General features: G+C 49.3%; 4 protein-coding genes across 5 annotated transcripts; all 4 read right to left on the bottom strand.

The window, feature by feature from the left end:
* Positions 1-11,549: 11,549 nt before the first annotated feature.
* Lat (linker for activation of T cells) lies at positions 11,550-17,269 on the bottom strand. Of its 2 annotated transcripts, XM_059267188.1 has the most exons (12): positions 16,496-17,269; positions 16,288-16,315; positions 16,155-16,189; positions 15,835-15,922; positions 15,625-15,689; positions 15,512-15,541; positions 15,367-15,430; positions 15,202-15,296; positions 12,309-12,371; positions 12,148-12,210; positions 11,950-12,051; positions 11,550-11,790 (listed from the first exon to the last, which is right to left on the bottom strand). In XM_059267188.1, exons 1-11 carry the CDS (start codon positions 16,596-16,598, stop codon positions 11,957-11,959), a joined length of 729 nt encoding a protein of 242 aa, XP_059123171.1. In that variant the 5' UTR covers positions 16,599-17,269; the 3' UTR covers positions 11,550-11,790; positions 11,950-11,956. The 2 variants fall into 2 exon arrangements, with proteins under 2 accessions (XP_059123171.1, XP_059123166.1); XM_059267183.1 differs by lacking the exon at positions 15,512-15,541.
* Positions 17,270-17,369: 100 nt separating this feature from the next.
* On the bottom strand, positions 17,370-25,687 carry Spns1 (SPNS lysolipid transporter 1, lysophospholipid). Its single transcript, XM_059267174.1, has 12 exons — positions 24,610-25,687; positions 24,431-24,496; positions 22,757-22,893; positions 21,582-21,733; positions 21,248-21,314; positions 20,070-20,215; positions 19,680-19,835; positions 19,197-19,386; positions 18,773-18,838; positions 18,459-18,557; positions 18,054-18,225; positions 17,370-17,713 (listed from the first exon to the last, which is right to left on the bottom strand). The coding sequence occupies exons 1-12, from the start codon at positions 24,848-24,850 to the stop codon at positions 17,619-17,621; spliced, it is 1,587 nt and encodes a 528-aa protein (XP_059123157.1). The 5' UTR covers positions 24,851-25,687; the 3' UTR covers positions 17,370-17,618.
* Positions 25,688-33,441: 7,754 nt separating this feature from the next.
* Nfatc2ip (nuclear factor of activated T cells 2 interacting protein) lies at positions 33,442-44,722 on the bottom strand. The gene is made up of 8 exons (XM_059267165.1): positions 43,988-44,722; positions 43,278-43,350; positions 40,756-40,876; positions 40,108-40,188; positions 39,832-40,018; positions 37,749-37,893; positions 37,526-37,635; positions 33,442-33,799 (listed from the first exon to the last, which is right to left on the bottom strand). Exons 1-8 carry the CDS (start codon positions 44,357-44,359, stop codon positions 33,641-33,643), a joined length of 1,248 nt encoding a protein of 415 aa, XP_059123148.1. The 5' UTR covers positions 44,360-44,722; the 3' UTR covers positions 33,442-33,640.
* A 10,903-nt stretch (positions 44,723-55,625) lies between these two features.
* Cd19 (CD19 molecule) lies at positions 55,626-61,685 on the bottom strand. The gene is made up of 15 exons (XM_059251105.1): positions 61,598-61,685; positions 61,116-61,382; positions 60,623-60,829; positions 60,215-60,493; positions 58,953-59,063; positions 58,660-58,708; positions 58,345-58,433; positions 57,889-57,990; positions 57,663-57,764; positions 57,518-57,583; positions 57,365-57,421; positions 57,218-57,274; positions 56,164-56,250; positions 55,959-56,065; positions 55,626-55,803 (listed from the first exon to the last, which is right to left on the bottom strand). Exons 1-14 carry the CDS (start codon positions 61,683-61,685, stop codon positions 55,974-55,976), a joined length of 1,653 nt encoding a protein of 550 aa, XP_059107088.1. The 3' UTR covers positions 55,626-55,803; positions 55,959-55,973.
* Positions 61,686-69,409: the final 7,724 nt, after the last annotated feature.

Below are 69,409 nucleotides of genomic sequence, written 5' to 3'. Positions count from 1 at the left end.
GACCCAGATGCTTCCCTCTGGTGCATTTTAATTTAGCTAAGAGATGTAAGCTATTATTTTGTTCCTACTACTGTAGTGAGATCTCTTGCCTACACTAAAATTTGATTTTAAGGCTGGGTGTGGCTTGGTAGAAGAGCAAATGCCTAGCAAACAAGAGGACCTGACTTCCACACCCAGCAGCATGAGAAAAAGTTGACAGCAAGATAATGTACTGTAGCCAGGCACAACGACCTCAGCACACCCACAATCCCAGCACTTGGGAGGCTGAGGCAGGAGGATCACATGTAGCCTGGGCTACATAGAGACTCTGTCTCCAAAAAAAAAAAAATAGTAAGAGTAAAGTAAGTGTTTTTCTGTGACCATTTATGCATGCCATAACTATATGCTTATGATCTAACAAATAATATTAATTTTTAAATCTTTAATTCATATGGAAATTAATTTTAAAAATTAAGTTAATTTTAAAAATTAACTCAGCAGTTAAGAGCACCTGCTGCTCTTCCCGAGAGCAGGAGTTGGGTTCCCAGCACCCACATCAGGTGTCTCACAACTTCCTGTAACTCCAGCTCCGAGACTCCAGCACCTCTGGCTTCTGTAGGCATGCATACATGTGCATATATACACATATACACACATCCCACAAACATAAAAAAATTAAAAATGCATCATAAAAATATAACAATCCAGATCCTCTGCAACCTATGGGGCAGGAATGAAGTGTTTGAAATCACACATTGGATAAGGAGCAGTTAATGTCCATAAAATGTAAATAACTCATAACTCAACAATAACCAAAAAAATGACCCAACTTTAAAAGTAGGCAAAAGATTTGTAGACATATCTTAAAAAAAAAAAAAAAAGCCTACAAATGGCCAACAAAAGTGTAAGAGATGTAAGAGATGTTTAATATTAAGGTCTCAGGAAATGCAAATCCAGACCAAAGATTTCATCCTAAACCTATTAGGACAGCCACCACCACCAACAGAAACTGCCAGCGTATGACCCGTCAATTCTATTTCCGGGGGTATGTGCAAAAGAATTAAAGGCAAGGCTTCCAACAGATGTGTACACTCTCCGGATCACAGCACCATCACTCACACAAACGTCTGACACTCGAGTGAATAAATGAAATATGCTCTAGACACGGTGTTATTCAGCCTCTGGAAGGAAAAACTGAGCAAGGTGGCCTGTGGCTCAGAAGGCTGAAGCAGGAGGATCACTTGAGCTCACAAGTTCAAGACCAGCCTGGGCTATATACTGTCTCAAAAATAAATAAATAAATAAATAAAATCTTCATACATGCTATAACATGGGACATTATGCTAAGTGAGTGAACCCAGTCACAAAATGACCAGAAATGAAAAATAGAATGTTGGGTGATGGCGGTAGTGGAGAGGGGAAGTGGGACATTGATTAAGGGGTACAGAGTTTTCATTTTGCAAGACGAAAGGATTCTGGAGATCAATCTGCCCTTCAGTGAACATACCCAATGCTACTGAATTTACATATGGTTGAGATGGTAATTTTATGTCCTATGAGAGTTGTTGTTGTTTTTTTTTTACTACAATTTTTAAAAACCAAGCACTTCAGTAGTCTACCACTTTCACTCTGTTTCATACGGTACCTTCCCCACTTCCCCAGTCTGGGCTTGTCCCTCCTGTTAGAGCTGGAAGGTTGTGAAGCTGAGTGCCTGCCTTCTTTTATGATTTAGTTTTAATTAATGTATGTGAGTGTTTTGCCTTCACTTACATCTATGCACATGTGTCCCTGCTAACCTCTGAAGCCAGAAGACGTCAGGATCCCCTGGAACTGGAGTCACAGAGGGCAGTGAGCCACCCCGTGGGTGCCGAGAATGTAATCCAGGTCCTGGTAAGAGCAGATCCAGATGACTGCTCTTAACTGCTGAGCCATTGCTCCCGCACTAATCTGCCAGTTTCTGTTTTGTTTTGTTTTGTTATTTTTTCAAGACAGGATCTATGTAGCCCTGGCTGTCCTGGAACTCGCTCTGTAGACCAGGCTGGCCTCAAACACAGAGATCCTCCTGCTTCTGCCTCCCAAGTGCTGGGATTAAAGGTGTGCTCCACCATTCCCCGGCTAATCTGGTATCTTTTAAAAGCAGTTTATTTGTTTGCTTGTTTGCAGTGGCCATGTGGAAATTGGACACAGGGCTCTGGTATGCCAGGCAAGTGCTGCGCCACTCCAGCTATATTTGAACAAAGGCAGCCTGAGTTCTTCGGAACTACTTATCCAGCACTATTGGCTGCGCATGGACTCTGTGGCAAACTCTGTGTGGCCCCCTGGAGTGCTCCTGGAGAGCAAGCAGTACACAGTCCAGAGGACAGAGTCAAGGCACCAGCTGCATCGCGGAGTCAGGGGCTGCGGGTGGAGCTCAGACACAAAGCATGTCCTTAGCATGTGCAAAGCCCCAGAACCCAGCACTGACATTGGAAAAAAAAAGACTAACCTTATAAAGCCAACCCCATGGTGTAACAGGATACAGGGGCACTCGGGGAGGGAAAGGATTGTATAAAGGGAGAATTTTCAGCCCAGACCCAAGTGACTGAAGGTGGCCAGAGCCTCAGACAGACAGAGTAGCAAGTGCAAAGGCCAGGAAGCCGAGAGACATGTCTGAGCTGGCAGGAACTGGGAGGCAGCAAGAGTAATTTTGGGAACAAGTGGGAGGCAGATGGTGGAAACGTTGCCAGCAGCCCCATATACATGAATCAGATAAGAAGCCATCTACTAGCTACCACGAAGAAGTTGAGGTAGGATTATGAGTTCCAGGGCCACACATTGACGTTCTGGATAGGGAGCTGGGGGGTGGGGGCGAAGCCCAAATTCTATGACAAGAAAATTAACTATAACAACCAACTCTTTAGTCCTGGAGTAAAGCTGGCCAGCCACTAAGCCTCAGAAAGCTCTGTATTTGCCTCAGCATTCACCATATCGGTGAGAAAAGACACCAATCAGTGCGTTCTGACTTCCTTCTCCCCGTGCAGTGGGTGTGCTGAGGCCCAGAGACGGGAGTGGAAAGCAAGGCTGGAGTAGAACCAACATCTGGAGGTTGGAGGGTGAAGTCTGGGGGAAGGGCACCCCAGTGTTGATGGTTCTTGCTTATGTGAGAGAAGCCCCAGTTCGGCAGAGCTAGTGAAACCTGGGCCCCACCCACCTTGTGGGGTCAATCCCTCTCCCTGACCCTGGAGGAGACTGGAAGTGGGACCTAGTCTGGCTCAAAGGAGTAACACAGGGGACCAGAGGGAGACAGGAGTCACATCGTGCCCATAACCGTGTGGCAGAGCTGGGGGTGTCTGGGCTAGCAACAGCAGCCACTATTCAGTGTACCCACCCCGCGTCCTCATTGGCTGCCTGCTCTTCTTCCGTGATCCCCATGCCTGGCCATGCCTCCAGTGCATCTCTGGCTTTAAACAACCCCAGGGGGTTTCTACAGCTTCCACAGGAACTTGGGAGGACCTGGATGGTCTCCCACGCTACTGCAACAATTTGAACACTCTACAGCCCCTGCCATCGCTGCTGGGGTCCCAACTGGGCCACTGACTGGCCATGTGGGCTTGGATAAGTGAACCTACGCTCTGTCTGGTGCGTCTGAAACATACCCAGCCAAACAAGGGCTCTCGGTTACCAACTGACTGACGGTCACCTAAACCCCAGTCTTCCTGAGCCAGCAAGACGGCTCAGAAGGTAAAGGCACTGGCCACCAACCCTGGCAACCTGAGTTTGATCTTCACAGTCCACAGTAGAAATGTCCTTCCTACAAGTTGTCCTCTGCCCTCCACACATATGCCATGTGCATTTGAGTACAGTCAATCAATCAATGCAAATTGCTTTTAATATTTCAACCCAGCCCTTCTGATGGGCAGAGCATGTGTTAGAGTGTGTGGGTCCTGGGTCCCATTTGTAGCCTGAAATCAGCCAGTCAAATGCAGTACTTCTGCATCTAGTCACAACTTACCACATCTACGAGGGCCTGTACTCAACTTTCACATTATTTGTATTTAAAGCAACCTCCTTTTGGGGGCTGGAGAGATGGCTCTTGGAGAGTACCAGGCTTGACTCCTAACACCCACGTGGCAGCTCACTCACAGATGTCTGTAACTCCAGTCCGGGAAATCCAATGTCCTCTTTTGACCTCCACAGTTACTGTATACACGTGATGCATTTCATACTTGCTGGCAAAAACACTTGAATAAGTAAGAATAATTTTTGGGTTTTTTTTTTTTTTTTTTTTTTTGGCTTTTTCTATATAGGCTGTCTTGGAACTTACTATGTAGACCAGGCCTTAAACTCATAGAGATCTGCCTGCCTCTGTCTCCCAAGTGCTAAGATTGAAGGTCTGTGCCACCACGCCCAGGAATAAAATATTTTTAAATGTTTTTTATTTTTTAAAAAAGTTATAGCATGATCCTCTCTGAATAATAAACAAACAACAAAAACGTCAGCCCAGCCCAGACTTTGGCAAAGACCAATTTAATGGGATCAGAATCCTGTGAGACATCCTGGTTGTGTGGCCGTCAGAAGTCACTCAAATTCTCAGTGTTTCAATGTCCACACTTTCAAAATAGAGTTAATAAGAGTAGCTCCCTCACAGGGTTAGAAGATGATAGCGGGGGACACGTCACAACCCGCCACCGAAGTAAGTTCACCACAGTGAGAGTGGGAAGACTGAGGGGAAGGGGTGGGATGGAGCCCAGACCTCTCTCCTGCTCCAAGAACCTCTCTTCTGGCCCCTCCTGGTCACCCGCCTCCCACCCCGCAGTGTCTGATCACCCGCCACAAGCTGCCTTCTACCCTCAACTGTTCCCGTCAGGCCCCTTGACTTAATTCTCACATGACCAACATGAGAGGAGGTGGGTTTGATGGGCCCCATCCACAGAGGGAAGAATGCAGATCTGCAGAGGAGGCTGGGGCAAGACCCCTCCGTCTGCTTTGCATGGGAGCTAAAAGAGGCTGGGCTCCTGCCCCTCCCCCTCCCAGCACCCCAAGGCATTATCTCCAGGCAGCAGGGGCACAGCTGAGCCTCCTGGTATCTCTCTGATCCCCCAGATTTCCGGTTCCCCAAAGACAGCTCAGGATGTGGGGAAGGAGGGGCATGGAGAGGAGGAGGAGACCAAGCAAAAGACAGATGAGAGAGAGAGAGAGAGAGAGAGAGAGAGAGAGAGGAGGGGGAGGAAGGGGGAGGGAGGGAGAGAGAGAGAGAGAGAGAGAGAGAGAGAGAGAGAGAGAGAGAGAGAGAGAGAGAGAGAGAGAAGGTAAAGGAGAGGAAGATGGAATGACTGTTACCAAGGGACAGTGGCGGACACACAAGAGGGAAAATGCTTCCCAGGCAGAAGCAGACAGACAGAAAGACAGGGAGAAACAGACAAAACATACAAGAAAGAACAGACAATCGGTGTGGGAAATACACTCCCACCATTCCAGTACTGGGGAGGTGGGAGCAGGAGGGTCAAAAGTGGAAGATCGCCAGGCATGGTGGTGGCCTTCAATCCCAGCACTAAGGGCAGAACAGGCAGATCTCTATGAGTTCAAGGCCAGCGTGGCTTACAGAGAGATTCAAGCCAGCCAAGGCTACAGAACGATGTCTCAAAAAACAACAAAAAGTTCAAGGTCAGCCGGGCGGTGGTGGCACACGCCTTTAATCCCAGCACTCGGGAGGCAGAGCCAGGTGGATCTCTGTGACTTCGAGGCCAGCCTGGTCTACAGAGCGAGATCCAGGACAGGCACCAAAACTACACAGAGAAACGAAAAAAACCAAACCCCCCCCCCAAAAAAAAAGTTCAAGGTCATCCTGGCCCTCAACTACGGAGTGAAGTTAAGGATCAGCCTATGCTTAAACAGTCTCAAAGAAAAAAAAAAGTCAGAAAGGTGACACACACACATGCAAAGGGAGACAGAGGCAGAGGCGGGGACATCAAGAATGAGACAAAACCGAAAGCAGTCTGTGGGAGAGGGAGAGAGGAGGGCCTGGGGTGTGGGGTGTTGCAGGGACCCAGAAAACAGAGAAAATTAGTAAGCTCACGAGTCTGGTGGGAGAGGGTGAGAAGTGCTTAGCACCTACCAGGTACAGGAGGGGGAGGGGTGGCCCAGAGGCTCAGCAGGAGGGCAGGAACCCTGCCACCTTCTCCCTCCAGGCACTAGGGACCCCTCAGCCCCCTCCCACCCACCACCCACCCCGGGGTACTGATGCTCTAAGTACCCACCCCACTGTGCTCACAGGCCTGTGTCCTAGAGAAGTCTAGGTCAGTGAGAAGTCCTGTGGGGGAAGCGCAACAGAGAGAGAGAGAGAGAGAGAGAGAGAGAGAGAGAGAGAGAGAGGAGAGAGAGAGAGGGGGGGGGGTTCCTGGGAGCCACTCTGAGGGACAAGCCAATGAGTGTGGTGGGTGAGAAGGAGAGATTCAAAGCAAAGACTGGCCCCGAACTATTCCTGGAGGGAGAACCACATCCTGACTAAGCCTGGCTGTCCTCTCTGGGCCTCATTTTTCTCTTGCTGAACAGTAGCATAGAGACGCCATCCCAGGATGAACAGAATACACACACATACACAGGGCGCTGCACATGGCATGTGGCGGGTGCCTGAAGCTGGGGCCCTTGCTGCAGCTGGTGCTCCCCAGCATCCTGTCTTTGTGAGTCAAGACGCTTTCATTTACAAACAGCAGACACCCAGCTGAAGCCCAAGGGTGCTGCAGAACCACTTCCAATAGCCAACTGCATGGGTGGGCCTGACCTCTCCTCAGGGTGTATCCAGGCCTCAGTGGAGTTCTCAGGAACCTGCCTCCCTCACCTCCCCATGGGGTCCTCTCCTCAAGGCTCCAGGCCTGTGTCCCGCTCAGTGGCCTCGGGGAGAAAGAGCAGAAAGAGCGTGTCAGGGAGAACTAGCTGCCTGTAGTTAGTGACTCTTCTGCTTTGCCGTGTCTTTTCCTTCACCGACATCTAATGGTCACACAGCTCCTCTTCCTCCACCCCCCTGCCAACTGTGATTCTGTTAATAACCGTGGAGATAGCTGTGTGGCCTTAAGAAAACCATTTAAACTCCTGGGCCTGGGTCCTTGTCTACAGAACGGGGCTCCTGTGAGTGCGGTTGTGAGTGGCTGACACACATCTCAGCAGTACAGCACCTGCTTTTCTTCAGATGCTTTCTGATTTCCAGTCCCTTTGAGTTCAGGGTAGAATATATAACATGGGCAAGCCTAGGCTAGTGCCTGGGCTAGGCAGCACATGGGAGTTCTATCAGCTAGTGACTGGTTCAGGGGAGCCATGTGTCCTGATAAAGCTCAATAAGGGTAATTTTAAGTGTTTTTGCTGGCGAGGCCGAGACCATAGGATCCTAGGATGTGGTCCCTAGAGCAGCCAGAACCATCACATGATCACACAGGGAAAAGCTGAGAGCTGGGGAGACGGCTGAACGGGTAAATTGCTTGTGCTACGCGTGAGGGTCTGAGTTCAGATCCCAGCACATGTGTGAAAATCCAGATGTGGTGGCAAACAAGGAGCTCTGGAAGGCAATGATCAACTAGGCTCTCCTAGTGCCTCCCAGACACAGCCAACCAATCACTGTGGTCGCTGGATTGTGTGGCCGTTTCTCTGTTAGCCCACAGCCTCCTCACGCTCTCCCTCCTCTAGGCCATTTGCCTCCCCTAGCCAGCCTCCACAACTAGTACAGAGATAGTGCTAAAACAGAAACTTGGCCAAAGTCATCCTGGGCTCCACAGCCTCCAGGGACCAGCCATGGTCTCAGGATGAAGCTGTCGGCCTACTCAGCCCCTCCGTCCACCCTCATGTCTGTTGTGGAATAATCTCTTTGTACACTGTGAAGATATGTCATTCAGATTAGCTTAATAACGAGCTGAATGGCCAATAGCTAAGCAGACTTTCTAGGTACAGAGGATGCTGGGAAGAAGAGAGCTAGTTAGAAACAAGCCCAAGCTATCTGCCGAGCCTTCATAAATAATAAGTCGTCTCTGTGTAGTGATTTGGCAGCGGCTGGCAGGACAGAGAAAGACTAGCTACATGGGTCTGTGCTTTCTCTTGTATCCTAACTAGATTTTCTTCAGCTCTTCAAGTCACCTCAGGGCTTTGGTATATGTTACCCCTAAAGCCTGGAGCACCTTGGTTAATTCATCCAATTGTCACAAACCAACCAATGACACCCTCTCCCATGGCTGCTTGTGCCACACACACGTGCCCACCCTTCCTTCCTGGGCCTTGATCTTGTTTTTGTGTTGTGTTTATTTTGTTTGTTTGTTTTCCCGACAGGGTCTTGCTATGTAGCCCTGGCTGACCTGGGTGGGACTTGCTATGTAGACCAGGCTGGCCTTGAACACACAGGCTCTGCCTGCCTCTGTCTCCCAAGTGCTGCAGTTAGACACACACCACCATGCCCTGGCCCTTGATTATTATGAAATCACTCAGATCTGAAAACACTTGAAGAACTATTATCCAACACTTGGGGAACCCTCCCCGATCACACTGTTTTTGGGGGAGGCAGTGCCGGGGACTGAGCTCAGACCTTCCCATGTGCACAAGTGCTCTGCCACCGACTACCCCAGGCCCAAACTGCACAGTTCACTGAGGGCTTCGCTCAGCTCCCATCTCAGTTCTCTCCCTCCACCCAAGGTAACACGGCCCCAAATTTGGTATTATTTACCTGCCTTGATACACCACATTCGGGTGTCCCTGAGCAACATGTACAGAGAACATCCCTAATCCAAACATCTGAAACCCAAGATATTCCAAAATATAAAACATTTCGAGTGCTGACATGATGTCCTGAGCAGAAAATCCTCTTCTGACTTCATGGGGTAGGTTTCAGTCAAACGTAGGTGCATTCAAAATAATGTATAAACCTGCCTTCAGACTATGTGTAGAAGGTGTATATGAAACATAAGAATCCCATGTTTACATTTGGATCCCATTCCCAAGATAGCCAAACATCCCAAATTAAAATAATAATAATAATAATAATAATAATAATAATAATAATAATAATAAATCCAAGCAGAAGCAGAAGCAGATGGACTCGATGAGTTCAAGGACAGAGTTCCAGGGCAGCTAGGGCTAAACAACGAGACCTATCTAAACAAAGGAATCCAAACCAGCACGGAGCTCCTGGCGAGGAACCCACACGCATTTCACATCTTTAATTGCCCTCACATGGCTCCTTTTGCTGCCTCCATGCATGCATGCTCTGCCAGCTATGTCTCTCCTCCTGACTCATTCTGCTGCTGGCATCCCACCAGGGGCGGCATCCCACCAAGGATGGCATCCCACCAGGGGCGGCGTCCCACCAGGGGCGGCATCCCACCAGGGGCGGCGTCCCACCAGGGACGGCATCCCACCAAGGATGGCATCCCACCAGGGGCGGCATCCCACCAGGGGCAGCATCCCACCAGGGACGGCATCCCACCAAGGATGGCATCCCACCAGGGGCGGCATCCCACCAGGGGCGGCGTCCCACCAGGGACGGCATCCCACCAAGGATGGCATCCCACCAGGGGCGGCATCCCACCAGGGGCAGCATCCCACCAGTGACGGCATCCTGCCCTTCCACTAACACTGGGTCGCTCTGTGGCGTCCTGCTGTGATCACTGCAACACTGCCCTGTACAGCTTGTGCCTGTCCATCCACTGAGTTGGTAAAGGTTCTACTCAGGGAATCCACTAAGTAAAAGGGCCTGTCTGTCTTCAGCTTTACCATTTGTTGCTAGATTTTTTTGACAAGGTTGCTCTTTCTGCCAATTTGTCTTTGTTAGTAAACTGCTATTGGTACCTCTGCCTATTCCTCCTACCCCCGACATCCAGATAAAAAGATCTAAGCCCATTCATTAACTTACACCGAGTCTTCCCACACCCTCGCCCTTCAATCTGCTGCAGCTGGATAATCTGAAGGGCTTCCCTGTCTCCAGCTGTTGGCACTTCGCAAAATAACCAGAATACAGAGGCCACCAAAAAGCATCGTAGCGACTCCGGAGGCCCAGATCTGATCATAGATTGACCTTTCTGACTGTGCATCTTTGAGCAAGTTACCTCACCTCTCTGAAATCTGTTCCCTTACCTACAAAATGTCATAACTGTCAACAGGGAAGCCACAGTGATTATGGGAGGAGTACCTGGAACTCAGATGACTTCAGCAGCCAGGGAGAACTACTAGCTCTGTGTATTCATCAGAGCAGCGTTGGTTAAACAACGGACACTCCAAGTCAGCTGCTGACACACTGTGATTTACCGGCCCACATGACCCAGAGGTTGTAGAGGTCACCTTGCTCGTTTGTGATTAGATTCAGGGAAATGGTCATGTCTCAATCACCCTTCTCCTTTCCATGGCTTCATTCACAGGCAGGCCATGCAAATGGGGTCTCCAGAACTACATGCTTCTGGCCCAGTAACAGCTGGGATCGAAAGGGGTCTCATGAAAAATCCCAGGCCCATCCCACGGCCCAGCAGGCCACAGGCCTGACCTGAACCATCGTGCAAGGCAGGAGAGGACCAGCTCACGTCCCAGGATGGAGGGCTGCGTTGGCGCCTCTAAACCCACAAAGAATGGAACTGGGACAAGAGTGGGTTCTGAAGGAGACCAAGAGAAAACTCCCAGAACATGGGCGATGGAGCCAGGCCAGACAAATAAGCAGACTCACCAGGCCATTCCCACGTCCAGACCTAGTAAACCGGCAGTGAGACCTGCAGACATGTCACCACACAGCGGCACTGTGCTGGCTACACCTGAACTTCAGGCGCCTTAGCCACTTCGGTGGCGGGTAAGATAATTTCCCACTATGTGTATTAGGCTGGCTTTAAACTCTTGGGCTCCAGAAATCCTCCCATTCCACCTTTGGAACAGCTGAGAGTACCAGTATACGCCACCATGTCTGACTTGCTCAGACCACTTCAGTTATTTCACTGAGAACCACACAAAAGACAAGACCCAAGATACCTCCCGAGGTCATCAAGGCCAGCCCTTTGCAAGTAGAAGGAATGAGGGTCACCAAGGTAGGGTCTTGCTGCTGGCACACACTCCCACTCAGAGGTGCCCTGTACCCTGATCTGCCACTGTCACAATGAACAGCTGCACGTCCATGAACTATCTGTGGGGAGATACATTCTGAACCCCAAAAGGGCCAGGCTGGGTCAAAGGCCTCACTTAAAAAATGGCTAAGTCCAAGTCATGGTCTTCTGTCACTTACAGCCTTTAAACCAAGACAGTTAAGAGGGCGTTGGGCCCCTGTGATGCAGACTTGGACACACACACACACACACACACACACACACACACACACACACTCACTCCTAGACCTACAGGTCATGTATGCCCACATTCACAAACATCCCACAAAGAAAAGGACGGTCCTCAATCCAACACCACCTTCACTCAGCCTTCCAGGACCCCACAGCCAACAGAGCTGCTGACAGCTATGCACACCAGTACACACCTGTACTCCCAGCACCAGGGAGGCAGAGGCAGGATGATCACCCACAAGTTCAAGGCCAGCCTGATCTACACGGCAAGACCCTGCCTCAATAAAAACAAAAAAACAAAAGGAAGACTTTGGGCCATCACGGCCTTTATTCCATGACAGAGTCAAGCAGGAACTAGATTCATTCTCAGGCTTCGTCAGAAGATGCAGAATACCGGGGACACAGATTGGTCCCCAAAGTGACAATAAGTTAGGGGGATTCTCAGACTGTTGACAAGGCAGAGCTCAAATGGGACTCTCTTGGAGTTACTTCCAGCTGCCCCGTTCTGCCCTCCCAGCAAGGCTAGTTCCAGGACAGATGGCTGCAGCTGAAACACAACAGGGCGGGGAGACGGGGGCAGAGTCACCGGATCATGCAACCAACCGGGTACCCAGGCCACCAAGTACGTGCCTAACCATTGGGGGTGGCCAGGAAGGGGCTCCTGGAGAGAAGGCCCAAGGCAGGGGTGGGGACAGAGGCCACTCACCAGGCTCTCAGTTAAGTTCCTGCAGATTCTCATAATCGGGAGCTTCCTCTCCCTCCACTCCTTCCTCTTCTTCATCTTCCACCTCCTGGGACTTCAGGGTGGCTGGGAGGGAGAGACAGAGGAGACTGGGGTTCAGCCTGCAGGCTCTCTGCTGAAGGCAGCTCCCCAGCTTCTGCCCCCTTACACCTCGATACACACCCAGCTCAGCCCCGGTCACTGGCTGCAGCTCCTGGGACACATTCACATACTCCCGGCTCCCATCTGTGGGGGACAGATCAAGACGGACAGTCGCGCGAAGGGCAGGCCATGTGGAGGGTGGGAGAGGCTATGGGCCGTACACAGAGTGCAGAGTCACCTACCCAGAGACGCTTCTGCACTCTCCTCGCTCTCGGGGACGTTCACGTAATCTTCACCCGACTCCACTGTAGGACAGAAATTGCAGTGTAGTTACTAGAAGACCCTCAGCCAGGCACTGGCTCCCAGAGGCCCCCCTCAGCCAGGCACTGGTTCCCAGAGGCCTCCAAACACAGCCTTCCCCCAAGGCAGTCCCACAGGAGAGAGAGAATATGCAGGAGAAGCCTGGGAAGGGCAAGGGCCATGGAGGTGGACAGAGATCCACTGGACCAGAGCCACTGGGGAAAATCAAACAGTGACAGTATGGGACTCTGAGAGTAGGCGGGGAGCAGGGATCAAAGGAGCTCAGAGGACAGACATCTTGGTGGCATGTGGAAGAGATGGCACACTTGGTCCAGATGGTGTCCCCTCTTCATCAGACCTGTCTGGCTTCTCAATATTACTACCACTGCCCATACTACACCTTCCCAGGCCCATACATATCACTCACTTTGTTACGTGGCTTTTTGCTTTCTGGTTTCACAGCTGCCTGGATTCTGTATGAGCATGTAGACAAGCTGGGCTTTGGAGCCAAATATCCTGATTCAAATCCCAGTTCCAGCACCAACCAGCTATGTTACCTCAGATAAGTTACCTAAACACTCTGTGACTCAGTTTCCTCATCTGTCAAATAAAGTTCATATCAGGACCTGCCCCGCAGGACTATTGTGAGGATTGAAACAGTAAATAGTAAAATGGAGCCTGCCATACACTATGTGCTACCAAGTATCTACTAATAAACCCACTGGGTATGGCAACACATGCTTGTGGGCCCCGAAAGCTGAGATAGGAGGTAACTTGAGCTCCAGGGTTAAAGGCCAAATTGGGCATCACAATAGCAAGACTATGTCAATCAATCAGTCAATAGAAATGAAAAAATAAACCCTAGCATAGTACAGAGACAGAAGTGAGGGGCAGGAAGGAAGGGGGTAGTCAGCAGAGTACCCAGGAACTGTGAGGTTTAATGAGTTAATGTATACTACAAGGGCATAAAGTCAGTCCTCAGGTACCAGTACCTCTGTTAGTATCTTTGTGTGTATGCTATGCAGATGCACACACCCATGAACACGTGGAGGCTTTATCCACTCCACCTCAGTCCACTGAGACAGTACCTCTCGATGAACTTAAAATTAGTCATTTTGGCCCTAGCAAATGATTCTTTTATCTTTACAAATTTGCTGAATTGACTCACTAAATCCCTAACATAACCCAGCAGACATACCCAGGAAATGAGTGAGGGGATGGATGGATGGATGGATGATGGACAGATGGATGGATGAATGGATAAAGGATGAATGGATGAATGATGGATGGATGATGGATGGATGGATGGATGGATGAACGGATGGATGATTGATGGATGATGGACAGATGGATGATGGATGGATGAATGGATAGATGATGGATGGATGATGGATGGTTGAATGATGGATGATAGATGGATGAATGATGGATGGATGATAGATGGATGGATGAATGATGGATGGATGGATGGATGGATGGATAGATGGATGGATGGAAAGAATCACTTAAACAGTCTCGGGGTTCGGGAGAGAAATGACAAATTAGAAATCTGGACTACAAATAGAACCAGGTGTGGTGGAATATGCCTACAATCCTAGCACCCAGCAGAGAGAGGCAATTGGATCTCTATGGATTAAAGGCTAGACTAGTCTACAAAGCAAGTCCCGGGGCAGCCAGGGCTACACAGTGAGATTCTGCCTGAAACAAAACAAAGCAAACAGAGCTAGGGTACAGACATAATAGTCTAGGGTAAATACAGAAAGTTGGGTATTCCTGAATTAAAACTCCAAAATTCAGAATATTCCCAAATCCCAAACCTTTGAGGTACTGGTGTAATGCCACAAAAGATTAACTAAAATTTGCATAAACTACCTCCAAAGCTGAGCATAGTGGCATACACCTTTAATCTCAGCACCTAGGAAGCAGAGGCAGGTAGATCTTTGTGAGTTTGAGGCCAGCCTGGTCTACATATCAAGTTCCAGGACAACCAGGGCTACATAGTGAGACCCTGTCTCAAAACAAAACAAAATCCTACCTTCAGACGAATATATATATCTCCAACAAAATTCACTATATACCTGTAGATATTCCCAAATCTGTATCGTGGTATTTCAGGTAAGGGACACTCATGCTACACAGAGAGAAGAGGATAGAACACCAAAGATCACCAAACCCTAAGGGAAGTTCAGGGAAGGACAGCAGGAATGGAAGAGACCGACGCAGCCCAAGAGAAACAAAGACCACATGATAAACAGAAGAAAGCTTCAGTGAGAGAGCGTGTGAATGAGAGACAGACAGACAGACAGAGACAGAGACAGAGAGAAACAACCTCTAACCAAAGTTCTTACAGATACATTAGATGATATTGCTTCCATGAAACAAGAACAGGGCACTATACAAAAAGAACACTGAGAAGCCCCCAAAAAGAGCTTTCAGATAAGAGAAATGACTTTTCTCTTTTCTTTTTGTTGGTGGCAGTGCTGTTTTGGTTTTTGAAGCAGGGTCTCACTATATCGTCCAGGCTAGCCTCAAACTCAACCCTCCTACCCAGACTCCTGATGCCAGGGTTATAGGCGGGTGCCCTCGCATCCAACCCAGAAATAAAATTTCAATGGAAGGGTTAAAGAAGAGTCAGGAAATTTCTTAGACAACAGAAAAAACGGTAAGACAAAAGAGGGCGGAAGGAAGGAAAAGCAAGGCAATCCGAAGTGAAGAGCAGGAAGTCCAACATCTGAAGGAGGAAATGGAAGGGCGGCGATCATCTCAGAAATGAGAGGGAAGAGAGGTGTCGCTAGCAGCACATGGCGGAAGGAGGTGACAGAAACCCTGACTCACTGGAGAAGGCGCTGTCTCGGAGGCCAGGGTTGCTGGGCACAGGAGCAGAGGAGACCACAGGAACGGCCGCAGGGGTGCTGTCAGGGAGCACCTCTCTGGAAGGAAGGAATGAGGAGGTGAGAAAGGGTCCCCAACTTCCACCCCCTCTCCCCCCTCCCCACTCACAGGTAGCCCTCATTGGGATAGTCGTCCTCGTCCTCATCTTCATCCACATTCTCACAGGCTGGCTCTGTGAGGAATGAGAAGTCAACGTGACCTGGGACAGATCCAGCCTCCCCACCCCGCCCAGTTCCCCAGACCCTAGACCCACCCTGGTTCTCGTAGCTCGCCACACTGTTGGCTTCAAAGAGAGAGGGGGAGGAAGATGGAGTCAGCTCAGGCTGCACACCCTCTCCCCAGCCCACTAACCCTGTGCACGCTTACCATCCTCTGAATCTCGCCGGGAAGATGGCATCCGATGGGAACCCCCAAGGGGCTGTGGGGATCTCCTGGAAGTCAAAGGTCAGGGACCAGGTCTAAGTAGGACTCTGGGGCAAGCGGGGTTGCAACAGGGGAAAAACCATCTCCCCCCCCCCATCCTAGAAGGTGAAGGAGGCACAGTGGATCAGAGGGAGGGAGCTGAGGGGTACTCACGGAATGGGGAGCAGGTCTGGCTGCCTCAGGGGTGGGAAGGAAGTAACAAGAGGGTAGGAAGTGGCAGTTGTTCGGGGGACGGTTATTTCTGAGGACATAGAACCAAGCTTGAGGGAATGACTCCAGACACCACCACCCCCGACCCATGTCCAGGCCCCTAAGGACAGATGTACCCCTAAAAACCATGTCCTAAACAGGCATGGGGGCTCCCACTTTCCCCCAACCCATCCCAGGTAATAGCCCTACAGGCAGCTTAGGGTGAGCAGGACAAAGGCACACTCCCAAGAACCCTCAAGGAAGGCCAAGGACACTGAACTCACGAGGTGGCTTGATGAAGATGCTCCTTGGGTACAAACTGGTAGGAAAGAGGCAGCTTGGGTAGAGGCCCAAGAGGGCCCCAGCCCAAGCCCTCCGTCAGAACAAAGGGAAAACACACGGGGGGATGGGACTCACCTTTCTGTGGAGGCACTCTCATAGGAGGCTGGAGGAGAGAGGGCCAATGAGGCAGGATCAGGGTGCACCGGGAACAAAGACACTCAGTCCCGTCCCATCCCGCCCAGCAGGACTGAGGTAGGGACAGTTAGAGGGAGCCAGGGGCTGGGGAGGGCATGAGGATCCAATGGGGTGCCCAGCACCCGGTACCCCAGAGCTCCCCACTTACCTGGCAGCTCACGGCAGCGCACACACAGGGCAGCCAGGAGCGTGACCAAGAGGGGCAGCAGCAGGAGGCCCAGCTCCAGGGGGCTCAGAGTGTCTGCTTCCATCTGCAGAGCACCTGCCCCAGACCCTGCCGCGCTGCGGCCCCTCCAGGCGGAGCGGCAGCAGGGGTGTGGGACTGAGCGCGCCCCAGCCTGGGATCCGGCGGCGGCAGGCAGCTGCGTCCTCCTTTGGGGCTCAACGACCCCCACACTTCCTTGCTGGACTGAGTGTGAGATCAGGGCCGGCAGTTTCTAGGCTCAGAGCCTGAGCTGGGGCCTGTGCCCCAGCTACCAGACGCGCGATCCCTGTGCCCAGCTGTACCTGCCCCTCTCTTGCTCCCCGCCTGCCTCTTCTCCTCCTCACCACCCGCGTGCGACAGGAAGCTGTGGTGAGGGCAGGAAATCATCAGGCTCCTCAGCCGGCTGCGCCTGCCCCCTGCCCACTCACCCCCACCCAGTTGTGGGAAGGGGGAGGAGGCAGAGGGACTGTGTGAAGGAAGGGTCTCAGGCTGCAGGATGAGACAACCCCTCCACTGGGAAGGGAGACGACCTGGCCAGCTGTGTCCGCCCCCCCATGCCTGGGTGGGAGGACTGTGTGGAGCAAGGGTGGCACCGCCCCCACCTCCCAGGCTAGCCTCTGGGAGAGCAACTTCCAGGGACCACAGTGAGTCACGGTCACACTGAAGCAACTCACCCAGAAAAGAGCAGTCCTCCAGATCACCTAGCCCAGAAGACAGGGACCTACCCACAGGGTGACCCGACTGCCCTGCTAAGTGAGTCCTGAGGCCACGGACATTCCCTGAAACCAACGGCACCCGCAGAGAGAGAAGCGGCCAGTCACAGTCTGCTTACAAATTTTATTCCATTACAAATAGCACCAAACCCCTTGGGCTGCCCTAGTAGACAGGACAACCCCCATTTCTGGACCCCCATCTCTTCCCTGGACTGCCTATGTAGTGTCTGGAAGCGGGGACATATCCCAGGGCTTCCTCCTTGGACCTGGGCCTGGTGAGGGCTTCCTCCTGGGCACCTCCTGGGGTGGGCCCAGGGCCAGCTGTGGTGCACCTGTGGCTGGGTAACAGCTCCTCAGATGAGCACGCTGGACACGGGGACCCGGGTGGAACGGCCTCGCTGAGGTACCACAATCCGGTCATCTGAGGGCCCCGTCTCATGCAGCAGACCTGCGGGGAAGGGGTCGGAGCCAGGGACAATCGGGTAAGAGCCAGCAAGGGGACAGGAGGACAAACAGGCAGAGGGCACAGATGAGGCGGCAGCCCAAGTTCTCAAAACTGTACAGACAGAAAGCCTGGCACACTTCCAGACAGACTCAAAGCTGAGTGGGATGGTACCGGGAAGCTGGGACTCTCAGCCCTGGCCGGTGGCATGGGCCTGGGTGGATGGGATAGCCCGAGTGGAGGGAGAGCTGTGGACTAAGAGCCGTGGGGTGCATACGGATGAGCCAACAGATGGACAGACTGACAGGCAGTATGGTGACCGTGGGCGACAGTGGCCCTCACTGACCCTGCACGTGGAGTTGAGCCCGCCGGCGGTCATCCTCGATGAACATGGCCGTGCCCAGAAAGGCCGCACCACCCAGTGCCCCAACAAAAGCACAGAGCATGAGTGAAAACTGCAGGGCCCGGAACTCGGACAAGAAGGAAGCAGGCCAGCTCCGTCGGAGGCGGTCAGAGATCTGCCGGGACGGACAAAAGAGTCAGCCCCATAGCCCCTCAGGTAAAACCTTTGCACAACCTCCTTCCCATCCACCAGAGGCGCTAAGGCAAAAAGTGCCAAAGGTGACTATTGCCCAACTAGGCCAGGCTATCCCATCCACCTAAGCTCATATCACCAGCCACCGGCCAGCTGCCGGGGTACGGAGTACCAGGTTCCCAAAACCATCCCATCCCAGCCAAGGACAGTACTCACTAGACCAATGAGGTAAGGGCTCCCAGCATCGCCCAGCAAATGGGACAGCACGATCTGGAAGGCCTCAGCGGTGGAGCGTCGAGTTGGGATCACCACATACTAGGAGGGAAAAGGGGGTAACTCAGCAGGGGTCCCAGAGAAACCACGGCCAAAGCCCACTGTAGGCCCGAGGCAGGCCCAGAGGCCCCTCTGTGGCTGGACTCTGACATACATAGGCAGCTGAGGTTTGAAGGGGAAAGGCCAGAATTCAGAATGAGTGCCACCACCTGGCCTCGATCCCTGCTCCCTTCGGCCTCTTCTGCCCAGCGACTCACCAGTAGGATGTCAGCCACGATGGCCCAGTTCATAGACAACAGGGTCTCCCCAATAAAGATAAAAATCTGGATGGCAGAAGAGGGAGAGAGTCACGTGACCAGGCTTAGGCATTCACTCACTTAGTCCCCATCACACCCCACAAGGCAGGGGCTAGCCTCAGCACCAGCGCCTCACGTGGGAGGAGACAGCACCGTCACGCTGCTTTGCCAGCGGCCCCCGGCTGGGAAGGCCCAGGGCTGGGATTTGAAAGGAGACATTTCCACCTGCAGTCTGCTCTGAACTACTCTGCCGGCTGACTCTGCACACGCAGTTAGCTGCTGCTCGTCATCCGCGATGGCCATGGTGGTGCCCAGGGAGGCCACGCCACCCCTCCTGCCCCCGTGCAGAGATAGATACCCACTAGACCCCTGGTGTCCGACTCACGTAGGTGGCCACGATGCTGCCTCGGGCACAGGCCAGGGACAGGAAGAGGAAGGGCGCAGAGCCCAGGAGGCCGGTAGCACAGACCAGCGGGTCAGCCCGAGGGTTGATGCGGCGAAGGCGGCGGCTGATCTCCACACCCAGGCCCACGCCCAGGACTCCAGTCAGGCAAGTGATGAGTCCGAAGATGAGACTAGGGTTTGAGTCCAAAGATGAGACTCCCCCCGGCCTGATTCCTTCTCCTTCCTGTGAGGCCCTCTGACCCCGCGAGGACAGTCCACCCCAACTGCCCTCATACCCAAATCCATCCAGCACAGAACCTCAGAGCCAATGTGTTTCCTCATCACATGGTTCTCAGAACCAGAAACTGAGACTCCAAGAGTGGAGGTAGCTGGTAGAGTCAGAATTCAAACTTTTCTACCCCGAGTCCGAATCCCCCTGATATCCCTCTACCCGCAGTCACCCTGCCCAGCCCCTCCCACGTACCTGTCAGAGGAAGAGCACGATTCTCCAGGGAGACAGGGCAGGGTCTCCCCCAGAACAACACGGGAGCGCAGCAGGAACGCTGGGGCCCAGAGAGCCAGGGAGCCCGTGACGAAGGCCACGGCAGTGAAGCCAAGGGAAGACAGGACGAAACTCGGACTGTGGACATTGGGAGGAAGTCAGAGCCACGGGTGTGTCCTCTCCTCCCTTCCCGGCTTATTCTACTGTCAGAGTTGGATGTGACCTGCGTCTATATCTCAGGCAAATGCCTCGGGTGGGCAGCAATGCCTGGGTCTGGCCATAAATATGGCTTCCTGGCAGGACACAAAACTCGGCCTGTTGAAGACTGCAGCCCTCTGAGGCCTGAAATATGGAAGGAAGGGGTAAACTCACTTTCGTGCCAACGCCTTCAGATCTGCCCACCATGAGGTGGGGCTCAGGGGTGGTGAACCCGAGTGGCGCTCCACAGCTCCTCTTGGGGGCTCTTGTACCACCAGGAATAGCAGCAGAACAGCCACCACCCCCAGACCTGGGGTCACCTGGGGAAAGAGCAAGCTTTGGGATGCAGGGCAGGGGTATACTGACCCTCTGGGGCCACGGAGAATGAGGAGGACAGACAGCTTAGCTCCCCAGGTCTTAAACTCCATAAGGGCTGGCTCAGAGAAGTTGGGACTGCGGCTTAGCAAGGTTTGCCACCGGGGACGTCCTGTTTCTACAGGCCTAGGTTTGCTTCTTTTCTGGCAACAGCACCCTGATTTTTCTTCAAGGACCCCCAACCAAATTTCTCTCAGTCCACACGGTTCAAACTGGATCTAAGGCTGAACCAAAAGGGCTGTTACTCTCCGGCCTTCCATAACTGATTACATAATGGGTATGAGACCCACGTTCATCCAGTCGGACACCATCTCACGACTATTGTTCAAGGGTCTGAGGTGCCCAAGTTGCTCAGTTGAGGACGATTGCTTCGGAATAAAGTTAACATGGGGAAACAAAAAACGAGCGAATCCAGGGATGGCACGGGAGTCCTGGGTCAGCTCCACTTTCCATTAGGAACACTAATACTGTCCCTTTCTGGGGCTTCCAGCTTTACATCTGCAGCAAGACTTGTGGCTCCCTATTGAGGACCAGGCTTGCTGAGGCTCAGCTCAGCACAATGAGCACTGCCCCAAAGAAGGAGTGTATGGGCCAGGGAGCTTGCCTAGTGAGTGAAGGGGCTTGCAGCCAAGCCTGACAACCTGAATTCAATCTCCAGGACCTTCAGGTGAAGGAAAAAAACACTTCCTAAAGTTGACCTCTGACTCCCATGGTCAGGCATGCACACACACCTCCCCCCCCCCCCCAAGGGTTTCTCTGTGTAGCTTTGCGCCTTTCCTGGAACTCACTCGGTAGCCCAGGCTGGCCTCGAACTCAGAGATCCACCTGCCTCTGCCTCCCGAGTACTGGGATTACAGGTGTGCGCCACCACCACCCAGCACATTTTTTTTTTTAAAGAGAGTTAAAAAAGGGAATATCTGAAGAAAGAAAGGGAGATCAGTAAGGTTGCTGACTCCCCAAACTCTGACCAGACTTACCCGCAAAGCCCAGTGCCAGTCTCCAGCCACATCCTTCACTTTGGAGCCCGCAATGTAGCCTAGACCACTGTGGGAAGGCAAAGAGAAGAGTCACATGTGGTCAGTCAAACGCCCACCAAGCCGGGCGGTGGTGGCGCACGCCTGTAATCCCAGCACTCGGGAGGCAGAGCCAGGCGGATCTCTGTGAGTTTGAGGCCAGCCTGGACTACCAAGTGAGTTCCAGGACAGCCAGGACTGTTTCATAAAGAAACTCTGTCTCAAAAAATAAAACAAAACAAAACAAATGCCCCATCAAGCCCTCGCTCCACATCAGGACCGCCCACAGCCTACTCACCTGCCCACAGGAATGGCAAAGTAGAACACACTGAGCATCCGACTCCGCTGGTCTGCCACGAAGAGGTCGGCGATCAGGGTGGGCGCAATGGTGGAGTAACTGGCCTCCCCGACCCCCACCAGGCCCCGGGTCAGGAGGAGCAGCCAGAAACGCTGGGAAAGGAGACATGGGGGAGGTGGCATCCCACCCTGGAGCCAGCCTCCCAGGAGACCTCTCCAGGGAGTGCTGGAGAGGCAGAGGGACAGTGAGAGAGGCCTGGGTCGAGAATCACACAGACCTGGCTGGAATCCTGGCTCCACTTACTAGCTGTGACTTTGAGAAAATAACTTAACCTCTCTGAGCCTCAGTTTCCTCATCTGCAAAAGGGGAACAACAACAGTTTGTTCACATGGTACTCTGAGGGCTTTGCACTCAGTAGGTGCAAAATAAATCTCGGGTTTCTATTTTTCCTCCCACCTAGGACCCACCCCAATGGTGAATACCGATCTTAGCCTGTGGACTGTCTGCTTACCAAAGGCACCTGGACTAAGGCCAGGGCACAGGATCACCCGAGGGCACTAGGGCTGCCTGGGGCTGAGGACAGCAGATAGGGGAAGATTTCAAAGACACAGAAAAGCATCTGCCAGGGAACTGGGAGGGAAACATGGGGCATCATGTGTCTCCTGAGTTTTGGGAAGGAAGAAGTGGGTCACCGTGTCAGAGGCTCCCAGGAACGGGGCCAGAAGGAGAGCCCCATGAAGTAACCAGGGAAACACTGTGGTCTACAGAGCCAGCAGAGTGGCAGGGGCAGCACTGGAGGGTGGGTGGACAGAGGAAGTGCAGGCCAAGCGACAGCTGCCCCGGGCTGCCCTCTCACCCACACTAGCACCAGCCCTAAGAGGAAGCCCGGTCCCAGGAAGGGAGAGGACAATGGCCATTGCACAGACATCAATGGTGAAGAAAAAAAACAGTGTTTAGGTGTGCAGTGGGAGAGTTAGGGGACAGGCAAGTGATGAGTGGAAGAAAGCTCAGGAACAGTGGGCAGGAGAGGGCGGGCAGGTTAACTCAGGCAATGAAAATGTGGAAGAGGGCGCAGAGCAGGACACTACAGAGGTTCCCCCACACTCAATCCAAAATGGCTCCGAAGAACAGCAGCAAACATGGACGGGGAGTGGGGAGAAAGCACAGGGCCTCACCTCTCTGGGGATGAAGGACGACCCCAGTGTCACCAGGGACCAGAAGGCAATGCCCCCGCACATGAGGTACTTCCGATTGTACCTGTCACCCAGGTAGCCAAACACTGGTGCCAACACCATGTAACTGGAGATGAACACTGGGGGGAGGAAGAGAGTCACAGCCCGGTTCCAGTCCCTTGCTGCCCAGCCCCTCCCCCACTGCTATTCCAGTTAGGGAGCAGGGTATAGAAATGCCCAAATAGAGATCCCCACCCTCCTCTTCCCTGATGAACACCATTCCCATCCCAACCCTGTAGCCCATCAGAGCCGGGGGGGGGGGGGGGGGGGGGGGGGGGGGCGACCCAGTCTCATCTTCACAACTTTCCAAAACGTCCCGTATAGAATGGATCGTCCTGCTGGCATGTCCCTCCTTCCACCCAGCCTGAAACAAAATCCACATCCACACCAGACGCACTGTGTCCTGTCTAATCCACCCCTTCCTCTTTCCCTCCCCGCACCTTCACGACAACTGCCAAGATCAATACGTTAGGGTTCGGCACTCAATGTCCCCTCAAAGCAACATTTTCACTTCTCTCCTGAGCTTCACAAAATTCAACTGCTTCAGATTCCAACCCAGACAGTTACCCAGACTACCATCCCTCCCAACCCCATTTTCTTTTCTTTTCTCTTTTTTGGGTGGGTGAGTGGGAGGGAAAGTCTCACTATGTACACAGGCTGCCCTGAACTCATAGTTTTCCAGCCTTTGCCTCCCAAGTGCTGGGATTAAAGGATTAACACCTGCTGTATGCTTTCTTTTACATTTTTACATTTCACACTCATCCATCTGAAATTATCCTGTTTTAATTAACCCCCTCGGGCACAGGAGGATGTCAGCTCCTGCATGGGCCACGACTGTGAGTGTCATTTAACCCACAAGCTAGCACAAAACAAGTGTTCACTTCACGCGTGTTGAATGAAAAGCAGGATGGATAATGAAACCATCTAGGGAGGTCGGCTGCTTCTCTAACTCAACACCACCTTGACCTAAGACCTCACTCTCACTTCTCCACACCTAAGTGCCTCCAGTTCCGCATGGGCCTGGGGCAGGAAAACAAACACTATCTGCTTATGTGACCCTGGGCAAATCCTAACTCTCCTCAAAGTCTGAGTTTGCTTATAAAATCTAAATAAAAGCTAACTCCCCGTGCAAAGCAGGAAGAACACCACTACTGCTCAGCTGTAGAAGGATAAGCAGGCAGAAAGGCCTTGCCAAAGTCCTATAGGGCTACCACACCTCTAAGGTGCTCTACTGGGACCTGGCATATAGTGGGTTCCCGGAAAGAAAGGAGAGAAATAACGCCCCCCCCCCCAAGTGCTCTTGCTATATTTACTGGTGCCTACTAGGTGCCACACCCGGCATTTCTTAGTCCTCACACCAGTCCAAAGAATTAGCCCATTTTATTACTAGCTTCATTCTACAGACTAGAAAGATGAGGCTTAGAGAAGGTGAGCGTGTCGCCTGCCATCACATAATAAGCAGCTGGCTCCTTCTGTAAATGTCACGTCCCAGCCCTGGACAGTCCATTACCTCCGGGAGCTCTGGCCAACAAGCCCTCACTAGGCAAACCTGCATGTATGTAGGCCCAGTTGAGGCAACAAAAGTCGAGTGGCTGTGTGAGCAGGAGCCTCACTCACCAGTCTGGATGAGGCCAGAACTACTATCTCCAATGTTGAAGAAGTGCTCAATGTCTGGAAGGACTCCTGGAAAGAAAAAAAGAAAAAAAAAAAAAAACTCAGGAGAGCACGGAGAGGGGGCCCCATCCTGGGAAATTGCTTCCTTCCCCACGTCCCTTCTTTCGAATAGCAGTGCCTACCAGCCACGGTGAAGCGGTCCATGTAGTTCAGGAGGTTGATGTAACACAGCACCGCCACTATGAGGGTCGAATGGCCCTGAGACAAACCAGTGATGCGCTGCAGGCCTTCATGGTCTGGGACCTCGGGCTCCCCAGACTTGGGATTCCCCATGGGCCCCGGCAATCCCGGGTGGCCAGGCGCTGGCCCGTCATCTGGGTCATCAGCTTGGCTGAGGAACGGCGCTGTGTCGGACCCCGCCATGGTCCCAGGAGAACGCAACCGCCCACGCTCTGGTCCCACCTCCGACGGAAGGAGATTAGCGAAAGGATCGCGAGGAGAGTTGCCCACAGCCGGCTAGGAGCGTGCTCCAATGCACAGAGCACGACTGGGAAAAGCCCTGGGCTTCGTCATTCCCTCTGGTTCCAACAGAGAGGTCGTGTGAGATGCAGGTGACGCTGGGGACAGGAGCGGGAAGACGAGGACCCAGTCGCCCTCCCCACGCTGATGCTCTCCTCACCCTGGGAAGGAGCGCGCCACATTCACTGTCGCTCAGTCCCGGCGCTGCACCACGGCCGTCGCCATGTTGCCCCAGAGCAGGTCATGTGACACCGGAGCCCGACCGGAGAAAGTCACCCGGTGAAAGGATTGAGCACGTGACCTTCCACCGACTACGGAAGCCTCCAAGGCTTCTTGGGCTCTTGCACACAGCCAAGCACCATGGCAACCCGACGCCTGTTCCCACTTTCACCAGCAGTCTCCAGGGGGCCTCGCAAGTTGGCAAAATCGAGCGCCTTAGAGGGAATGCCCATTTATGCGGCTTCTTGTCATCACACGAGATAGTGAATCACAAAGGTTTGGAAATAATACAACTCTCCAGATGCTAGTGAGAAGTTCCCACTTTCTTCTTTGGTGATTGTGATGGCTTCATTGCTCAGAAATCGTTGAATGAATAACGGAGAGCAGCTGCGCCCTTTTAGTTCCCAATCTTAAGCTTTTACAAAATGTGGATATTTAGATTCCTATAGAGTCAGGCGTGGTGTCGCATGCCTTTAGTCCCAGAAGGCAAAGGCAAGCGGATCTTTGCAACTTCAAGGCTAGCTTGGTTTACATAGCGAGTTCGGGAAGTTCTGTGGAAGCCACAGAATGAGACCCTGCCTCAAACAAAAGATTCCCGCAGACTAAAAGGAAGAGGACGCACCAGTATGGCCACAAAGAGTTTACCTCCAGCAACCAAGACTGGAGTCCTCGCGCCCTCTGGTGTCTCTCCTGTAGGGTAGGCAGGGGCTCAGAACCAAAGAACTGCAGCGCCTGACACGGAAAGCCAGGCAGGGATGGCACACGCCTTTAATTCCAGCACTCAGGAGGCAGAAGCAGACAGGTCTCTGAATTTGAGGCTAGCCTGGTCTACAGAGCAAGTTCCATGACGGCCAGAGCTAAACAGAGAAACCCCGTCAAAACAAAACAAACAAAAGCCAATCCCACTGGGTGTGGTGGCTCAAGCCTCTAATCTTAGTGCCTGAGGCTTTTTTTTTTTCTTGTTTTTAGTTTTTCTTTTGTTTTCTTTCAAAGTTTCTCTATGTACCCCTGACTGTCCTAGAACTCACTTTTTAGATCAGGCTGGCCTCAGACTCACAGAGATCCACTTGGCGCCACCCCTGCCCCAGATTGCTTGTTTTTCTTAATATACATACATTCTGAATAAAAATTACTATAATCCGCCGGGCGGTGGTGGCGCACGCCTTTAATCCCAGCACTCGGGAGGCAGAGCCAGGTGGATCTCTGTGAGTTCGAGGCCAGCCTGGGCTACCAAGTGAGTTCCAGGAAAGGCGCAAAGCTACACAGAGAAACCCTGTCTCGAAAAACCAAAAAAACAAAAAACAAAAAAAAAAAATTTACTATAATCCTATGAAAGCACTGCTTTGCAATTCCACTTCCAGAGTCGGGGATGTAGCTCAGTTGATAGCATATTTGCCTATCATGGCTGAGACCCTGGGTTCATTTCTCTCTCATAAGCCACGCCAGTGAGTGGCAGGAGGCAGAGAGAGGAGGCTTGCAAGTTCAAAATGTTCCTTGATACACAGCAATAGTAAGAAGATGAGCTTTGGATACATAAGACCCAGTCTCAAAAAAAATTAAAAGTAGCCGGGCGGTGGTGGCACACGCCTTTAATCCCAGCACTCGGGAGGCAGAGGCAGGCAGACCTCTGTGAGTTCGAGGCCAGCCTGGGCTACCAAGTGAGTTCCAGGAGAGGCGCAAAGCTACACAGAGAAACCCTGTCTCGAAAAACCAAAAAAAAAAAAAAAAACCAAAAAAAAAAAAAAAATTAAAAGTAATTAAAAATAAAGAATTTTGAGGGTTTGAGGACTGGACTGTATTAAGAGTCATAAATTAGCCTGGACGAGATGATGATGATGGTGATGATAATAAATAGAGACAAAGCTCAAAATACTTAAGGGCCAGCAAGATGGCTCAGAGGATAAAATACTTGCTGCTAAGGCTGACAATCTGAGTTCCATCCCTATGACTCAAATGGAGGAAGAAGAGGACTGACTGCCACAAGCTGTCCTCTATCTCATACAGGAGACATGCACCCAAAATAAAAATGTAATAAAAACTAAGAATTTAAAACACTGTTAAATTAGAAGCTGGACATAATAGACTGCATTTTATTATTACTCAATTCATATGAAAATCATGACTGGAGACACGCCTATAGTCCCACGTGCTCAGGAGGCTGAGGCAGGGGATCACTTGAATTTGAGGCCATCTGGGCTAAAGCCATCTGGGCTATTTAATGAGTCTCTGACCCCCCCCAAAAAAAATCAATATTATCATATTTGCATTTGAGAAAAGCTAACAATCGGTTGCAGACAGACTGAAGAGGGTTAGGAGGGAGGCAGTGGCCTGTGTATGAGGCAGTGGCCTGTGTATATACTGCAGACAGGGCATGGGAGAAGAGGAACAGAAAGGCACTCATCTGAGAACAGAGACAATAAAGGTAGAAACTAATTAGAAGCTAGCCTGGGCTACATATGGAACCCCATTGCTGGGGGTGGTGGTGCACGCCTTTAATCCCATCACTCAGGAGGCAGAGGCAGGTGGATCTCTATGAGTTCGAGGCTAGCCTGGTCTACAGCGCAATTTCCAGGACAGCCAGGGCTACACTGAGAAATCTTGCCTTGAAAAACCAAAAAAGTACAAAACAAAACAAAAACCATCGAGAGGGTTGAGGGTCAAGCATGGAGTAGATAATGAAAATGAAGCAAGTATCAATGATGCTTAAGACCCCAGGTTCCATCCCAAGCATCGCAAAACAAAGTAGGAAGCCAGTGGTAGAGCACTACCCAGCCTGAGTGAGGGCCCGGTTTCCATTCTCAGCACAAAAAGGAGGCAGGGATGACACATTACTTCTGGCTCATTCATTGAGATGGTGGCAGTGGGGTTCTCTGAGACATGAAATTTATTCCTTCAGTAAATTTTTGGGAGGAAACAACTGTGTGTATGAACAACGAGCATTGTTGAAAAGGACAAGACATTGTTTGTCAAGCACTTACAGACCAACGGGAAAGCAAGAAACATATCAAACAGACGTAGAGAGAGCTACAGCTTTGTTTCATGCTAAGGTGGAACATAAAAATGATGTGACCATGGTTGGGCGGTGGTGGCACACGCCTTTAATCTCAGCACTTGAGGGGCAGAGGCAGGCAGATCTCTGTGAGTTCAAGGCCAGCCTGGTCTACAAAGCAGGTGCCAGGACAGCCAGAACTGTTACACAGAGAAACCCTGTCTTGAAAAACCACACACACACACACACACACACACACACACACACACACACACACACTGATGTGGACGGCTCTTCAGGAGCTTTAGGAAGAACTAATCTCTGTGTTAAGAGAGGATAGCAGGAGTTGGGGAGATTGGAGATTATAAAGGTACTTAAGATACGGCAAAATAGCCGGTGTGGTGGCACACATCTACACTCCCAGCCCCTGGGAGGCTAAGGCAGAAAGATCTGGAGTTAGAAGGTAGCCCGGGTTACATGGAAAAACTGTCAAGAGGGGTATGGGGTCTTCTCAAAGATTTCTAACTTCTAGTATTTAAGGATTGGGTACGAAGAAAGATAAGGAAGAAAAAGAACCAAAGCACAGTGAGTATCTCACTGTCAAGTGTGGTCGGCAGAGCTGCATCCCGAGTGCTCATCAGAGACAGGCATCCAGACTCCTCCTCAGAGCTTCTGGTCCAGACCACAGCACAGTGAGTATCTCACTGTCAAGTGTGGTCAACAGAGCTGCATCCCCTGAGTGCTCATCGGAGACAGGCATCCAGGCTCCTCCTCAGAGCTTCTGGTCCAGACCACATGCTCCAGTGCAGGCCCCCACTCCCTGTTTTATGAGTGTTTTGCCTGCATGTATGTGTGTGTCTGTGCCCTCAGAGGTCTGAAGAGGGTGTGGAATCCCTAGAACTGGAGTTAACAGGTGGTTGTAAGCCACCATGTGGGTGCTGGGAATTGAACCTGAGTCCTCTGCAAAAGCTACAAGTGTTCTTAATCCCTGAATAATCTCTCGAGCTCCCTACCCACTTCTTTTTTTTGAGATGGAGTCTCGCTACGTCACTCTGGCTGGCCTGGAACTTGATATATAGAACAGGCTGGCCTTGAACTCACAGAGATCCTCTTACCTCTGCCTCCTGAGCACAGGATTAAAGGTGTGTGCCACAACTGACCCTTCATTTAAAAACATGGATTTTATTTATGTGTGCATGCCTGTGTAAGTAATGCCACGTGTGTACAAGTGCCTGGAGAAGCCAGAAGAGAGCACTGGCATTGGATCCCCCAAGGTTGAGTTTCAGGCAGCTGTGAGCTGCCTGATGTGGGCACTGAACTCCAGTCCTCTGCAAGAGCAGCAAGTGCTCTTCACCACTGAGCCATCTCTCCAGCATTTTACCAGGATCCCAGGACACTTTGATTACACAAGTGTGCCAATCTCAAGAATTCAGAGTCTCAGGTCAGGCCTACCTGTATCTACATCTGGCTCTGCAGTGGATGGCTGGGAGAACTGTGGCAGGTTAATCTCATTAAGCTTTAGTTTCTCTGTAAAACTAGTTTCATAGAGTTAATCGGACATTGAGTAAATGCTCATTACAGTTACAAAGGCATAGTCTTTGTCAAGTACAAGGGAAAATTGGAGAAAACTGGACCTTCTAGGACTTGCTACAGGGTCAAAGGTATGGATGAGCAATCCTACAGAACTCAAGAAGCTAAGGATTGACCCCAAAGCCATGCAAGCACACTATTGCTGACCTATGTATGTCCTCAGTCCAGTTTTGAACTCACTCTAGCCCAGGCAGGCCTTGAGCTTTCTAACACTCTGCCTCAGCCTACTGAGTGACCAGGATTATAGGTCTGTGCCACCAAACCTGGAGACCAGGTAGGTGCATATTCATGCCCATTCCATTTCTACAACTAGACATCTGTGGAAACTACCCCACTGCCCAAAGAGAACCACTATAATGCTGTTTGCAATAGCTACAACTTGAGCTGTGTGTTTGAAGTAGCTAGATCTGGGCTGTTGTGTCTGAAATAGCTACATCTTGGGCTGCTATGAGTGACAGAAATCCTTAAGTAAGTGATTTCAACAGGACAGTTATTTCAGTGCTGAGAGACTCCTAAGGTGGAGACCAAGACATGGGCTGCCCTGTCTCACTGTGCTCCCACTGAGTTCCAGTTCTGAAGTCTGTGTTCACAGAACATTCTACCTCCAGTTGGCAGGAAGCAAGCACGCAGAGGAGCGCACACTGCCTCTACAGACGTCCCTGGAAGGGCAGCCCTTTCCACTGCCACCCCATGAGGCTGAGTTACGCCTAGCTGGAGTCCTTCTAATACCTAACACAATATGAGTGCTACGTTAACAGTTACACCACATCGGCTGGGCAGTGGTGGCGCACGCCTTTAATCCCAGCACTCGGGAGGCAGAGGCAGGCGGACCTCTGTGAATTCGAGGCCAGCCTGATCTACAAAGTGAGTTCCAGGAAAGGTGCAAAACTACACAGAGAAACCCTGTCTTGAAAAACAAAAAAAAAAAAAAAAAGTTACACCTGGGAAGTAGTGATGAAGAGCCTATATGAGTTCTGGCATAAATATTTTTCCATACATAAAAAAATTAAGTAGGGTCTTGGTGTGTAGCCCAGGCTGACTTCAGACTTCAAATTCACAAACCTTCTGCCACCCAAGTGCTGATATTACAAGATAATCTCAAGTCCAAGTTTCCCTAATAATTTTGATCCATAGTTGCTTCAGTCTACAGAAGCTTCATAGACTCATAGGCTGGTTATAGTGTCTGTAAGTCCCTTGAGGCACATGAGTGGCCAGGCCCCTCTCCTCTGAGAACCCCCAACTGCCAGGTTCCACCCACAGAACACTCTAACTGCCCTAAAGGCCAGCCCCAGCCTCTGCCATACAGAGTAAAGAGCCCAAGCTCAGAACTTGAAATCCCACCAATCCCTGAGTTCACCCCAAGCTCTGGACTTGAAATCCCACCAAATCCCACCTTGGAAAACTCCACCCACCCAAGAAATCCTATATAAATCCTGTCTTCTGCTTAGCTGTCCTGCTGTTTCTCACCGGAGCAGAGGCAATCATCCTCCTGGGTTCTTCCCTCCCAATAAATGTCTTGTGTGAGGTTTGTTGGGCCACCAGTTCGACTTTGTGGTATTTCTTGGCTCCTGACTGCCAGGATACCTGTCTCATCAGAGCTATAACACTTACAGTGTCTTCATTCTGAATGTCTCTGCATAGTGTTAAAAGCCATGGATTTTGTTAACTAAGGACAAAGGATGGGTGTTTGGGGATAACTAATGGTCTCTCTATCACGAGAACTTCAAATGGGACCACATGAGAGAGACAAAGACAGAAAGCATCAGGTGTTCCTAAGTTAAAGGCATCTCCCTTTATTGGCTGAGATTGAATACATAATAGTAATGTGTTCAGATTCATTAACTGTCATACAAGAGCTGAGAAACCTGGAAGCTATACTATGTCATGGAGTTTTTAAATGTTAAAATTCAAAGGTATAACAGTCTCACAAAAAAAATTTTTTAAGAAGTTGACATACTTCTTGTGAAAGTCAGACTACATATTAATTTTTTAGTAGACAAAGCTTAGAAAACTGGCTCATTATAATTAAAACAAAATAAAATTTGCTCTCCCACACAAAGGTGCATTTCAGATGGTTTAGAAGTGACATACAATAGTCAGGAACCAGTACAGTCTAGCTGTAACCAGTGAGAAGCAGAGTTGAGAGCTCAGAACAGTCAGCATCCACACCACAGCAGATCAGTTAGAACTCTAGTCTCATTTAGTGGTCTCAATATGAGAGATAAAAACAAAAGAACAAAAAACTAGCGAGATAACAGAAGAAATGAAAGTTTCTTAACTAGTTCAGAGATCCAAAAGTAGCAATCCCGAGACTCCCCGCTAGAACCCCTCCCATTCTGGAAGTTCTTTCTCATTTTCCCTTAAAAAACAAAAAAGCGAAGGAAAAAAAAACTTTCTAACAAAAGCCAACTGTCTACATTAAAATTAAGAATGTCTGTTTGGTGAAAATCCCCCTGGGTACACAAAGTGCTATTCTGAAGGTTATTTGCAATTGCCCAGAACACAAGCAACTCCTCACAGAAAAAACACACAAAAGGAAGCCTCACAAGAAAACAAGCAGCTAACAAAGAAAAACCAGAAGGTGGACATTGATAAGAAATGGTGATCAGATAAAGGATATTAAGATATGCAGTGCTTTATACACAGTAGACTGGTAAATCAGAAAGTACAACTACACTAAATATTGGTAAAGATAAGGAAAGAGAAGCTCCAAGAAAAGCAGTCCACATTCTGAAGAAAACTCTGGAAAACCCAGCAAAATGAACCTGCGTAACCCACAGCCCCATCCTGGGCAAGTATGCCAGACAATTACCTACCCTGGCCCAGAAGGGAACACACAAAAAGATGTTTGCTGTGGTCTGGAATTTGGTTCCTAGGAGCTGGCGACTCAGGTATCCCTCCAATTAAGGCAATGTGTGAGTAAAATCATCTAATGCCACTATGGGGCAGCCACAGCAGCTCAGAGCAACAGCAGATGTAGAAGGTGCTAACATGGCTAGCCTGTCACTCACACTGGGTGAAGACAGAACGTCTATTGCACAGTACCGTGTACATACACTAAAATCACACACATTCAGAAAATCATCTTATAAAGACATTCATATTCAGATACAAATATACCAAGTGGGTGCTGACAGGAGAGGGAGGGAGGACCGAAAACTAGAGTAAACATCAAACTCAACAGCTGCATGTGCTCAGATGTGGCTAGATGTGCATGCCAGAAGTATGTACCAGATGCTAACCGAGTCCTGGAAGAGTGGATGCCCAGGGCTGAAGACACCACTCCTGTTAGCCTTTAAAAATTACCCACTGTCTACCTAGTCCTCAGCTTCAGCATAGATGTCATCGCTTGTTTATTTCCCCGCAACCGAGTATCCCCACCAGGGAAGGTACCTGCATCTCAGCCCCCAAATGAGAATTAAAATCCCTGTTGGTCCCCAATATGGCATAAATCACAAGCCTTGGCACCCAAATGCAAGGCTCATTTAGTTCAACAAACCCAATATACGCAGTTTCACAGAACAGACGTCTGATGAGGTGCACTACTGAACGAAATGGTAGGGAAGCCAATACCCCTTCTCCATCCCCAGGAGCTGCCGGACACAGCACACACACAGCCACAGCCCGCCCAGGGCAGCCACAGTCACACAACTACCTGTCAGTCAACCGCTTGAGACTACGGTCAACGAGACAGGGCAAAGGTCATGCCTTGGTTTTACCTCAATTTCACACATCCTTAGCATATGCACAGCCCAGGGTTCAATCCCCAGTGCCGGAAATAAATAAACGAGTTCTAATTCGGTTTCTGTTAGCCCTTATGGGGCAAAAAATAATAATAAAAGTGGGAGCTGTTGTCCCCAAGTCTTGGCTCTGCATCCAAACAGGAGGAGGAAGCTTCAGCCCCAAACTTCAATGAGATCCCCGGATTCCATGCCCAGATCAGCTGGCAGCTCCTTGCCCGACAGCTTTGTCCCATCAAAGAAGAAGGAGAGCTTGTGTCCGGAGAGTCCCATGGCCTCTTCATAGTGCGACATGAGGACCTCAAGAGGAGAGTCCTGTATAGAGACACAAACAACAGATATAAGAGTAGAAAGGCAGGCCGGGGAGATCCTGCGGGGCAGGTGGAGGACGTGGGACAAAGGCCAGGAATCAAGTGCAGTGGTCAGCACTCACTTTCAAGTTCAATGTGCTAAGTTCATTCTCTAGTACCAAAAAAAAAAGTCAACTTTTAGCCAAACATGCAGCATATGCCTGAAATGACAGGACTTGCAGAGTGGAGGCAAAAAGATCACAAGTTTCAGGCTAATTTGGGCTATATTGTGAGTCCCAAGCCAGCCTGGGCTACACAATAAGTCTCAGGACACCCTAGGCTACATGAGACCCTATCTGAAAATAAATTAAACAAAACAAAGAAAGAAGAACATGGGACAAGGAAGATGAGGGCACATCAGAGGAAGAACCCTGGAGGGGAAGGCAGGCTCCTTTCTGGGAACTAGTCACAGGTTCCTCAGGAACTGCTGAGCGGGGACCACAGAGGACAAGACTCTGGGGCACAGACTACGGGATAAACAAGCTCTCTAAGCCTCAGTCACATCCCCTCTGAAACAGAAACATGAATAAAGCATACGCAAATTCTAAAGGAAGTTTGTGGTGATATTTTATCTGTGTACCCCAATAAAGTTTATCTGAGGATCAGAGGAAAAAGCCAGCCACTATAGTAAACATGGAGGTCAGGCAATGGTAGCACATGCCTTTAATCCTATCACTCAGAAGGCAGAGATCCGTCTGGATCTCTGTGAGTTCAAGGCCACACTGGAAACAGAGCCAGGCATAGTGGCACAGGCCTTAAATTCCAACACTAGTTAATCATAAAGATCCGGAGGTCTGTACAGACAGACAGGAAGTGACAGAGCTGGGCAGGAAGAAGAAGTCATATAGCTGGGCGGAGAGAGGAAATGATGATGGCAGAACAGAAAGGCATATAGGCGTGGGTAAACAGGAAGTAGGTCTCTTTGGCAAGGATCTCCAAGTGGTAAGAACGTGGCTGGCTTCTTTCTGCTTTTCTGATCTCTCAGCTTTTTACCCCAATATCTGGCTCCAAGTTTTTTTTATTAATAATACCATTTAGCAATTCGTCCTACAGAAGTTGTTATGTGTGACTCATAAAAGTTTTATGGGTTGGCATTTGTGCCCAAAGACACCTTGTCATCCTGGCCAGGTACATTTGGGGCCTCTGCAGATATAATCAAGGTAAGGTGTTGTCACACCTCATTCAGATAGCTAATCCAACATGACTTAGGTCTTCACAGGAGAAAAGAGAGAGACACCAGGAGTACACCAAGGAACTCTGGCTGCCACCAGAAGCTACAAAGAGAAAAGATTCATGTGGAGTCTCAGTCTACAGAACTGTAAGAATCGACTTCTGTTGCTCTAAGCCCAGCAGCTGCAGTAGCATCATCCATCCCCTGTTCATTCCAAGAGGAGATACATTCCAAGACACTTAGCTGGTGTCTCAAGTCAACGATAGTACCAAACCCCATACGCACCATGCATAATGACACACCTATGATACTTTTAGGTACTACGGGGCATGAGAGAGCTCAGCAGGTAAAGGCACTTGGCTGCCAGCATGAGGACCTAAGTTCAATTCCTAGAACTCATATGGTGGCGGTAGAAAACTGATCCCTTCCAGTTGTCTTCTGAGCTCCATACATACTCCATGGCATATGCACATATATAGACACTATACACACACACTCACACACACATACACCCCACAGAGAGAGAGATACATATATACAGATAGAGGTCAAAGCATCATTTGCTAAAATATTCACAGGAAATTTAAATTCCAATAATTTATCTTATTAAAATAGACAAGTAAGTTATATGAATTTTCCTGCCCTAGATTACAGTTACAAAAACCATCGAAGTCACATATATATATATATGCACACACAATTTTAAATAGGTATATTAGGAAATTAACAAAAAATAAAACTAGTTTTTTGTTGTTGTATTTGGATTTTTTTTTCTCTCTTTCTTTCTTTTGAGATAGGGTCTCACTATACTCTTGGCTGGCCTAGACCAGGCTGGCCTCAAACTCAGAGATCTGCCTGCCTCTGTCTCCTGAGTTGTTGGGATTAAAGGAGTGTTACCACACCTGGCAAATTAGAAGAATTTTAACAATATACTATATACTATAATAAGAGTTATATATAATTTATGATTATACAAAAATCAAACAAGAAAAAAAAATAGCAAGTTTTAAAGCAAAGGTTCTCAACCTTCGTAATGCTTCGATCCTTTAATACAGTTCCTTATGTTGTGGCAACCCCTAACCATAAAATTTTCGTTGCTACTTCATAACTTTAAATTTGCTATTGTTATGAATTATAATGTAAATATGTTCTCTGATGGTCTTAGGCAATCCCTGTGAAAGGGTTGTTCAATCCCCAGAGGGGTTGTGACCCACAGGTTGAGAAGTGCTGTTTTCAAGTGAGCCAGAGAGATGGTTCACAGGTAAAGGTGCTTGCTGCCAAGCTTGATGACCTAGTTCAATTCCCAGCACCCACAGAGTAGAACCACCTCCCACAGGCTCTCCTTGAACCTTCACATATGCATTGTGGCACAAGCACCCACACAAATACACAAACACAAAGGGAAAGAACCCTAAGACTAAAAAGTGAGATGTGTGGCTTTGGGATATGGTTAGAGCTCAGTGGCACAGTAACAGCTTAGCATGCACATGGTGTGGGTTTAATCCCTAGCACCAACAAATAAACAGATAAAAGCCATTATTACTGCACATCATTGTTATTATACAAGGTTCTTTCCATCTAATGGGAAAGGGACATGGAAGGGGAACTGTGGTGGTCTGACTGAAAATGGCCCCCATGGGCTCATAGGGAGTGGCACTATTCGAAAGGATTGGGATGTGTGGCCTTGTTGGAGTAGGTGTGGCCTTGTTGGAGGAAGTGTGTCACTGGGGATGGGCTTTGAGGTTTTCAGAAGCTCAAGCCAGGCCCAGTGTCAGTCTCTCTTCCTGCTGTCTGCCGATCTGAATATGAAACACTCAACTTCCTCTCCAGCACCATGTCTGCCTGTGTGCCACACCATGCTTCCCACCATGATAATAATGGACTAAACCTCTGAACCTGTAAGCAGCCTCAATTAAATGTTTTCCTTTATAAGAGTTACTGTGGTCATGGTCATTGTCTCTTCACAGCAATAGAAACCCTAACTAAGACAGGAACACATGGTTGCTGGTGGGAAGAAAGCTGTGGTTTGAATGAGAAAGGCCTCCATAGGCTCTGGCATTTGAATACTTGATCCACAGTTGGTAATATTGTTTGGGGAAGCTTAGGAGGTGTGGCCTCGTTGGAGGAAGCAAGTCACTGGAAGAGGGCTTTGAGAGTTTAAAAAATTCTGTCCTTTTGGTGTTTCCTGATTGTGATTAGCAATGGAAGCTCTCAGTGGCTGTTCCAGCAGCCTTGCAGGATGCCTCCACTCAACCATCATGGACTCTAACTCTGGAACCACAGACCCCCCCCCCCAACAAAACCCTTCCTTGGTCATGGTGGTGTGTCACAGCAACACAAGAGAAACTGATACAGGACTTGAATAATATTCTTCTCTCTATGACCTAGGCTGGGTAGGCACACAGAAACAGAGGGGCATTTGCAGTAAGTGAGGTTTAGGAGGAGCCCATGTCCTGCCAACCCACCAAAGGACAGGAGACTGGAAAGGGGAGGGGCATGGGCAGCACTTCTCCTACTTACAGGAGAGAGTGAGATCTCCAACATCTGGTGCTTCTCCTTCCCCTGCACCCGGAGGCGGAGCTGCTGGGATGTCTCTGTGGCCTCTGAAGAACTTGTCAGCACCACACAATCTATGGAGAGGAGGATTGAGATGCCAGGCTGCCTCTGGAACTTCCCCTTATCTCCCAACCCCCACCCACAGCAAAGCCTTCCTCAAGACCCCTCTTCCTTGCCTTCCACTCACCAATGATGTCAGCCACACCAAGCTTTAGGGTCCTAGGGGTGGCAGTAGGGGACAGTTCTGTCTCTCCAAAGAGTAAAAGAATCCTGCTTGGAGACACCCCAAGATGATTGGCCATGTAATCCACCACATTCTGAAGGGGTTCCGACTAGGAAGAAGACAAAGGAATCTTCCAGCCTTGAAATTCCACACCCCAGCCCCGAGCTACCTCCCCAAACACAAGTTTCTGGCCTGGGCCACTCGCTGAACTATTCAGCTGTGAGATTCACCATATTTACCTGGCAAGTACAAAATTAAATAGTGTCACTCAGTGGTCTAGGCAAATGGCACAGAGAAATTAAGCAGCTGGGGCTAAGGAGGTGGTTCAGTCAGCAAAGTACCTGGCATACAAGCAAGAGGACCTGACTCTGGATCTCCAGCACTACATAAAAAACTAGGAGTAACAGGTAGTACCTGCAATCCTGATGCTGAGGAGGGGGAGAAAAGAGGATCCCTCAAGCTCATTGGCCAGCCAGCCTTGCTGCATCAGTGAGCTCCATCTCAAAAAACAAGGAAGAGGCCATCTCAAAAAACAAGGTAGACAGCAATTGAGGAAGACACCAGACATCATCCTCTGGCCTCCACAAACATATGCACGCACACAGTCATGCACACCCCTCCACATGCACGCAGGCACATACCCACAAGAATATAACCCTAACACACACCAAAAGAAAGAAAGGAAGGGAGGAAGGGAGGGAGGGAGAGAAGGAAGGAAGGAGGGAGGGAGGGAGGGAGGAAGGGAAGGAAGGAAGGAAGGAAGGAAGGAAGGAAGGAAGGCAGGCAGGCAGGCAGCAGCCATGAATTCATGGATTAGGAGGTAAACAGGAGTGAAGGGTAGGACCTCACATACACTCCAAGCACTTCTATAATTTTTTTTTCCTTAAAGTCAGAAATCTGGGCTCTTGAGGAAATCACCCATTATAAAGTTTGGTACAAACTCATTCTTTTTTCTCAGTGCTAGAGATGGAACTCAGGGCCTCATATACACTACACCAAGTTCTCTGTCACTGAGGCACAACTCCAAGCACTTGTCTACATTAGAAGTAGCCTATGGTGCAAAAGACCATAGGCTAACAGTTTGCAAGCCTGGGCTTAGCTGCTTGGCCACACACGATCCATGCTCCTGAGGGCTCATCTCCACTAGCACTCTTGAACTGATCATCCTACACAAAAACCAGCCTTTGCCAGGAAGCTGGGCAAGCTCAGAATTATTGTGTGCTACCTGCTGTGTCCAAGGCAGTAAGAGCATAAAAGAGAAGCATGGGGCCCTGGAGGAGAGAAGCGGAGAGACAGCCTAGAGAAGGACTCTTTTGTTTGTTTGTTTGTTTGCTTGTTTTTTCGAGACAGGGTTTCTCTGTGTAATAGCCCTAGGTGTCCTGGAACTAGCTCTGCAGACCAGGCTAGCCTTGAACTCAAAGAGATCCACCTGCCTCTGTTCTGGGATTAAAAGCATATACCACACCACCCAGCAATGCCTAGACATAATTTAAAAATAAATCTTAAGGGGCTGGAGAGATGGCTCAGAGGTTAAGAGCACTGGCTGTTCTTCCAGAGGTCCTGAGTTCAATTCCCAGCAACCACATGGTGGCTCACAACCACCTGTAATGAGATCTGGTGCCCTCTTCTGGTGTGCAGACATACATACAGGCAGAACATTGTATACATAATAAATAAATAAATCTTTAAAAAAAAAATTTAAAAAAAAAGCTTCATAAAGATCCACGTATTTCTGTGTTTGTTTTTTCAAACAGGGCATAACTATGTAGTCCGTGCTGGTTTCAAATTCTAGATTCTCATGTCTCCACCTCCCAAGTGCTGAGATTACAGACATGTGCCAACCATCAAACCTGGCCTGAAGACAGTATGCCTAAGTAGCCCTGAAAATGGCAAAGTTTGCCGAAAGGAGACAAGAGTGAGGAAAGTGTAGACAAAGGTGGGGGCTCCAGAGCGGACGGGAAGGAGGTGGGCTTGCCAGTCCACCACCACTTCCAGCCCGTCTCTCCAAGGCAGGCACTGAGCCTGCCCCCGCTGCCCCTGCACTCACTGTCATGACAGGCAATCTGACTAGGTCAGCCCGGCACCGGATCTTGAGGGTGAAGAGTCTTGGGCTCTGTGACAAGACAGGCCCCTCCACTAGGACCACCTCATCATCTGGGTTCTGAAGGACTGGACTCTGGTGCTGCTTGGGGCTCAGGCAGGATCGGAGATCTTGGAGGCGCTTGTTCACTTCCCTGGGTACAGACAGGACATGGGACGATTGAGGCTCAAGAGCCTCTCTATCCGCCCTTCTCTGCCACAGCCAGAGCTCCCAGCCCAGCACCTCAACTTCTGGAGTGCCTCGGTATGCTTTCTGCTTTTGTTTCTTGAGGAAGGTCGGGGCAAAGGAGAGATGTCCTGGTCCCTACAGAAAGAAGAGAAGAGCAGGATGACGGCAAAGGAGAGATTCCAACACACACTTTCGTGGGCTGGGCATCTCCAGGAACCTGAGAGAGTGGAGAATCAAGAGAAAATACTGTTCAGTAGCATCACTTTACTAGAATACATGTGTAGTAAGAAACATTGTTTTTATATTTATATGACTCAAAAATGAGCAATGGAAACACTCCCGTTTAGGATTAAGTCACTCTCCAGGAAAATGTCAAATTTCCAACAGACACCAAGCACTTACTACCAGCTACTCAATGACGCTCAAGCAGCATGACTAGCCCCATTTTACAGACAAGGAATGAGAAGCAGAGTGGACAGGGACTGTAGAGTCTGAGCCACATCCCACATTTCCACCTCCATTCCAAACGATGGTCTAGAAGGCCCAGTGTCCCCGTTCAGGACAAGCCACCTCTATGACATCTGAGTCTCACCTTCCATCCCTCCTTAGCCTTTCAATAGCCACCCCAAAGTCCTGCCTCCTCAGCTTATCTTTCCAATGCCCTTCTTGCTCCCAGGGCCTTAATGCCCCAGCCTCACTCACGGAAACTCTTCCATCTTCATCTCTTCTTTCTCATGCTTATTCCTCAGCTTCTTCTTCCAGGGAGAACCTGGAATTCGGGCATCCTCAGGGGGAGGACTGCCACAATCTGTCACATCTGCCTCTAGGGGCAGAGGAGAAAGAGGAAAGGGTTAGTTAAGAGATGGCAGGGAGGCCGAGAAGAAACAAGTCAAAGGCTTTAGGAAGGGCCAGAGGGGGTCAGGTGTGTGGCACATGCAAATCTTGGTGCTGGAGAGGCTGAGCTAGCGGTCAGGAGCTGGAGGCCAGCATAAGCCACAGCGACTCTGGGAGTTTTTGTTCTTTTGAGTTTTGTTCTAAAAATGGGTGAGGCAAGAGGTGGGATATAGTATAGCTCAGTAATACAGCCTAGCATCCAGATGCCCTGATTTCAATTCCCATTAACAAAACAAAGGAGGGAAGAAAAAATAGGCACACATAGCACTTTGAATGCATGTGTACACATGTGTAGATCAGAAGTCAACCACAAATGTCATTCCTTAGGTACCAGCCATCTAGTTTTTTGAGACAGGATCTTACACTGGCCTGGGACTAGCTGATTAGACAGACCAGGCTGGCTGGCCAACACCAAGGATCCACCTGTCTCCACCTCCCCAGTGCCGGGACTCTCAGTGTATGCCACCATGCTCAGCTTTTTTCTCCCTGGGTTTGGGGCTCAAATGCAGGCTCACACAGTCAGCACTTTATCGAGCCATCACCCCAGCCCCTAGGCAGTCCTTCTCAATACTAGACAAGTACTTGTGGGGTGGTTTTGTTGACTTACCTACTATGCTTTTGTTTTTGAATCATGTGTCTGTGTGAGACGAATGCAGCATATGGAGGTCAGAGGACAACTTTTGGGAGTTGGCTCTTTCCTTCCATTGTAGATTCTGGGGATTGAGCTCAGGTTTTCAGGCTTGTTCAGGAAGCACTTTTATAAGCTGAGCCATCTCTCCAGCCCTATTTACTATTTTTTATTACATCACTCACTTGAACTTACATTTCTTTATGTTAGGTAGTATGAGCGTGCTCTTCATTTAGTTCTCAACACCACAAAATAAATACTGAGCAAATAAAACTATGATAATAAACCCTACATGGTAGTTCTCAATCAGAGACAAATTTGCCTCCCAAATGGCATGTCTCAGTGTCTGAAGTGGATTTGACTGTCACAACACAGAGAGGAAAGGGTTAGAGCATGCTACTGACATCTAAAGACTAGAGGTCAGGATGCTCCTAAAACGTCTATATAGAATACCCCCACAACAAAGAATTTCCAAGTCTAAATTGTCAGTGATGCTGAGGTGAAGAAGCACTGTCCTAACTAAATATGGCAGCTACTGTAGGACTGAGATCCTGTTGTGTCAAGATTTATTTATTGGGGAGGAAGTTATTGGGTGTTCATGTCATAGAGTAGATTCTCTCCTACCTTCTACCAAAAATAAAAGGGTCTCCCCTGGTATTTCTGCCATTGGGTGCATGGGCTTCCAGCAGAGTCTCTTCCTGTTCTGCAGTAAGAGTGGCAGCATTACAGATGTCCACCACCTCATCTGGCTTTTTATGCTGGTGTCATCAGGCTTATGTGGCAAGCGTTTTTACCGACTGAGCCATCTCCTCAACTCCAAGTCGACACTTTTAAAAACTTTCCAGAGATACCCAGCACTACATCAAGGACACGGGTATCTTTTACCTAGCACTTCTACATTCCAGGTGCTATCCTAAACCATGTACATGGCAAATAAAATATAATTCCTTTAATTCTCAACAAGAAAACCTTTGAGACAGGTCCACTATTATCCCCATCTTCCTGAAGAGGAAAACTTGCCCAAAGTCACACAATTATGAAAGATTCAAACACAGGCCACATGACTCCAAAGGCTGTTCTTAATCAGCGTACCACACTCCCTCACCTAACAGAAAGAAGTCTTGATTCAAGGACTTTGGTCTGGATCACTCCCCTATTAGCCTTAACTCTTAGTCCCCGGCCTTTACAAAGGGTTTGCAAAAATCCTATCAACAGGGAAGAATAAAGAATGGGCAGTCCTGATAAAATTCAAGAATACTCTCTGGCTCCATAGTGTTCCCAAGGAATGGAACACTGTAGGAGTTCTGGTGTAATGTGATGTCCACCTCTATTATGACAGCACAAGCGGAATGACTGGGGGAGGTACTTCAAAACCTGGACACTAACATATATGCCTGTTAGGATCTGAAGGGGGAGAGGGGTGGGCATCGCTGCTAGGTAATGTCCTGTGTCTTCTGATTAATAAGCCAGCTCCTTTCTGGACCAGAACCTTTCCCTGGGTCAAATACAGGAGTCCCTTCTCCCAATCCCAGTTAGAATCAGGGATGTGCCTCAATGGGACAGCACCTGGGCACCATTCTCCAGACCCTAGGTTCCACTGAGGCAAAGAGAAACTGAGAGAGAAGACATTGACTGCAAAGATGTAAACTCTAGGAAGATCAGAGAAGTCAGTGCTGAACACTCCCTACAAGCCCACCCTTACCATCTTCAGGCTCTGAGGGGCAAAGTTTCAAGAGGGATGAATTATCTGGGATGAGGTTGAGGCTGCTTTGTACCTACAAAGACAAAAGGGGGAGAAGGTGGGTCTCACATCTTATCTACTCTACTCAAGCTGGGGATGGTTCTTCCCCCACATCCAGCTCTTAAGTCTTCCCTAAGGAGTCCAACCTCTGAAGGGCATCCAGAGTCCAGCTTCATGATCCAAAAACGCAGTACCCTCTTCCCACGCCGTTTCCTTAAGGCACTTGAGGATGAAGGCTTAGTTTCCCCTTCTTAACCACTTTGCTAGCCCAGCCTCCTGCCTCACCCTGGGTTCCTGGAAACCTCCGATCCTTTCGGAACCCCCATACACGCTCCCTCCCATCCCCACCCCCCAATAAACACCCCAACTCTTTGGCTTCCCTAACACTGGCTCCAGCCTCAAAATCCAGCATGCGCCAAATACCAGTCCCCAGTCCTTCCAAATCCTCTCTGAATCCTCTGGTACCTCGTCGCTCAGCCTCCCTCTGCTGAAGACTACAATCCCAGGCATCTGCGCACTTCCAACATACCCGAAGCCCCTCGCATCTCAACCTAAAGGTATCCATGACACCCCCCCCCACACACACACACACACATCCCACCGTCCCGAGGCAAACCCACAACGCCAGCCTTAGCCCTCCCTCACAGCCCTCCTTGGGGACCTGGCTGCACCTTCCCGGAGTACACAGGAACCACCGGTGCTTCGCCGGGATCCAGCAGCCGCCGGCGCCGCCGCCGGACCAAGGTCTGAGGGGCTGCTGCAGGCCCCTCGTCCGCCCCTTCACTGTCACTGTCGCTGTCCTGCCCATGTGCGGCCGGCGCGGGGGCCCGGGCGGCGGGCACTTCTACCGGGTCCGCGACGACTTCCAGGATCTCCTCGTCGCTGTCACTGACCAAGTCCACAAGCACCGTGTCTGGAATGAGCCGAGACAGAGACTGCGGGGCGCGAGGACGCCGGCCACGGGCGACCCGGGCTCTTCGAGCGCCTCGGCCGGCGCCGCCACCGCGGGACCTCGGACCCCGTCTCCTCCCGGGTTCCGCCATCTCTCACACAGCTTCTATACACACCGGCCTCCACAGCCTCGCCGGCCACGCACCAGCGACACTACCTTTCATTGGACGAACAGCTTGCCAGTCAGAACCCCTCCCCGCCCACACGCTCTGGATCCGCCTACCCACCTTCTCATTGGTCAATTTACCCGTCTATCTACCACCCTCCACTAAAACAAAGGCGCCAAAGATTCCAATCTCTTCGGCGCAATCAAAGAAGGTTTCGATTCTGTACAGTTCACCCATTGGCTAAATTTCCTCCAGACCCAGCCTTCCCCCAGGACCCGCCCTTTGGAAAAATCCGTCTTCCTGGTTGGTGGAAGACTTGGGGTATCCTGGGAATTGTAGTCCTCGTACTCGGAAGTGACGGGATAAACCGGTTGGCCGGAACATTAGAAGCTGAGGACTAAGGCCTAGGTCTTCTGGGGTTAATATCCCTTTGTCTCCTCAACCTCGGTGTGACAGGAGTTCCATTCAACACTAAACACTTTAATACATGTCACCTCGGACATCCTCTACAAACACAATTATCAACACAACATATACCTTAGCACAGCACAACTCAGAAACACGTTTTAGGGCGAGTACAAATTAAAATAAGATGCTCACTTCTTCCCTGTTGCAAAGAGAAGAGGCTTCGAGCTCCTCCCTTTCCTGTTCTTTGAAATACCGATGGTCCTCGATTTATAGTGGGGTTACTTCTGATAAAGGCCTCGCATTTACTACACCTAGCCTACAGAGCCCAGCAGCTCATCAACACAGTTTACTACAGAGTGATTGCAGGCTGATTAGGAGCTGCGCTGCCCCTGGCCAGCACAACATGATGCATGAATAGCTAGTTTGGGGAAAGAAACAACTTCAAAATTGAGAGAGGGGTCCCTACTGCTGATTTATTGTTTGTCTGCTGGTCAATACCCTCTTGCACGTAGAGCATCAATTGGAAAAATGTAAGTACTGCCAGTCAGTAACATGTTTATGCATATGTTACTCCTAAAGTCTTTTTTTTTTTTTTTTTTTTTTGGTTTTTCGAGACAGGGTTTCTCTGTGTAGCTTTGCGCCTTTCCTGGAACTCACTTGGTAGCCCAGGCTGGCCTCGAACTCACAGAGATCCGCCTGGCTCTGCCTCCCGAGTGCTGGGATTAAAGGTGTGTGCCACCACCGCCCGGCTACTCCTAAAGTCTTAATAAATCCCTTGCTTTTTCACAACTCAGCAATTCATAGAAGAGCCTTGTCTTTGAAATGCAGGCATCAAAGGAATTAGCTACTCAGGCTTCTGGTTCAAGTGAGCGGGTCAAAGCCTAGATTCAGAGGTGGTCTTGTGTTGACAGAAGTTTCCTGTCCCGACCACTTGCTCCCAAATAACTGGCAGCCATTTCCCAAATAACTGACTCAGAGACTTAATATAAATTATAACTGCTCAGCCAATAGCTCAGGCTTGTTACTAGCAAACACTTAGCATTTTAAATTAACCCATTTCTATTAATCTATGTGCTGCCATGTGGCTCATGCCTTGTTACCTCATTTTGTACACACCCTGCTCCCTCTGCATCTGGCTGGCAACTCCTCTGATTCTGCCCTTCCTCATGCCATGGTTCTCAGCTTGGCTTTCCTGCCTAACTTTATCCTGTTCAGCTACTGGCCAGTCAGCTTGTTTATTAAACCAATCATAGCGACATATATTCACACGGTGCACAGAAGGATTACTCCACAGTAGTCTTGTTCCGACATTCTCCTTCCACTGTCATAAATTATAAGTTCCTTGTATTACTCTTGCCCCTACAAAACCAATTAGCTAATAGAGTTTGTCTCCCCATTTACCATGATATAGTTCAGATGGACAGACCTGGAGAGATGCCTCAGTGGGGTAAGAGCCCTTTCAGAAGACCCAGGTTCAGTTCCCAGCACCCACATGGCAGCTTGCAACCACCTGAAATTCCAGTTGCAGGGTATCCGATGCCCTCTTCTGGCCTCTGTGAGTACCTTCATGCATGCAATGCATAGACAAACAAGCAGTCACAAGTCACATACACGTAGACACACATAAAAACAATTTTTTCTTTGAAGTTAAGATGACTATTATGGAATATTATTTTAACTAGGCAAGGATGTGTTACATTTGTTTATACTGAATTTGTTTAACTATATGAAGATGTGTTGCATTTGTTTAATTGTGTAAAGATGTGTTGCTGTTTCACCTTGCCTGCCTAAGGCACCTGATTGGTCTAATAAAAATCTGAACGTCCAATAGCTAGGCAGTAGAGGGATAAGCAGGGCTGGTGGGTAGAGAGAATAAATAAAAGGAGGAATCCAGGCTCCAGAGAGAGAGGGAGATGCCCAGGGCCAGCCAGGCAGCCACCAGCCAGCCAGACACAGAGTAAGTAGAGAAGTAGGACATACAGAAGGAAATAAAGGTAAAAAGCCCCAAGGTAAAATGTAGATGAAGAGAAACAGGTTAATTTAAGTTATAAGAGTTAAGTTGTAAGTGGGACTAGCATAAAATAAGGCTAAGCATTCCTAACTAATAATGAATCTCCATGTCATGATTTGGGAGCAGGTTGGTGGCCCAAAAGAAGGCTTGCTACAGATGACTTTGTGTTTTACTAAAAGATGTTATCAGAGGCTGCAAAGATGGCTCAGTGATTAAGAGCACTGACTGCTCTTCCAGAGGACCTGGGTTCAATTCCCAGCACCCACATGGCAGCTCACAACTGTCTGTAACTCCAGTTCCAGAAGCTCCAATCTCCTCAAGCACTGCATGCACATGGTACACAAACATGCAGACAAAACACTCATACACAAAATAAATGGATTTTTTAATTTAAAAATCATATTGGGAAACCAGGTCCAAGAACTTATCAGACAGGTCAGACCAAGGAAAGAGTATAACTCCCCAACACGGAGCCCATAAGGTGATGGACACCTAGCACTGTGATGGGACCTGTCACTTGATACCTGACAGGTACATCATGGACTGACAAGTAAAGGGTTCTCTGACTTTCCCTGGAGCTTCAGCTTGGCTCAGTTTCCCCCTGTTGCCTTGTCCTACGTAACTGCCTGCCCCTACACCTGTTTGCCTGTCCCACCTGGGCTTAAAGTCACCATTTCCTGCTTTCAAACCCTGGTTTCAGCCACTTCTTCCTATCACTGGTCTGGTTAGTTATCAGTACAGACTCTCTCGGCTCACTTCTGAAACCTTTTCTTGTTGTTGTTGCTTTGGTTTGGGGGTTTTGGTTTTTTCGATACAGAGTTTCTCTGTGTCCTGGATCTCACTCTGTAGACCAGGCTGGCCTCTAATTCACAGAGATCTGCCTGGCTCTGCCTCTTGAGTGCTGTGATTAAAGGCGTGCGCCACCACCCCGCCACTTCTGGAACCTTTTGGATTCTGTTGCAGCCTTTTGTATTTATTCTGTAAACCATATATATGTATGTAGATATAATTTACTGAATGCTGTTTCATGTGAGAGCTAGTAATTATGATTGGAATAAAAGAACCTGCATTCGCCTTGGCTGGATCTAAAATAGGTGGGGTTTATGTTTCAAATTGCTGCCATTAAAACCACTGACATTTGTGAATTTAATGTTCCTCAGTAAGTTCTGTCACTGAAAAGACACAAACATCTTTATGTTTCCAGCATAAGGTGCTTGTGACATGGCTCTGCAGCAAGTCCCCTTACCCACCGAGGCATCTTGCAGACAATTTATTAATTTATTGTGAAGGGCTGGAGGTTAAACCTAAGACTTCATGCATGCTAGGCCAGTGTATTAGTCAAGGTTCTCCAGAGAAACAGAGCTGATGGGATGAATTCTTATGTCAAGGTTGCAGCAGAGCATATTATATTCTCAGAAGGCTTCAGAATATATATATATGTGTGATTAACTAGTTTGGCTTACATATGGTCTGGGTTATCAAACAATAGTCACTCAGTCTGCGAGGCTGGATGTCTCTGCCATCCCAATCTGGTGCTGAAGGCCTGGAGGGTTTCTGGAGAGCTGCTGATCTTCAGTCTACGTTGGAAGCCCAGGGAAGTCAGCTTTGGCATCAGTGTGGTGATGCCCCGGGAGCAGGATGGATGAGCTTGCCAGCAGAGTGAAGGCAGCAGACACAAAGCCGAGTTTCCTTCTTCCTCATCCTTTATCCAGGATGCTATTCCCATTCCAAATAATCCCTCACAGGAGTTTCCAGAGACTTGCATTTAGATAATTACACACACACACACACACACACACACACACACACACACACACACCTGTTTTTAGCCAAGTCTCACTATGTAGCTCCAGCTGGCCTGGTCCAGTTCCTTCTGCTGCTTCAGCCTTGTGAGTGTTGGGGTCACAGGTGTGCACTACCACCCACGGTTCCGAATGGCATCTTGATTGCGGTCCACAGCCCATCCAGGACACTACTACTACCATACAACAGTGACAACCCCTCCAATACCTGCCTCAACTCAAAAGCACCTCAGATGCTCCAAAGTTACTCAGCCCCGGTCAGGATTAAAGACACACAGCCACCAGCAGGTGGGGCTCTTTTCCTGGGGTCTAACCAAGAATGGCAAGGTCTTCTAGCTCTACTCAGTAGCCAAGCTCGACTATATGCCCCATGCAGACCAAAATATGCCACCCTGCAGCGTACTTCTTTGACATATTTTTTGGTGACTATTTATAGAAATGCAGATGAATATGTAGCTCTGGAAAGTCATCTTCTGTAGAAGAAACCTCTGTAAAGGAAATGCACGTTAGGCTTGTCCACAGTAAGGCCAAGTGGTGCAACACACCTGTAATCCCAGCACAAGGAAGATTGAGACAGAAGGACCATGAGTTCGAGACCAACCTGGGCTAAATAGCAAGACAATGTCAAGATGGAGGGGGAGGAGGAAGGGAGGAAGAAAGGAAGGAAATAAGAAAGGAAGGAAGGGGGGCTGGAGAGATGGCTCAGAGGTTAAGAGCACTGACTGCTCTTCCAGAGGTCCTGAGTTCAATTCCCAGCAACCACATGGTGGCTCACAACCATCTGTAATGAGATCTGCAGGCCAGAAGAGGGCACATGCTGTATACACAATAAATAAATAAATCTTTAAAAAAAAAAAAAAAAAAAAAAAAAAAGAAAGGAAGGAAGGAAGGAAGGACAGACAAGACAAGAAAAATGAAAAGTAAACAGGTGATGTGAGACAAAAGCATTTTCTGGGACCTCACATGGCTTGCCTCTACTTCCCCAAGAAGTCCCAAGCCCCTGTTTCCTCTGTAGCTCAGGATAATACGTAAACTTCAGTCATCTGCCCCCACCACTTTTTAAAAAAGGGTTCTTTTGTTGTTGTTTGAGACAAGATCTGTATATAACTGTGGCTGTCCTGTAACTCACTATGTAGACCAGGCTGTCCTTGAACTCATAGAGATCTGGTTGCCTCTGCCTTCCAAGTAATAAAATGAAAGGCATGCACCACTTCATTCTGGCCCCACCACTTTTTTGTGTGACTGTCATAAACATGCACATAATTAAAATTATTTTTCTCTTGTTAATCTGTCAGTTTTTCTAGAGATTTTATTTATCAAACTTTCAGACAGAGAGGAAGTGTTTTTCTTATAAAAAGATTTATTTTTTGTTTTTAAGTGTATGGTGTTTTGCCTGCATGTTTTTCTGTGTATGACATGCATGCAGTGCCCGTGGAGCTCAGAAGAGAGCATCAGATCCCGCGGAACTGAGGCTCCAGGTGTTGTGAGCCTCCATGTGGGAAATCCATCTCAGGTCTTCTGCAAGAGCAGTCAATAGTCCTCTTCAGCACTGAGCCATGTCTCCAGCCCTAAACTTTCCTTTTTGCTTTCTCTTTTAGAGGTAGATTATCCCTCTCTTAACCAGGCTGACATTAAACCATGGAGCCAAGTAGCCAGGACTGCAGGTGCACAGCAGGCCTAAATGAAACTTGAACTCCTCTACCTCCCTTTCCCAATGTTGGGCCTACCTGGGAAGTAACTGCAAGCTTAGGGGTGCAGGCAGAGACACTGAGAACCTGAAATTTTCTCCAAGTCTGGCTCAAGAACTGAGAGTGGTCCAGGCCCTGTCCAAAACTAGAAGCATGGAACAGTAAGTTGAGCGGCTTTGAGACGTGACTCCTTCATAGGGAGGTCTCTACATAATGCTTTGGTGACTTCTGGCTCCTGGTATACAATAGAACCTCAATAAAGACCAGATTCTAATAATAGTTCATGTTAGAGCTTACTATGCTACCGTCAGGTACGTTCACATCATCCACTCGGGGGTTGGGTGGTTAGTGTGCTTCCTTCCCTAGCATGAGCAAGACCTGAAGTTTGATTCCCAGCACCACAAATCATTAGAAAGGTTAATTCAGGGGCTGGAGAGATGGCTCAGAGGTTAAGAGCACTGACTGCTCTTCCAGAGGTCCTGAGTTCAATTCCCAGCAACCACATGGTGGCTTACAACCATCTGTAATGAGATCTGGTGCCCTCTTCTGGCCTGCAGTCATACATGCTGTATACCTAATAAATAAATAAATCTTTAAAAAAAAAAAAAAGAAAGAAAGAAAGAAAGAAAGAAAGGTTAATTCAGAAAGAAACCATCACTGCTGTCCTTGTTTCTCAGATCAGGAAACTGCCATATGGAGACCTTGAAGCACAGAGCCGGGGAGGGGAGGAACTGGTGTTTCAAATCCTGACAGTCTGCACCGAGCTACTGTCAGCAGAGCTCCGCTCCAACCATAGCACCCCTGGACGACAGAGCCCACCAAAGTGTCTCTGTCCTCTGCCCTGAATACATGGTACCCACAAGGAGTACCTCTCACAACCCATCATTCCACATCCACTTCCCCTTCCTTCTCATCTCTGCATCCCTGATGTGCTTCCAGCATAGCTGACCTCGAACTCATTGGATAGCACAGGCTAGCCTCTCAACTCTGGCGGGTCCTCCTACCTTAGCCTCTCGAGTGCTGGGATTACAGATGTGAGGCAGCACATCCAGCTCACAGGCAAGCACTAAAATGAAGCAGGCTGGGTGATGGGCAGCAGAGGGGGAATTCTGTGCATGAGAGGGGCTACATGGAAAAATGGGTATTCAGGCAAATGCAGGTGGCTTTGCTATTGAGATGGAAGCCCAAGGAAATGCCGGAGGTTCGAACCCTTAAACATGCGTATATTATGTGACTTTAACAAGGAGCCTTTCTTTAGTGGTTTGAGTTTTAAAGCCTGGGAGTAGAGCTCCAGGTTTCTCCCATGCTACCCAAGTACTGCAGCACTGAGTCATACCCTTAAGCCATTTTTTTTTTAATAATTGAGCTCAAAAGCAGAATCCTCATGATGCCAGAAATTAAGAAATCAAAGCCACCATAATGGGTGAGCAGGGAAATGTGTAGCCAAGCAGCTCATGAGGTTTGCAAGAGTCCCTAGAACAGAAGTTTGAATACCTGACTGGGGACAGAGGTGGAGACTGAGACCCTTGGAACAGCACAGAGCTGAAATGGAGCTTCTCCTGAGGCTAGAGACTAAGGAAGGACTGCCTCTCTTCTGGGCACAGACAATGAAGAAAAATCCTTCCCTGAGCCCCGGCCTTCGACACGAGAGTAAAAGTCATCGTGCAGGCTAAGGGAGTATCTCAGTTGATAGTGTTTACTAACATCTGTGAGTTTCCGTGTTCCATCCCCAGCACCACGTTATCCACACACACACCTCTGATCCCACAACTGAGGAGGAGAAGCAGGAAGGTCAGAAGCCCAAGGCCACACTAGGCTATAGAGAGAGCTGGAAGCCAGGTATACGTGAGAACCTGTCTCAAAAACAAGATAAAATACAAACTCTAAGGACTGGAGATATGGATCAGCAGTTAAGAGCATTTGCAGTTCTTACAGAGGACCTGCGTTCTGGAAACAGAACTCACAGAGAGACTCACAACCATCTGTAACTCCAGTTCCAGGACTTCTGATGCTCTCTTCTGACCTCTGTGGGTTCCAGGCACATACATGGTACACATATATGTAGGCAAAACATATAATACATATCACACATACATACACATAACTCATACACATTATATATATATATATATATATATATATATATATATATATATATATATATAAACACTGGAAAGTTTTTTTTTAATGTAGTCTCACAGAGAGCTTTGAAATTTCTTTTGAATAGGTTTTGTCGGATGATGGTGGAGCATACCTTTAATCCCAGCACTAGGGAGGCAGAGGCAGGTGGATCTCTGAGTTCAGCCTTGTCTACAGAATGAGTTCCAAGACAGCCAGGGCTACACAGAGAAGCCCTGTCTTGGAAGAGCAGGGGGGGGATGGGGGAGAAGAAGGAAGAAGGAAGGACGGAAGGAAGGAAGGAAGAAAAAAAGAAAGAAGGAAAGAAAGAAAGAAAAAAAGAAAGCGGAGGAGGGAGGGAGAGACAGACAGGCAGACAGACTAGGTTTCACAGACTGGAGAGATGACTCAGTGATTAGGAGCACTGGCTGCTCTTCTGGAGGACCTGGGTTTGATTCCCAACAACCATGTGGCAGTTCACAACCATTTGTAACTCCAATCCCAAGGGATCCAATATCCTCTTCTGGCCTCCTCAGGCACCAGGCAGGTAGGTGGTGCACAGACATACAGACAGACATAACACCCATACACATGAAATAATAAACATCTTTAATCTTTTTAGAAAGAAAGACTAGGTTTCAGATGCCAGTCTGAGTTTTAAAAGGCCATAGAGCTGGGGACAATGGTGGCAGGGAGATCAGGACCAATGGAGGACATTGGGAATCAGTGACCAATGCCATCTCACTTGGTCACTGTTGATGGCCTGGAGCTTGCTCAGGATAGTTTCTAGGGTTCTGAAAGGCCTTGCAGGCGGGGTTGGTGTAAGGACAAGGCTCCACCCACGTACACCAAGTAGAGAGACAGGGCGACTACATGCTCAGACTTTAGCCATGTGACCCAAGATGTGTCACTTAGCTTCTCCAAAGCTCAGTTCCCCTTCTACAGTATTGTGTGAGGAAGGAGGGGCTGGGCTATAGCTCAGTGATGGAGCACAGCCCTAACATACCCAGAGCCCTGTGTGTCGTCTCCAGCACCACAATGTACACGAATAAAGAACCAGAAAGGGGAGTCGAGGCTGAATGTGGGCAGAGAACTAGAGTACGAGGCCTCACCATGTACTAACCAGACAAGTCTTGGCATGTTACTTCTCTCCTCGGCCTGCCTCAATCTCTCCATCCATGAAGCTGTCATACTTAGAGGGGTTTGGGGAAGATGACATGACTTAATAAACATAATCTGATAATACAGGAAAAAAATATTCAAGTTCTTTTCTTCCTGCACTCTAAGTAACAATCACCACAGATTTGTATGATCCCAAAAAGGTATGGAGATTTCTCTCCACCAACAAGTGACTAATTTTCCAGGGGACACCAAGTGACAGCCTTTAATCTAGCTGAGTACTGACAGGGTCTACCTGGAGACGTCAGAACCGGAAGGATGAGGGCGGCAGTCCCAAGGCTGGCCCCTGCTGCACCCCCAAGCACCCCCAGGTTGTGTACTTGTACTGCTTTGTTCTGAGACCAGGTGGCCTTGAACTCCATCCTCCTGCCTTAGCCTCCTAAATCCGAAGACTATACTTAGTGCACCACACCTGTGCTTTGGAGAAACTGATACAAATCAGGGTTCCCACAAGCCTCTTCATGGGCTCAATTCACTTTCTAAAAGCCTCCACGTGCTCAGCAGTCTCGGTGTTCTCCAAACCTGTCCCCTCTTTTCTGCTTTTGTTTTCATAGTCCAAGCTGGCCTGGAACATCCGATCCTCTTGCTTCATCCCTCCAGATTTATATATAGGCATGACTGACTACCTCAATGGCCATCAACCTAAGCTTCAGTCCTCTCCCCTTTCTGGAGGCTGGATGAGCTGAAATTCCCAACCCTCTAATCCTACCTGGTCTCTCTGAAGACCATTCTCATCCTGAAGCTACCAACCATCAGTGCTGCCAACCATCAGTCAACTTACTGGTGCGCGCACACACACACACACACACCTACACCCACACCCATACACACACACACACCCACACACACTTCAGAGATGCTTAGAATTCTACACATTAAACACCAGGAAATACAGGATTATCTTTGTGAGTTTGAGGCCAGCCTGGTCTACAGCAAGTTCCAGGACAGAGAAACCCTGTCTCAAAAAGAAAACAAAAAACTACCAAACATATATTTCATAAAGCTTCAAGTATGGCTGGGTAGCACAGTGTTCTCAGTAGCGTGTGTGAGGCCCTGGGTTTGACAAACAGTAGCATTCAATTGTAGTTCCAACTAGTCATGAGGCAAGGGTATCCCTTCAGCCCATATGTTCAAGACCAGGATGGACAGATAGTGTGCTGGTTAGTTTTTGTCGATTTGACAGAATATGGAGTCATCTGGGAAGAGGGATTCTAAACTGAGAAAATGCCTCCATCAATTGACCTGTAGGTAAGTCCATGAGGCGTGTTCTTGGTTAATGATTTCAGAGGGCCCAGCCCACTGTGGGCAGTGTCACCCCTGGGTAAGTAGCCCTGGGTTCTATAAGAAAGCAGGCTGAGCAAGTCATGGAGAGCAAGCCAGTAAACAGCACTCCTTCATGGCTTCTGCATCAGCTCCTGCCTCCAAATCCTGCCTTGAGTTCCTGCCCTGACTTCCCTGGGTGATAGGCTACAAGCTGTAAGATGAAATAAACCCTTTCCTCCCCAAGTTGCTTTTGGTTGTGGTGGTTTATCACAGAAATAGAAACCCTAAGTAAGATGATATCAAAAATCTCATCTCAAAAAATTCTCATTCTCTCTCTCTCTCTCTCTCTCTCTCTCTCTCTCTCTCACACACACACACACACACACACACACACACACACACACACTTCAGTTCCACACGTAAATTTACTTTGATAAATCCTGGCATACTCAAGAAGTTTGTGACCTTATTCAAGGATGAAATGGCTCATAGATGTTAATGCTTAGAATAGAGAAGACAAAAAATCTGTAGTGATGCTAGACAATGTTTTCTAACTAGACTGCCAATCCCATCACGGTCTCTTCCTCATGGGACATCAGCTGCACGGTGGATGAACATATTGGCATCCCTGGATGTTCTGGATGCCAAGCCCTGGGGAGGCCGGAGCCAGGCTGTATTCAAACTGCAGCCCTCCTTCCTTTGAGTGATTCGGGAGTGCATCTACCCCATCTTTCCTTCCTCTCCCACACAAGGGCATTGCTTCAGAGAACTCGAGTGGCTTGTTGAGTTTATTTGGGGAACATAAAAAGGGTGGGAAGGAAGCTTTGTACATGCGTTTGAGGGTGTGTGTGTCCACATACACACATCCTAAACAAGGTTATTTCAGTGACCGACACCATCTGCTTGGGACCTCCAGATTTCAGAGTTGGATGTGGTTCTTGGGGCCTGAGGAAGCCCAGGCTATGTAGAAAAAAACAGCGATGGGCAGACGTCGAGGCCCCATCCACCTGGCCCTGGAAACCCCTCCCCTTCCTTTCCCCATAAGCCAGCACTGCACTACCATACGTATTTATCCCCCTCTTCCTCCCCTTTCCCAGGGGCAGTGTCCAGCTCACCTAGTCACTTGGGAGTCACCTGGTATCCCAAGTCCCCATGTGGTCCTCTCCTCCCCATGCTGGTTCTGGATCATCAGATTTATCCATGTTTTCATAAGAGTCTGCATCTAGATAAGACCAGGAAAAAGGAAAGTATCAACAGGATGGGAAGGAGGCAGGAGGGAGTGGTCCAGAGGACATCTGAGAAGCATGCAGAAGCACCCACCTTCCTCGTGACTGGGACCAGACCGAATCGATCGGAGCTGGGGAGCTGCATACAGTATCCCTCTCATATCCTCATAGGACTGAGACCCTGCTTAGGTAGGGAATGGAAAATTAGAGACCCTGAAACCCTGCTGGGGCTTCGGGGGAGGGAAGTGCCGCATACCACGCACGAGGCAGGAGCCAGGTAGAGAAAAGTGGAAACTTCTCATGTCAAACTAGGAATGATTTGCTCAGCATCAAAATCCTACTCAGAGCCGGGCGGTGGTGGCACAAGCCTTTAATTCCAGCACTCAGGAGCCTGAGGAAGGCCAATCTCTGCGAGTTCAAGGCTAGCCTGTCCTACAGAGTGAGTTCCAGGACAGCCAGGTCTACACAGAGAAATCCAACTCGAAAAACAAACAACAACAATAAAAAAGATCCTACTCAGGGTTGGGGACTTAGCTCAGTGGTAGAGCACTTGCTTAACAAGTGCAAGGCCCTAGGTTCGGTCCTCAGCTCCAGAAAATAAAAACAAAACAAAACAAAAAAGATCCTACTCAGTCTTAGGATGGCCAAGGCCAAAGGAAGAGTCAAGAACAGAATCAGGAAGAGTCAAAGTCAAGATCACAGGAAATTACACAGACAGCTGGAGTCAAGGTTAAGACTCCATTAGACTGGGGGTTGGTAGAGGTCAAACTCTAGGTGGGAAAACATCAGCTTCAATTTTTTTGTTGGTTGGTTGGGTATTTTTTGTTTTGTTTTTGCTACAAGGCTTCAGCCTAGGCTGGCCTGGAATTCACTTAAGTACCCCAGGCTAGCCTCAAGCCCGTGGCCATCTTCCTGCCTCAGCCTCCCTCCCACAGATTTGGGATTCCAGACACGAACAACTATGCCAGGCCCACTTGGGTCAACATTGATGTTCAAGGTTAGAGATGGTATAAATACTAGGAAAACAGGATAGCGGGTGGGGGTCGGAGTTAGGAAGGAAGCCTAATATGAGGCTTGGGCTTGGGGTCAAAGCTAAGATTATATCAGCCTGGATTGACCAAATAAGGTTGATCCCAAGCATCTCTCACCAAGCGAGGATGCTTCTCGGCTGGGGTCCCAGGCAGATCCATGGGGGCTCAGGAAGTCTGGAACAAGAAGAGACACGTCCCTTTTTCTCCTGGTCTCCAGCCTTGTCCCAGAGTGACCACTTTTCACTCACACACACACATACACACCCATTGTCCTGCCAACTGGTTGGGCCAGCTCCTCGTCTGCATTTTCATAAGACTCGGCTGTGGAAGAGAGAGCACAGTGTTCCTGTGTGTTAGGAGCTCTACAGCACCAAACATGCTTTTCTGGCCACCAGCCCCGCAAGGACCCCACCTTACCGTTAGAGAAGGAGTCCTCCCCTGGACCCGTGGGCTCATCGTCAGGGTTCTCATAACCACTACCATCTGGTACAGAAAAAGGGGGCATCTCTAACAGAGGTCCACAGCAGGGGAAGTGCCAGAACCAGGGGAAGTGGGGCCTCACCCTGAGAAAGCTGGTCCTGCCCAAGGTTGGAGTCATTCTCATAGAACTCGGAACCCTCCTCGCTGTCTGGCTCTTCATAGGCCTCCCCTTCTTCTTCCAGCTCTGAATTTGGGACCAGTGTGGAGAACTGAGTTATCAATATCTCTCCTCCTCCACCCCCAGTCCACTGATCCCACCGCAGGCTGCTCCAACATTCTCAAAGTGAAGAAGGACCCTTCAATCTGACCTGTCTCGTGGCTCTGAGCTCCAGTGTCCTGGACTTCAATGCGAGGATTGCCATAGGACCCACTGGCACTCCCCAGGCCAGCAGCCCAACGCTGAGAGTGGGCTGATGAAAAAGAGTATTTTAAAATGGTCATCAGAGACAGGGCGAGAAGGAGACAATGCTTTAGGCTCTGCATAAAGCCTCTGTGCACCTGGGTAACTGGCCTTGAACCATGGAGAAGGGACCTAAATCTGGGGCTTGGCCTCAAGTTCCAGGACAAGGTTGTGTTCTGACCAAGGCCCAGGGGCTGGCCTCGGCTGATCTGGTGGGACTCGGCACTGTGCTCTGCTCTGGGGAAGGCTCTGCTCTCAGAAGACTGGAAAAATGAAGACAAGGTGCAGCTGGCTGGCTCTGGAGGGAAGGGTTTGAGTCGAAGGCCCCTGCTGGGCGGGGGGGGGGGGGGGGGGGGCCGCTCACCTGAGCCAGAGGTGGGTGTCGGAAGGGAGAGCACGTTCCCATACTGATTCTGGGTCCCGTTTCCTGAGGGAGGGGTCACTTTGAAGAATCTGGGGGGAGAAAGGGTTGGTGCACCTTGAGGCTAAACCATGTAGGGATTCTCTGTTCCAGTCTGTTCTGGAGGTTAACTGTGTAGGGACAGTCTACCAGTGAGTTGGGGACCGTGCCAAGGAAGGTGATTTTGGAGGCAGCCTCTGAACGTGGGTAGTATTTCAACCACAGAGATGGTGCCAAGGCCCCCAGGATGGAAGAAAGAGTGTAAAGCTGCTACTTTACCTCCTGGCCGGGTCCATCATTCGCTTTCTTTTCCTCTTCAGGATAAGGGCTGGTGGGATTTAAAGAGATCGATCAGAGCGGGGGGCTGCCTGGCAGGAGGAGAATTTGGGGGACACAGGGGAGGTCCTTTGGTTCACTAGAGGAGATGGTTGTACAAACACTAGGGTCCCTGGGAAGTTTGGGAGGTGTTAAAGAAGAAAGGGCAGGGCTGTGGGACATGTCAGACCGCTCAGTGTGGCTTTATTCTGGGAAAGATCGGGTAGAATTTGGAGAAACTGGGAGGCATGACTCACCTCTTCGAAAATAGACAAAAGTCACCAGAGAAACCATACAGAAGATGAGATACACTATAGTCACAACTGGGACCATCCATCCACCAGTCCTCAGCAGCCAGAGCCACACTGCTAGGAGGAAGGTGCTGTGAGACAAGGATCCCATACTGCGTCACTTACTCCCCAACCCCTCCAGGGACATATGGGAGATATATCTTAAAGACTTTAAAGTCTTAAGCTCCACAGAGGGTTCTTCTCCACTAAGGAACTGTTCTTCCCAGGAGGACAAGGAGTATTCCACAGAGCACAAGACACCATCTAACAAACCACGTACAGAGCATGGGTATTATCTAAGCAATGTCAGGATTAGGGGAAGGTTAATTCTGCAGTTAAGGATAATCATGGTCAAAATGTAGGGCAAAGTGAGTTTACCAAGTTAGAATCCAGCATGTTGAGATCAAGTTTGGAGTGGAAGTGGAGGTAGCATTTAAAGGTTGTGGTCAGGATAGCACAGTAGGATTGTATTGAGGAGACAGCAAAGGCATGACATTGTAGCGGGTTTGATGGATGGAGTGAGGGAAGGGAAGAAAGTCAAGCTCCTCAACTTGGACACACGACCCATGCTCCACCCAAGAGCTTGTTCGAAGCCACCCAGAGGAGTACAGGAGGGAAAGATGCTGAGTTTGACTTTATATAGCAAGCCAGGGATGTCCATGGGACATCAAATGTCAATTCCAGGAGATGGCTGGGTATGGGAAGTGTGGAGCCCAGGGTAGATAGAAGCCATGGGAAACTAGGAGCCGTGGGAGGATGCCAAATGAGAATAGGGTGTGGATAGGAGTGAATACAAGACCCAGGACTCCAACGGGGAGGGTTTGGGAGGAAGAGGTCACCAAAGCTCACAGGAGAAGACCCAGAAAAACTAGTTCTCGGAAGCAATGAACAAAGAGCTACAGTTAGTATTCAGTGTACAAACTGGAGTTTGGGGTGAGGCTTGAAGCTGGTCCTAGTGCTAGACTGGCTTAGAACTTATATTCATGCCTCAGTCTCCCAAGTTCTAGGGTTACTGTTGTGCACCACCAGCCTCCTGTCTGTCTGTCTCTGTCTACACACACACACACACACACACACACACACACACACACACACACTGTGCTAGGGATGGAACCCAGGGCCTCATACATGCTAAGTACACACACTATCCCTGAACCACAATTCTTTTTAACTCTTCCAATTCTTTCAGTAATTCCACACAGATTCCCAGAATTGAGAGGAAACCCTACCTGACCTTGCAATGACCTTCACATGCATCTCGATGGTCAGGTTTCCATGGAGACAATAATAGGTACCTTCATCTAAAGCTGTAGCTTGAGGCAGTGACAGAACACGCCCCCAAACCCACATCTCTCGGACTGGGTGCTCTCCCCTAAGGCTTAGGCTCGGTAATGAAACATTAGGTTTCCTAGGATGCACATGGGCCCAGGAGACGGAACCTCTGGCCAATGGGACAGGGGGTACCCCACAGGACAGCCAAAGTGTGGAGCCAGGGGCTACAGTGAGATCTAGAGCATGGAGAGAAAAGGTAATGAAAATATAATCCATGGGGTCTCATCTCCCCAAACCCTCCAGTTCCCAGCACCATCACTATCCTTGGGTCCCCACTTCCCAGCCTCCCCAAGCTGTCCCCTTACCTTGGTTGATGAGAGTCTGATTCTGACTGACCCTCCGTGGGGCACATACAGTCCCTGTCCCCACGGCCTCAGGGTGGTCTTTAGCCCACACATACAGCCAGGAAATGTTTCGGGAACCAGAAGCGGGCCTATGGCTCTCTGAGGACCTGTTCTCCAGGCCACAGTCCATGTCCCTTATATCCGAAGCGTTCCAGCGGAACAGCTCCCCTGGGAAGAAACCCCAAGCCATACATAGAACATGAGACAGGGAGATACAGAGACCCAGAAAGGCAGAGCCAGAGATACAGAGAGAAAGCAACTATGATTGACAGAAGAGCGAGACAGAGATGTGGGGTAGCTCAGAGTAGTTACCAAGCCACGGGAACCAGCTGCCTATAACTAACCCCCTCCTCCTCGGCCGCTGTAGCCCTACCTAGACTGAAAAACTTTCCCAGTCCTTGGAGAGCCCCACTTTCCAATCAACCCCCACTACCCAGCTCTGCCAGGCACTCACCACTGTCCTCCAGGTTCACTGTCCAGGCAGGCTGCCAGGTATCCTTCAAAGAGGGACTCTCATGGCACAGGTAGAAGCCCTCCATATGGTCTGAGACGTTGATAATGACTAGCCAGATTCCCAGGGGCCCCACCTGCAGGCCCAGGCCTGGGGACCCTAGGGTCAGCTCCAAGAAGGGGGTTGACTGATTCCCTCGATACCAGGCCAGCTTCTCAGAAGAGACCCGTGAGGGGTCTGGGAGGCATGGCAGCAAAATGTTGCTTCCCTCTGTGGGGAGAGAAAGAGGGGAGCCCCAGCCCCCCTTCCTTCCTCATAAACCAAAGGACCCCAGAAGTTCACCATATGGGAAGCCCTGAGGGTCTCTTCTGACTCCTCCCAGAAGTTTACTAAGAAAATGGAGGCCCAGAGAAGGTCAGGTACTCACTCCAAAACCCAGGCTTCCGAACCCAGCTCCTTCCCTTCAGAAAGGCAGGCAGACATACCTTCTACCTCCACCTGGATCGGCTTCTGGGTCCTGCCTCCTACAAGGGTAAGGAAGAAGAGGCAGGAGAGGAGGAGAGGAGATGGCATGGTAGCCGGGCTCCCCGGGGCACTCAGCTTCTGTGTGCCGCGCGGAGAATGCTGGGGCGAGCAGGACGCTGGTGGGCAATGAACCATGGGTGTCTGTGGGGGTGGTGGCAGTCCCCCTGTGGAGGAAAGGGGTGGTCACACCTTAGGCCCCCTTTTGCAGGCACTGTTCCAGATCCACAACAGTTGTCCCCTCCCTGCCACCCAGCACTTAGCCCTTATGTATGACCTTATGTATGTTTCAGCATGGAAGCCCCATGGGGCGAAGCTAACATCTTCACCACGGCTCCCACCGTGTTTTCCACATAGTGGTAGCTGGTGAATATTTGTCCAATGAGTGGATACAGATTTCAGGTCTCCTTTCCTCTCCCTTCTCCAGACTCTGATCCTATCTCATACCTCTGTCTCCCCAGTGGTGGGATTAAAGGCATGTGCCACCATGCCTGGCTTCCATTTTTTTTTCTCTATCACCTGTGGATAGTGTTAGGACTTTATATTGGATGTACTGATCCAGTCCTATAATTCCAGCTACTTGAGAGGATCACAAAAGTCAAGGCCATCTTGGACAGCAAAGTGAGTTCAAGGCCAGTCTAAACTACTTAGTGAGACCCCATCTGAAAAAAAAAATTTTTTTAAATAAATAAATTTTATATCCTGGCTGCAGTTTCACCTCCCTCCCTTCTCCCCTCCTAGTCCCTCTTCCCCAACTCCCCCCTCAGTTCCTACCCCCACAAAACATTCCTCCTCTGTTTCTATTTAGGAAAGGACAGGTCTCCCATGAGTATCAACCAAACACAGCATATCAAGTAATAGTAAGCTAAGCACCTCCCCATGTATTAAGACTGGGCAAGGCAACCCAGTACAAGGAGCAGAGTCCCAAGAGCCTGTGAAAGAGTCAGAGACAGCCCCTGTTCCCGCTGTTAGGAGTCTAGGCACTCTGCATGTATGTCACAGTTATGTACCCTGTCTGAAAACTTAAAAATATTTTTTAAAAAGCTGAGGACATAGTTCAGTGATAGTGTATATACAAGACCCTTGAGTCAGTCCCTGCTACCACATACAGACACACACAGAGATACATACACACATCACATATTGAGTTTCATTCCAGCTTGGGCTACATAACAAGACCCCATTTCAAAAAAGGAAGAGCCAGACAGGCATAGTGGCACACACCTTCAACCCCAGCAACTGAGAGGCGGCGGCGGCAGGCAGACTACTGTGAGTTCCAGGCCAGAAGGGCTACATAGTGAGACCCCGTCTCAATCTCCCTCAAAAATAAATAAACAAACAAACAAATAAATGAATAAACAAACAAACAAACAAAAGGAATTGTGAGCTGGGTATGTAACGCAGCCCACTGGTAGAGCACTTGCCAAACATAAAATTCCCTGGGTTCCAGCACAAGAAGAAAAAGTGGTGCGTGTGTGTGTGTGTGTGTGTGTGTGTGTATGTGTGTGTGTGTGTTTGTGTGGTGTGTGTGTATGTGTGGTGTGTATGGTGTGTGTGTATGTGTGGTGTGTATGGTGTGTGAGGTGGGGTGTGGGGGGTGTGTATGTTTGGTGTGTGTATGTGTGTATGTGGTGTGGTGTGTGTGTATGTGTGGTGTGTATGGTGTGTGTGTGTATGTGTGTGTGCACTTGTGGGGTGTGTGTATGTGTGCTGTGTATGGTGTGTGTGTGTGTGTATGTGTGGTGTGTGAGGTGGGGTGTGTATGTTTGGTGTGTGTATGTGTGTATGTGGTGTGGTGTGTGTGTATGTGTGATGTGTATGGTGTGTGTGTGTATGTGTGGTGTGTGAGGTGGGGTGTGAGGGGTGTGTGTGTTTGGTGTGTGTATGTGTGTGTGTATGTGGTGTGGTGTGTGTGTATGTGTGGTGTGTATGGTGTGTGTATGTGTGTGTGTACTTGTGGGATGTGTGTGTATGTGTGATGTGTATGGTGTGTGTGTATGTGTGTGTGTGTGTGTGTGTGGTATGGGAGGGTGTGTGTATGTTTGATGTGTGCATGTGTGGTGTGGGGAGGTGTGTGTGTGTGTGTGTGTGTGTGTGTGTGTGTGTGTGTGTTTTGGCCCAGCCTACAGTTCAGCTTCTGAGAGACAGCATCAACTAATGCCTGAGAGTGGAGCCATTAGCTGCTTCAAAACCATGGTTAAATTTCCTAGTGTCGCCGGGCGGTGGTGGCGCACGCCTTTAATCCCAGCACTCGGGAGGCAGAGCCAGGAGGATCTCTGTGAGTTCGAGGCCAGCCTGGGCTACCAAGTGAGTTCCAGGAAAGGCGCAAAGCTACACAGAGAAACCCTGTCTTGAAAAACAAACAAAAAAAAAAAAAAAAAAAAAATTTCCTAGTGTCTAAGCAAGTTAGTAAGAGAGCTGACCCCAGAGACTGTTCTGGGGACACATCACTCAAAGCTGGGAGGAGGCTGGACAGCTGTGTGGGGAGCAGGAGCCACTGTCACCCTTGCAGTGGTCTTTAAAAATGACTTCTGGTTAAGGTCCCTTTGTGTTCCAGCGAAGCCTGATTCAGTTATGGAAATTCATGGAAATGGGGGTTTAGGCCTCAAGAAGGGAAGGGCATTCTCTAAAGTCACACAGAGAAGGTGGTTCAGTAGTTTGAGCATGTGTGTGTGTGTTGTGCCTGTGTGTGCCTGTGTGTCTGTGTGTGTTGTGCCTGTGTGTGCCTGTGTGTCTCTGTGTGTGTGTGCCTGTGTGTGTGTGTGTGTGTGTGTGTGTGTGTGTGTGTACTCATGCGCGTGCGCCTGTGCCTTTCACTGATGACAGGAAAGGAAAGACTAGAGACCCAAGAGACATGCTTTCTCAGTTGAGTCCCAGGCCCGTCTCAACTGGGCTGTGACTTCCTGTTTGCCCCAGGCAAACCTCAGGGGACAGACACCACAGGTGGCAGGGGCCCTAACTTCCCTTGATTGAGCTGAGGGGCCAAGAGAGGAGAATGAGGCTTGGGAAGAATATTGGCTTCGAATTGCAGGCAAATCCCACCTGCCTAGCACCCAGCGGTGTTTCTGCCTAGCTATCTCTTCTTCGAAACCCCTTCTTAAAACCCATGGAGACTGGAGCCCACATGAGGAGGAAATGATGCTATTTTCCATCATCCTTCCACCTCCCTTCTTCGTTCACCACAGCCAGCTTACTGAGCAGCTCTGCTAACCACAGGGCCTTTGAACATGCTGCCTTTCCACTTGGCCGACTGCTGTCCTCAGTCAGCTCTCAATTCAGACGTTACTTCCTCAGAAAGGCCAGCCCAGAACTCCCAGGTACTTTTCTGACTTCACATCCTTGTTTTCTTTCCTTTCTAGTGTTTTCCTCAGTTTTAAATTACACTTGCTGCTAGTTAATCTCCTTGTCTACATCTTGAATCACAATGCAGACTGTTCCACTCTTTTTTTTTTTTTTTTTATGCCATTGGCAATCCAGGACCTTAAGCAAGCTGAGGGAGGAGCCACAGCCCTAGGCTGTAGGTGCCAACAGAGATCTTCACTGTCCCTGGGAGCACCCGGGTTTCATGAAGGTTTAATAAGTATTATTGACTAGAGGAAGAAAAATTGGGAATAATAAAGAAAATCTTTCCTTGAGGTAGGGAGATAGCTTGCCTCAAAGCGTGAGGACCTGAATTGAATCCCCAGAATCTTGTGTAAAAATGCAGGCATGATCTGGGGAGATGGCTTGGTGGGTAAGGGGCTTACTGCACAGGTGTGAGGATCTGAGTTCAATCCCCAGAACCCTCACAAATGCCAAGTAGCCTGCCTGTCATGCCAGCCTTCCCAGAACAGCCGAACTAGCAAGACCAACCTTATTGGTGAACTCTGGGTTTGACTGAGAGAAATGATTCAATGAGTAAGGTGGAAGAGCTGGGGAAGATGACTCTGGACATCTACATAGGGCCTCTCCAAGCATGCACACACACACACACACACACACACACACACACACACACACACACACACGCCTGAATGAAAGAAAAGAAACGGGTTGGAGGCCGGCCGATGGTGGTGCACGCCTTTAATCTCAGCACTTGGGAGGCAGAGCAGGCAATTCTTTGTGAGTTCGAGGCCAGCCTGAGCTACAGAGCAAGATCCAGGAAAGGTGCAAAGCTACACAGAGAAACCCTGTCTCGAGAAAAAAAAAACAAAAAAAAAAAAAAAAGAAAAAAAAAAGATATGACTGCCTCTAGGTATGGTGGGGGAGAAAGTTTATTGTAGATATGAGGGAGAGCATAGTCAGAAGCAGAGACATCTGGGAGAGTCCAGAGTGGACATGACCCTTAGCCGGGCCATATGAAAAGAGGAGAGAGGGGAAAGCCAGGAGACCAAGAGGCCAAAAGGGTAAAAGGACCTGTTGTGCCCAGGTCGCAAGTCCCCCAAGCAAGACCACCACAGAGCCGATATCCGATGCAAGCACACAGAGGTTTTTATTAACAAAAGAAGCAAGCTTGGTTCACCATCCAACATCGGACACAGTGGGTGGAGGAGAATGGCCCGAGCACTCACTTTAAGGGGTTTAGATAGGAAAAATCTACATGCAGCTTGGGATTGGACAAGGGGGCTAGGGGTGAGGCAGTTCTTTGAAGTTACTGGCTGAACTATAAGCATGAGGTTACTGATGGCTAACAGGATTCAGGGTATCTTAGGGACATAAATTTTTTACTCCCTATGTCCTGCTTTTGTTGAACCCAAGATATATACATTCAGATTTATTGTTCCAGTCCTACTCTCCTCTGAGTTCAACTTCCAGTCAGTTGAGTCCATTACTCCCCATATCTTGTTTTGCCAAGTCCAGGATACATAGATTTACTGTTCCAGCCTTAAGTTCAACTTCTAATCACTTCTAAAACTGCTGGTCAGCAAATACCTTTGGAGGAGGGGAGGGGAAGGGGAAGGGGAAAGCATCTCTCAAGATGGCTACTGATGTTTCCCTTTCAGATCATGCAGCCAAAATGGCTGGATAATATAGGGAAAAGCCTACGGGGGAAGGGCACCCCAGCCCCTGGGCTGGAGTTCAGGGTAGGGGGTAGGGCGTGCTAGTCAAATCCTGTAATAGGTAGGGACTGAGGGATTCTGGGAGAACCTGATGGCCAGGGCCATTTTGATATGTTAAATAGGCACCTCAGCCATTTGTCTTTTTTGTTGGTAATAAATGATAAGGGGTGACATATAATTGTTCGGCTGGAATCTCCAACTCCGCCCCAGTTCTCTCTCCCCAAACCCTATCCTCTCAGAAAAGCTGCTGAGAGTCCAGTTCCATATTCCAGGCTGAGACCACAAGAAGCAGGGACTCCTCCTTTGAGGCTGCTAGCTGCTCAAGACCCTGCCTACCATGATGGGGCACATACCCAGCTTGTGGAGGAAGTGTCATCACCCATATTTAAGCCCCCTGCTTCAGAGGGGCCATCTCTGGGGATTGGAGAACTCACTGTCGGAATTCCTGGCCACTCCCCAAGCTACATGACCATGCATGCGCTGGCAAACTGATTAGTCATTCCAGGCTTTGCGTCCTACATAATCCGTGCACTGTGTAATTGCGTAATTTGCAATTTGTGCACAGCATGATCACGCAATCTATGCACATGTGTGGTGTAGCTCTGTAAGCCCATATGCGCATGTGCAGGGGAATCCATAAAAAGCAGGTCACAGACTCCTCCCTACTTCTTCTTCTCCTCCTCGCGCCCCCCTCCACTCCCTGTACATGTCTTCCTTGCACCGCTGCATTAAAACCAACACTCAGCAGGGAGTGCTTTGTTCAGATGGGCCTGGTCTTTTACCTTTTAATTTGGCTTGATCTGGCTTATTGCATCTGTGGAGAAACCTATGATCAGGCTACAGAAAACTTATCATCTTGGTGCCAGAAGCCCAGGAAGAGTTGAGCCTTCTCTGCCAGTCCCCTGGCCACATGGGAAGCCACACTTCTTTGTATTTCCCTCTCCACCAGACTAGATTGACTTGGCTTGGGTAAGTCAACCATTTCCAAGCCACTGCCTATAGCAGTCCTGACCTCTTCCAAGTCAAGACACCTTCTGGGTCAAAGATTCTTGGAGTTGCCGCCAAGCCGTGGCCATGCAACCCCAATCTGTTTCTAGAGCAAAGACAATCTTTGTTCCATGGGACCCTTTGTGGAAGAGACGTATACCAAAGGTAGCTCCCATCCCTTACATCCCCCCCCCCCAGGGTATAGCAGTTGATCCACAGGTACAGGCTTGGAAATGGGCAACTGCGGGTCTAAATCCAATCTTCAGATACTCCTGGGGTGTTCACTACAAACTTTATCCAAACTGGGGCTGTCTCACGCCATGTGACAAGGCTTGAGCTCCCTCATCCAGGGTTTTGAGCCCTGCATTCCTGCCCCTTCCTCTTCCCTGTTCTGTTATTCTTTGTACCTGTCTCTCTCATGGCTCCATTCCAAAATGGCCTTTCACTCTTTCTCCCCATCCACCAATAAACCTCTTGCACTAACTCTGGTATTCCTGGGATGTTCTCTTAATGGCATACCTTGGCAGGTCCTGCCAAAAGAAACCCACTTGGCCTTTGTACTCACTAGACTCTCCTGGCATTTGGTCTGATTGTGCTGGGATTCTATCTGCAACAGACCTGTTCTCTTTGTTCCTGCCTGCTCTTCCACCCTATCATGCTGGAATTCTGTCCACCCACTCCACCCACAACAGATCCATTCTGTTTGTTTGTTTCTGTCTGCTCCCCCACCCTAAACTGCATAAATGTCCCATCCTTATGCTTGTTACAACTCAGGAGTCAAAGCCAGAGAGGCCAGCTGCTTCATGCCCAGCACATGTCTGTTCTCCCTTACAGTGTCTGCTGATCTGGCCCTCAATAGGGTATGTACAGATCATTTGTCTGTGACTGAATCTAACTCCAAATTTCAGAGTCCTGTTCTTCCTATGTTACTTTCACATGGACACATGTATGCTTGTCTGGTTCTTTTGGCCTGCAGATCCACGTGGACACCTCCCTTGTTTTCTGCTCCTTCCTGGTCTTCTCTCACCTTGCACTCAGACTGCAGACCCACTATGCTGTGACCCACAGCTTAAACTCTAGCCCCCTGTATTCTCCACGTGGCTCTGGCTCTTTTGGCCTACAGACCCACATTCCAAAGTCTCTTTGTTGGTTTTTTGGCGGTGCTCTTACCCTGCGAGGAAAAGTCATGAAACACGACAGAATCCACTAGCAAGAGTTTTATTAAGCTAAGGAGAGAAGGATAGATGTGCACAGGCCTGCTGAAAGGACATGTGTGTGAAGGGGGCAGGGGAACCTTGGGTATGGCTTTTAAAGGCCAAGCTGCACCTGCGCACACAGGCCCACGTGGCTATTTCACGCATGTGCATAGATCACATAGTTGCACCAGGCGCTTTACACAACCGCACAGCCACAGGGTCATGGGTCATGCAGGACGTATGAACCAGAAATGACTAGGCAGAAATGACTGAGTTCCCACCTGGCATGTGCGACCATAGGGGCTTGGTGGGAATTCCTATCACTCTTACCTCTAAGGCTCTACTTCCTCACTCCTAAAAATCTTTTGTTCCTATGGTTTCTTTCTTTCTTTCTTTCTTTCTTTCTTTTTTTTTTTTTTTTTTTTTTTTTTGTCTTTCTCTATATAGCTTTGGAGCCTGTCCTGGAACTCACTCTGTAGCCCAGGCTGGCCTCGAACTCACAGAGATCTGCCTGCCTCTGCCTCCTGAGTGCTGGGATTAGGTTCCTATGGTT

This window comes from Peromyscus eremicus, chromosome 1 (genome assembly GCF_949786415.1).
Source record: "Peromyscus eremicus chromosome 1, PerEre_H2_v1, whole genome shotgun sequence".
Classification (NCBI taxonomy): Eukaryota; Metazoa; Chordata; class Mammalia; order Rodentia; family Cricetidae; genus Peromyscus; species Peromyscus eremicus.
The sequence above is the reverse complement of the archived record's forward strand: the minus strand, read 5'-3'. Positions and strand labels throughout refer to the sequence as shown.

Bases quoted from the DNA above. Each gene is read 5' to 3' on its own strand.
- Cd19 (XM_059251105.1), bottom strand. From the start codon at position 61,685: ATGCCATCTCCTCTCCTCCTCTCCTGCCTCTTCTTCCTTACCCTTGTA. The intron at 58,434-58,659 runs GTAAAGTAGCAG...TTCTCCCCCCAG, and splicing joins ATGATGGACCCGGCCAGGAG to ATTCTTCAAAGTGACCCCTC. The intron at 56,251-57,217 runs GTGAGAGATGCT...CTACCTAAGCAG, and splicing joins CCGAGAAGCATCCTCGCTTG to GGTCTCAGTCCTATGAGGAT.
- Spns1 (XM_059267174.1), bottom strand. From the start codon at position 24,850: ATGGCGGGGTCCGACACAGCGCCGTTCCTCAGCCAAGCTGATGACCCA. The intron at 18,839-19,196 runs GTGAGTCGGACA...TCTGCCATCCAG, and splicing joins GCAGCATCGTGGCCACCTAC to ATTTTTATCTTTATTGGGGA. The intron at 18,226-18,458 runs GTGAGTACTGTC...CCGTCCCGGCAG, and splicing joins GCCCTTACCTCATTGGTCTA to ATCTCTGACCGCCTCCGACG.
- Lat (XM_059267188.1), bottom strand. From the start codon at position 16,598: ATGGAAGCAGACACTCTGAGCCCCCTGGAGCTGGGCCTCCTGCTGCTG. The intron at 16,316-16,495 runs GTAAGTGGGGAG...TCTCTCCTCCAG, and splicing joins GCGCTGCCGTGAGCTGCCAG to CCTCCTATGAGAGTGCCTCC. The intron at 15,923-16,154 runs GTGAGTTCAGTG...CTATGTCCTCAG, and splicing joins CATCTTCATCAAGCCACCTC to AAATAACCGTCCCCCGAACA.
- Nfatc2ip (XM_059267165.1), bottom strand. From the start codon at position 44,359: ATGGCGGAACCCGGGAGGAGACGGGGTCCGAGGTCCCGCGGTGGCGGC. The intron at 40,189-40,755 runs GTGAGTGAGGCT...TTCTTTCTGTAG, and splicing joins ATGAAGATGGAAGAGTTTCC to GGACCAGGACATCTCTCCTT. The intron at 33,800-37,525 runs GTAAGTAGGAGA...GTCTCTATACAG, and splicing joins TGGAGATCTCACTCTCTCCT to GACTCTCCTCTTGAGGTCCT.